Source organism: Tachyglossus aculeatus (assembly GCF_015852505.1).
Source record: "Tachyglossus aculeatus isolate mTacAcu1 chromosome 12 unlocalized genomic scaffold, mTacAcu1.pri SUPER_6_unloc_3, whole genome shotgun sequence".
Classification (NCBI taxonomy): Eukaryota; Metazoa; Chordata; class Mammalia; order Monotremata; family Tachyglossidae; genus Tachyglossus; species Tachyglossus aculeatus.
The window spans coordinates 3,685,052-3,756,855 of record NW_024044830.1 but is presented as its reverse complement, the minus strand read 5'-3'; the positions used below and the strand labels follow the sequence as shown (position 1 = coordinate 3,756,855).

The 71,804-nt window shown below is 48.4% G+C and overlaps 2 protein-coding genes and 1 pseudogene across 2 annotated transcripts; 1 reads left to right on the top strand and 2 right to left on the bottom strand.

Moving 5' to 3' along the window:
* Positions 1–28,753: 28,753 nt before the first annotated feature.
* On the bottom strand, positions 28,754–29,557 carry LOC119921577 (olfactory receptor 6C75-like). Its single transcript, XM_038741704.1, has 2 exons — positions 29,318–29,557; positions 28,754–29,167 (listed from the first exon to the last, which is right to left on the bottom strand). Exons 1-2 carry the CDS (start codon positions 29,555–29,557, stop codon positions 28,754–28,756), a joined length of 654 nt encoding a protein of 217 aa, XP_038597632.1.
* A 3,662-nt stretch (positions 29,558–33,219) lies between these two features.
* On the top strand, positions 33,220–40,355 carry LOC119921576 (annotated as a pseudogene).
* Positions 40,356–42,968: 2,613 nt separating this feature from the next.
* On the bottom strand, positions 42,969–44,437 carry LOC119921575 (olfactory receptor 9K2-like). The gene is given in 3 exon segments (XM_038741703.1): positions 42,969–42,986; positions 43,501–44,407; positions 44,409–44,437. Coding segments are annotated over 3 exon segments (954 nt in total).
* Positions 44,438–71,804: the final 27,367 nt, after the last annotated feature.

The window sequence follows — 71,804 nt, the reverse complement described above, 5'->3', positions numbered from 1 at the left end:
CGCTCCCACGGCTTCAACTAACATCTCTAGGCTGATGACACCCAAATCTACATCTCTGCCCCTGCTCTCTCTCCCTCCCTATACAGCTGCTGTGAGGAAGGGAAGGAGGTAAGGCGGAGGGGGATGTAGAGGCGGAAGAGGGGGAGAGGAAGGAGGGGGCTCTGTCTGGGAAGGCCTCCAGGAGGAGCTGAGCTCTCAGTAGGGCCTTGATGGGAGGAAGAGAGCTAGCTTGGCGGATGTTGGGAGGGAGGTCATTCCAGGCCAGGGGGATGACGTGGGCCGGAGGTCGATGGCAGGACAGGCGAGAACGAGGCACAGTGAGGAGTCATCTTTGTGCCCCGATCCACCTTACCACTCTCCCTCTCTTCCCGACAGGGACCGAAATGCTTTTGGGCCCTGCTACGTAGCATGACGGGAGTTGTAGTTCAGGAGATGGAGACTAGTAGACTACAACTTCCAGAAGTCTTTGTGCCCCAAGCCGCCATTCCATTCTCCCTCTCCTCCCGACAGTGCCAGACATGGCCGCGGGCCTGTCCGCGGGGCTATGAGGAAAGTGGTAGTTCATTGGGCTGAGGAAAACGCTGTTCAGAAGGAGAGTCAGAATATTACTCACAGATATCATTGTCTCACAAGCCTCAAAGAAATTGTCTCTCACCTCGCGACATGTCTTGAATGTCTTTGTCAGTGACCAGGATAGACTACATAGAAACCCTACGGACAAGGCGGGTACTAATGAGGGTTGGCTCTTGTGGGAGCATCTTCGGAAGAGACAAGGCCATCTGTATTTGACATAGCGGAGTGGGCTAATTCAAATGCAGGGATGCCCTGCCGCAAGGCATTACATAACTGGTAGTTCTGTAGGCGGCAGTGAACGCTGTCTAGAACGAGCATCACACTATAATTCTCAGAAGACTTTGTGCCGTGAGCCGCCACGCCACTCTCCTATTCCTCGTGACCGGGTTCAAAATGGTCAGGGCTCCCCGGAGGGGCGGAAGGGATTGGTAGTTCAGTAGATGGAGGTGAAAGCTGTCTAGAACGAGCATCATACTAACACTCCCAGAAGTCTTTTGCCCGAGCCGCCATGCCACTCTCCTTCTCGCGACAGGGCCAGAGGCATGCCAGGTGTGGTACTTAGGTAGAATGAGATAAACCCTATCTAGAATTAGCATTACCCTAAAATCCTCAGAAGACTCTGTGCCGTCGGCAGCCAGCCCCTTCCTTCGTCCTTCCCCTCGAGAAAGGGCCTGGAATGGCTGATGCTCCGCCACTCGCGACTGGGCTAGAAATGGCCGCGGAACCTGCAGCGGAACATTATAGGAGGGGAATCTCTTTAGGCGGAGGTGAAGGCTCTTTAGAACCTGCATCAGACTCCCAGAAGTGTTTATGCCACAACTGGCCATGCCACTCCCCTCTCCTCCCAACATGGCCAGACATGGCCTCAGGCCCCGCCGCGGGGCATGACGGGAGTGTTAGTTTGCTAGGCGGAGGTGAACATTGTCTAGAACGATCATCACACTACAACTCCCAGAAATCCTTGTTCCCCGAGCCGCAATACCACTCTCCCTCTCCTACTGACAAAGCCAAACAAGGCTATGATTCCTCCGCGGGGTGGACGGGTGTTGTAGTTCAGTAGATGGTGTCTATAACGAGCATCACACTACAACTCCCAGAAGACTTTGGACCCCGCTTGTGGAAGAGGGTTAACACTTAGTTCATCCTCAGGTTTACAGGTGTGACAGCTGAAGAACAAAGATTCCAAAGTGCCTTGGCCTAGGTCTTTCAGCACAAGTGTCACAATCGGGAATTGCTCCGAGGTCTGCCACATCCCAGTCCTGCGCCTTTTTCAACTCGCTACGCTGCTTCTCGAGGTTGATCCGAGGTTGTTTGGAGGGCGGTGGGGCTTTGGGAATCCAGAGGACCCGGCCGGGGCCAGACGAATCCGGGCAGCTGCCCTCCTGTGGCAATTCTAGAGTATTCCGTAGGCGCTCAACCGAGGCTTTAGTCCTTTTGTATTTCATCATCCTGGATGACATCCAGGATTTTTTTGCCCCTCCTTCAGTATAGTCCAGTTCCTTGGGACAGGGACCATACGCACCATGGCTCTCTGACACCTCAAACTACACATGTCCGAAACAGGACTACTTCACATCCCATTTAAATGCTGACCAGGAACCTGCTTTTTTATTTGTTTCTGTGTTTTTCTTCTACTGCTCAAATACCTGAGCGAGAAGCACTGAGAAGAAGCATGGCTCAATGGAAAGAGCACGGGCTGTGGAGTCAGAGGTCATGGGTACGTATCTTGGATCCGCCACATATCTGCTGTGTGACTTTGGGCAAGTCACTTAACTTCTCTGAGCCTCAGTTACCTCATCTGTAAAATGGGGATTAAGACTGTGAGCCCCATGTGGGACAGCCTGATCACCTTGTATCCCCCCAGCACTTAGAACAGTGCTTTACACATAGTAAGCACTTAACAAATGCAATCATCATTATTATTATTACTGGTATTTCTTCATAAGTGTTTGCAATGTGCCAGGTACTGTCTTTGGCCCAGGGGTAGATTCAAGCTAATCTCGATGGAAACATTCCTGTCCAGCATGGGGCACAAAATCTTCACCTCCACTTCTACAGAAGAGGTACCTGAGGCTCTGAGACTTCATTCATTATTCCTTCCTTCATTCATTCACTTATATTGATTGAGCACTTGCTGAATGCAAAGCACTCTCCTCATATCTTGGGAGAGTACATTATACTAATAAACTGTTACATTCCCTGCCCATAGTTTAGAGGGGTAGACAGACGTTAATATACAGATATAGATAATGAAGAAAAAGTTATAAATCAATCAATTTCAGAGACCTGACCTGCCCACAGGGTGACATAGTCGTTACCCGGGATTAGAGCTCACTCCACTCCATATACCACTTTTCTTCCTGTCCCAGAAGTCTGAATTTTGGTGTTGTGTTTGACTTGATCAATCGGTCGATCGAGTAATCGCGTTGATTAAGTCTGTGTGTAGAGCCCTGTATTCAGCTTTTGTGGGGGTACAATCCATCAATAAAATAGATGCATTCCCTGGCCACAGCGAGCTTTCATTCTCCAGAGGAAGACAGATATCAAAAGGAATCAATTAATTGCGGCTATAGACAGAAGTCCTGGAGGGCTTGGGCTAGTGAGAAGGGGCTCAGCGCGGCCTCAGAGCTGCACAAAGCAGCCCTTTGCCAGGTTGAATATTCATTCATTCATTCAATTTTATTTATTGAGCGCTTACTGTGTGCACAGCTCTGTACTAAGCTCTTGGAAAGTAAAATTCGTTATCAAATAGAGACAATCTCTACCCAACAATGGGCTCACAATCCAGAACAGGGGAGACAGACAACAAATCCAAACAAAACAAGTAGACAGGCATTAATAGCGCCAATATAAATAAATATAATTATAAGTATCTACATGTCATTCATAAAATGAATAGAATAATGAATATGTACGTATATGCACAAGTGCGGTGGGGCAGAGAGGGGGGTAGAACATAGGGAGGATGTAGGGGCGATGAGTAGCGGGGGAGTAGCAGAGGAAAATGGAGGCTCCGTCAGGTAAGGCCTCCTGGAGAGGGTGAGCTTTCGGTAGGGCCTCCCTCTCCCTCTGTGCGCCCTGCAACGTCCGCGAACAAGGCAGTGGGGCACGATGGGGTTGGAAGTTCAGTAAGCAGAAGTGAACGCTGTCCAGTGGGAGCATCAGACTACAACGCCCAGAAGTCTTTCGGCCTCGAGCCTCCACAGAACCCTCCCGACAGGGTCTGATGGGCTGGGTCGGTGCCTGGGCAGGGCTAAATGGGGAGCTAATGGAGAGCGCGGATACTAATGAGGGTTCGCTCCGGTGGGAACATTTTGGAGAGGGCCAAGGGCAGCTGGCTGGACCAGCGCGGAGTGGACTCAGCAGAATAGAAGATGCCTAATAACTCTTTCCTTTTAAGAGGTCCACCCTAGGTACGTGGGCCTGCTCAGTGCCTTGACTGTTGGTTGGGTTCTAAACTCTCCCGGGCGGGATTGGGGTGAAAGGTGCTACGACCCACCTCATAGAGAGTGGTAGAAAGTACTTAAAAACTACCATCATTAATATCAATCTCAATCGGAAAACGTCCTGAACAACGGCCGCCCGTGCCTTCTGCGCCGTGGCCAATGGCCGCGGACCGCCCTTCAGGGCACGATGGGATTGGTAGTTCTGGAGGCGGAAGTGAGCGTCGTTAAGAGCAACCCTCAGACTACGACTCCAAGGGGTCGTTGTGCCCCGAGCCCAGTATTTGAACTGAGAGGCCTGCTACCTGCCTCAGCATCTTAGGCTTTCATGATGAAGGTCCTAGGACCTGGACTAGCCCCAAAGCACCTGTGGGGATGCTGCTATACCCTGTAGTAGCAACCCACCACTAGAAAGGAAGTCCTCGGGCATCAGGTAAGTTCCCTGCACACGTAGCAGGGAACTATTTATTTTATTTTGTTAGTATGTTTGGTTTTGTTCTCTGTCTCCCCCTTTTAGACTGTGAGCCCACTGTTGGGTAGGGACTGTCTCTATATGTTGCCAATTTGTACTTCCCAAGCGCTTAGTACAGTGCTCTGCACATAGTAAGCGCTCAATAAATACGATTGATGATGATGATGATGATGATGAAAATCACAGTACAATTCCAATAAGACTTTTTGCCCCGCGCCACTGCGCCACTTTCCTTCTCCTCGGGAACTAATGGGGGTTGGCTCCTGTGGGACCATTTTGGGGACCGTCAAGAGCATCTGCCTGGACCAGCTGGGAGCGGGTTTATGCCAATTAAAACATGTATAAAAACGCTTCCCTATTTAAGGGGCCGACTTGCAGTACATGGGGCCGCTCAGTAACTTGGCTGTTGGTTATGTAGTAAACTCTCTCTCGAGCGAATGGGATAAAAGGGTCCGATCTACACCGAATTTGGGATCTCTGTGTTCTCTGCGATATAACGCACAGGGAGTGGTAGCACGTATTTCAAACAATATCATAATTCCTATCATCATCAATCGTATTTATTGAGCGCTTACTATGTGCAGAGCACTGTACTAAGCGCTTGGGAAGTACAAATTGGCAACATATAGAGACAGTCCCTACCCAACAGTGGGCTCACAGTCTAAAAGGGGGAGACAGAGAACAAAACCAAACATACTAACAAAATAAAATAAATAGAATAGATATGTACAAATAAAATAAATAAATAAATAAATAGAGTAAAAAATATGTACAAACATATATACATGTATACAGGTGCTGTGGGGAAGGGAAGGAGGTAAGATGGGGGGGATGGAGAGGGGGACGAGGGGGAGAGGAAGGAAGGGGCTCAGTCTGGGAAGGTCTCCTGGAGGAGGTGAGCTCTCAGCAGGGCCTTGAAGGGAGGAAGAGAGCTAGCTTGGCGGATGGGCAGAGGGAGGGCATTCCAGGCCCGGGGGATGACGTGGGCCGGGGGTCGATGGCGGGACAGGCGAGAACGAGGTACGGTGAGGGGATTAGCGGCGGAGGAGCGGAGGGTGCGGTCTGGGCTGTAGAAGGAGAGAAGGGAGGTGAGGTAGGAGGGGGCGAGGTGATGGAGAGCCTTGAAGCCCAGGGTGAGGAGTTTCTGCCTGATGCGCAGATTGATTGGTAGCCACTGGAGATTTTTGAGGAAGGGAGTGATATGCCCAGAGCGTTTCTGGACAAAGATAATCCGGGCAGCAGCATGAAGTATGGATTGAAGTGGAGAGAGACACGAGGATGGGAGATCAGAGAGAAGGCTGAAGCAGTAGTCCAGACGGGATAGGATGAGAGCTTGAATGAGCAGGGTAGCGGTTGGGATGGAGAGGAAAGGGCGGATCTTGGCAATGTTGTGGGGCTGAGACCGGCAGGTTTTGGTGACGGCTTGGATGTGAGGGGTGAATGAGAGAGCGGAGTCGAGGATGACACCAAGGTATCAATTCCTATCAATTTCATTCGGAAAACGTTCTAAACAACAGCAGCCCTGCCTTCTGCGCTGTGGCCCATCGCCTCGGGCCCCGCCACTGGGCACCATGGGACTGGTATTTTGGGAGGCGGTGGTAAACTAGGCAAGGGCGAGCGTCGTACTAGGACTACCAGATGTCTTCGTGCCCCGATCCGACACGCGACACTTCCTCCCACCGCGACACGGCATTGTTTGGGTGGGTGCTTGGGCTCGTCTTTGGCGCCTCCGCTTTCTCGCAGTGCTGTTGATTCAGCGATTACTCTTGGCCAATCGCTGGTGTAGGGACCGCTTGACCAGAGCAGAGGGAGCCTGCGTCCCACATCTGGGCTTGCAGTCTGGGGATGAGAGTTACCACGCAGTTCATCCTCAGGTTTCCAGGTGTGGCAGCTGACGCATACTGATTCAAGAGTGTCTTGGCCAAGATAACACAGCACAAAAGCCTCAAATCCTAGACTTGGTCTCAGGTCTGCCACATCCCAGTCCTGCGCCCTTTTCCACTTGCTTCGCTGCTTCTCGAGGGTGATGCGAGGTTGTTTCGATGGTGGCGGGGCTCTGGGAATTCAGAGCAGCCGGCCAGGGCCAGAAGAATCCGGGCAGCTGCCCTCTTGTGTTAACTCTGGAGTATTACATAGGCGCTCAACCGATTCTTCAGTCCTTTTGCACTTCTTCATCCTCTATGACGTCTTCCTACTAGGAAAATATATTTTTTTATCCTTCCTCCCGTCTCCATTGTCCAGTTACTTGGTCGATTGACCATGTGTACTAGGACACTTCAACAGCTCCAACTACACAGCTTAAACCGTCTCCTTCTCTTCCAATTCCAGCCCTGTCCTGGAACCTGCTTTTTTAATGGTCTCTTTTTTTTCTTCTACTGGTATTTCTTCATAAGACCTTGCTATATTCCATGTGCTGTCCTCGGTGCTGCGGTAGATTCAAGCCGATTTCGTTGGACACACTGCTGTCCCACATGAGACTCACAGTCTTCACCTTCCCGTTTACAGAAAAGATAACTGAGGCCCCAATAATTCAGCATTTATTCTTCCTTAATTCACTCAATCGCATTGATTCAGCGTTTAATGTATGCAAAGCAGTGTCATCAGAGCTTGGCAGAGTACACTATAACAATAGACAAAATCCCTGCTCAGAGTGAGCTCACAGTCTAGTGGGGGAGACAGATGTTAATATGCAGAAATAGATAAAGAAGGACAGAAAAAAGTCAATCAATCAGTCAATTATAGAGCCCGGACCTGCCCACAGGGTGACATAGTCAATAGCCGGAATTAGAGCACTCTCCACCAGATCCAGCTGTTTTCCTTTCGCATCACTATAGATCGTACGACTTTTATTCCAGTCTCAGAAGTCTGAATTTTTGGAGGCCTTGACCTGCTTGAATAGCCAGAACCTGTACTCAGATCTTTGGCACCTATGATATGGGTTACGGTTCAGCCCCACGATACCTTGGAGGAGAGCCCTAGGAACTGGGTCAGAGCCTCCATGTCACCTTAAAGCCAGCGGGGAGGAGCTGAGGACCTTGGCCAGCGGCCCAGGACTTGTACGGAAGGTCCAGAGACTTGGGACAGCATCCCAGCAACCTTAGGGATGGTTCTAGGTTTACAAAGCACTGTAATTCACTTTGTTCACTTTGAATTTATCCTTTCTTACCTTAACTCTGCCCTCTCCTCTTCCAGGCAAAACAATTTTTCTAACCTTATTGACACCCATGCTCATCACCCCTGTCAGCTGTTCCGGAAATTTAAACTCTCTCCCTCAGGCCCCCTGTTCCTCCCCCTCCTCCACCTCTCACCCTCAACGATCTGGCCACCTACTTCTTAGTAAAATTAACACCATAAAATGTGAGCTCCCCGAAGTCACCTATCCCCCTTCTCCATCCCCCCCAATATCAACCCTCTCCTCTACTTTCCACCCTTCCCAGCAGTGTCTTCAGATGAGATCTCCCCTGCTCTCTAGTGCCACCCCATCCACCTTTGCTTCGGACCCCATTCCCTTTCATCTTATAAAAACTGGCCCCTTCCCTCCTCGCCTTCTTAACTTATATTTTCAACGGTTCACTCTCCACCGTTTCCTTCCTCTCTGCCTTCAAACACGCCCACATCTCCCCCATCCTAAAAGAACCCCTCTCCTGACCCACCGCACCTTCTAGTTATCGTCCTATCTCTCTCCTACTCTTCTTTTTTAAACTCCTAGAACGAGTCATCCACACTCGCTGCCTCTAATTCCTCAACTCCAACTCTCTCCTAGACCTCCTTTAAATCTGGCTTCCGTCCACTTCACTCCACTGAAACCGCTCTCAAAGGTCACTTTCTTGCCATATCCAATGGCTCCCACTCTATTCCAATCCTCCTCGACCTCTCAGGTGCCTTCGACACTGTGGATCACCCCCTTCTCCTCATCACGCTATTCAACCTTGGCTTCGCAGATTCCATCCTCTCCTGGTTCTCCTCTTATCTCTCTGGGCCTTCATTCTCTGTCTCCTTCGCGGGCTCATCCTTCCCCTCCCATAGCCTTACTGTAGGGGTTCCACAAGGATCAGTTCTTGGTCCCCTTCTGTTCTTCATATATACTCACTCCTTTGGTGAGGTCATTTGCTCCCACTGCTTCAACTATCATCTCTAAGCTGATGACACCCAAATCTATATTCATTCAGTTGTATTTATTGAGCGCTTACTGTGTGCTGAGCACAGTACTAAGTCTCCACCCCTGGTCTCTCTCCCTCCCTCTGGGCTCGTATCTCCTCCTGCCTTCAAGACATGTTCCTTCGGAATGTCTGTCCGCCACCTAAATGTCAACATATCCTAGAGTGAGCTCCTTATCTTCCCTCCCAAACCCTGTCCTGTCCCTGACTTTCCCGTTATTGTAGATAGCACTACCATCCTACCCATCTCACAAGCCCGCAACCTTGGTGTCATCCTTGACTCCACTCTCTGGTTCACCCCACACATCCAATCCGTCACCAAAACCTGCTGGTCTCACCTTCAAAATATCGCCAAGATCCTCCCTTTCCTCTCCATCCAAACCGCTATCTTGGTAGTTCATTATCACATCCTATCCCGACTGGATTACTGCATCAGCCTCCCCTCTGATCTCCCATCCTCCTGTCTTTCCTTGCTTCCATCTATACTTCACTCTGCTGCCCGTAGTATTTTTGTACAGAAAATCTCTGGGCACGTCACTCCCCTCCTGAAAAATCCCCAGTGGTTGCCTATCAACCTTCGAATCAAGCGCAAACTCCTCTCTTGGCTTCAAGGCTCTCCATCACCTCGTCCTCTCCTACCACATCTCCCTTCTTTCCTTCTACTGCCCAGCCCTCACACTCCACTCCTCTGCCGCTAACCTCCTCATTGCTTTGTTCTCGTCTTTCCCGCCATCGATCCCGTGGCCCACGTCCTACCTCTGGCCTGGAATGCCCTCCCTCCATACACCTGCCAAACTAGCTCTCCCTCCCTTCAAAGCCCTACTGAGAGCTCACCTGCTCCAGGAGGCTTTCTCAGACTGAGATTCCCTTTTTCCACTCCTCCTCCTCCTCCTTCTTTCCCCATCGCCCCCACTCCCTCCCCCTGCTCTACCCCCTTCACCTCCCCACAGCACTTGAATATATTTGTACATATTTATTACTCTATTCATTTTATTAATTACGTGTAGATAGCTATAATTCTATTTATTCTGATGGTATTCACACCTGTCTACTTGTTTTGCTTTGTTGTCTGTCTCCCCCTTCTGACTTTGAGCCCGTTGTTGGGTAGGGACCGTCTCTATACGTTGCCGATTTGTACTTCCCAAGCGCTTAATACTGTGGTCTGCATATAGTAAGCGCTCAATAAATACAATTGAATAAATGAATGGATTCCATAAGGGAAGAAACTTGGTATCTGGCTGTGCACACTTATGTGTTGACCCGTGGGATCTGGTGAACATTCCACAACCAATGAGTAGGGTCCTGGGCTTGGCCTAGCATCCCAGCACCTGTGAAGAAGATTCTGGACGTTGGGTCAGCAAGCCCGAAGGGGTAGGTAGGCCCCAAAGACCTGGTTTACCACCACAGCTTTAGCCGGGAGGGATATGAACCAACATGACTGAGTGGATACAGCATAAGCCTGGGAGTCAGAAGGTCATGGATTCTAATCCCGGCTTTGCCCTGTGGCTGCGTTATGACTTTGGGCAGGTCACTTAACCTCTCTGTGCCTCGGTTCTCTCATCTCTAAAATGTGGATTAAGGCAGCGAACCCTATGTGGGACAGGGACTGCGTCCAACCCCATTCTCTTGTTTATACCCCAGTGCTTAGAAGAGTGCCTGGCACATAATAAATACTTAACAAAGACTATTATTATTATCATTATTAACGTCATTATTGTTATTATTATTATGAGACGTTGTTCAGAACTTTGACGTGTACGTTTGGAGCTCTCGGACATGGACCAACACCTCAGCTCCTATGGGGAAGGCCCGGCCCGTGTATGTTTGTTCCTGGTTCTGCATCCAAGCACCTCAGGGGATGGTCCTAGGTTCTGGGCCAGTATATCAACAGGAACGGTAGTGAGGGTGCTCTGGCTTCTTGGAAGAAAGCCTTGGCGCTAAGACAACTCCCATTCCTCATGACCCTATCGATCAATCATTCAATCGTATTTATTGAGAGTAACTGCTTAGTAACTGCTTGAGAGAATGCCCACAGTGAACCTACAGTCTAAAGGGGGAGACCGACATTAATAGAAAATTAGTAATTTAATAAGAGGTATGTGGGATTGAAGTGTGGGGTAAATAAAGGCAGTAAATTCATTCATTTATTCATTCAATCTTAGTTATTGAGCTCTTACTGTGTGCAGAGCACTGTACTAAGCGCTTGGGAAGTACAAGTAGGCAACATATAGAGACGATCCCTAGCCAGCAACGAGCTCACAGTCTAGAAGGAGGAGACAAACAACAAAACAAAACATGTAGACAGGTGTCAAAATCGTCAGAACAAATATAATTAAAACTATATGCAGAATATATAAATATATGCAAAGAGCTATAAATCCCTTGTGGTATCAAGCATTTTACTAAGCACTCTACTAGACACAAGTTAATCAGGTCCCACATGAGTCTTACAGTCTAAATAGGAAGGAGAACAGGTATTGAATCCAAACTTTAGTGAAGAGGGAAGTAGTCCCTTGCCCAAGGTCTCACAGCGGAAATGTGGCAGAACCAGGATGAGAATCCACGCACTCTGACACCCAAGCCTATGCAGTTTCCACTAGTACACACTGCTTCTTAAAATCCAATGCAAAAGCCAGGATCCAGTTCTTGTGGGAAGAACTTGTGGGAAGAGAAGGAGCGTGGCTCAGTGGAAAGAGCACGGGCTTTGGAGTCCGAGGTCATGGGTTCAAATCCCGCCTCTACCAATTGCCAGCTGTGTGACTTTGGGTAAGTCACTTCACTTCTCTGGGCCTCAGGTCACTCATCTGTAAAATGGGGATGAAGACTGTGAGTCCCCCGTGGGACAACCACAGAACAGTGCTTTGCTCACAGTAAGCGCTTAATAAATGCTGTCGTTGTTATTATTATTATCTTCAGGAGAGACAAGGCCACCTTCATTTGAGATTGCAGAGCGGGCTCATTCAAATGCAAGGATGTGCTATAACCCAGCCCGGGTAAGATGCCCAATACAGTATGTGGAGCCTCTCAGGGCCTTGACACTTGGTTGAGTAGTAAACATTTTACGGAGGGAATGGGATTCAAGGAACCCTCTTTCGAGTGAGATTGGGATCTCCGTGTTTTCTATGTGACATCTCACTGGAAGTGGTTACAGGTACTTAACAAATGACATAATTACTATCATTATGAATGAGAAAACGCCCTGAACATTCACCTTCCGCGCTTTCCACGCCCCGAAAACTAAGCGCGGCTCCCCCGCGGGGCATGATGGGAGTGGTATTTCGGTAGTTGGAGGTGAAAGCTTGATAGACCGAGCATCACATTACATCTCCCAGAAATTCCTGGGCCCCAAGCCGCCATGCCACTCTCTCACACCTCGCGACAACTCCTAAAATGGCCGCGGCAGCCCCGAGGGCGTTGGGGAGTGGACGTTCAGTAGATGATGGTGAAAGATGTCTAGAACGAGCTGCACCCTATAATTTCCAGAAGTCTTTGTGCACCAAGCCTCCATGCCATTCTCCCTCTCTTTGCGACAGGGCCGGACGTAAGGTCGGCCCCCACTGCGGGGCACGATGGGAGTGGAAGTTCGGTAGGCCGAGGTGAAAGCTGTCAAGAACGTCCATCATCCTAATACTCCCAGAATTCTTTTGGCCCGAGCCAGAATGCCACTCTCCCTCTCCTCGCGACAGGCCACACAAGGCCATAGGCTCTGCCACAGAGCATTACTGGAGTGGTAGTTCTTTAGGCGGCGGTGAACTCTGCATCCCACTACTACTCTCAGATGTCTTTCTGACCCGAGCCGCCATGCCCCTCTTCCTCTCCTCCCGGTAGGGCCTGACTTGACGGCGGGCCATGCCGTGGGGCATGACAGTTGTGGTAGTTCTTTTGGCTGCCGTGAACATTGTCTAGAACGACCATCACACTACAGCTCCCAGAACACATTGTGCTCTGCGCCGCCAGGCCACTCTCCTTCTCCTCAGGAACTAATGACTCTTCGTTCATGTGGGAGCATTTTGGGGAGGGCCAGGGCAGATGCCTGGACCAGCCGGGAGCGGACCCAGGCCGATTAAAGGGTGTTTAAAAACCCCTCCCGATTTAAGCGGCCCACCTGCAGTACATGCGGCCACTCAGTGCTTTGACGGTTGGTTGTGAGGTAAACATTTCCGAGAGCGAAATGGTTGAAAGGAGTCCGATTTGAAGCGAATTTGGCATTTCCGTGTTCTCTGTTCTACACCTCACAGGGAGTGGTAACAAGTACTTAAGATTTACCACAATCACTATCAATCCCAAACGGAAAACTTTCTAACCAACGGCCGCCAGCGCCTTCCGCTCTCGGGTACGTTGGGAATGGTACTCCCACTCCCATCGTGGGTTGCCTGGGGCTTGTTTCCATCGTACCCGCATTATCATGTGGTGGTGTTGGTTCAACAATTTCTCTTGGCAAAGAGTGGGTGTTGCTTGAAATTTCTTGCCATGAAACCTCGTTCTTTGGTTGTCGGTTCGGTGATCGGCAGGTTCTTTTCCATGGTCACGAGGGTTTCTCTCCCAGGACATTGTTGATTGTAGTGGTTTTCACCAACAGATGAAAGCTACTCAGAACCGGTGAATAGTCCTAGAACACAAGTCAGCACATTGACTCCTGGGGGAATGGTCCTGGTACGGAACAATTGTTGGAAGGGCCCAGGGACATGGCTCAGCCCCCCACCACTTATAGGGAGGATGATGGACATGAACGTGTTAAGTACAACTAGCAGGAACCTAGCAGGAGAATCATGGCACCTGAATCAACACCCCAGTGCATATGGGCCGGGGTCTCAGGTTCTCGTTCAACCCCCCCAGTATTTGAAGTGAGAGGCCTGTTACCTGCCTCAGCAGCTTAGGCTTCTATGGTAACAGCCTTAGGATCTGGTAGCAACAAGGCACCTGTGGCGATGATGCTAGACCCTGAAATGGCATCCCAGCACTAGAAAGGAGTGTCCCGGCCTCAGGTAACTTCCCTGGCACACGTGGGAAGAGTTCCGAGATTAACGCCTGAGAAGTGTAGGTAGGGAGCGCCCTAGATGTGTGTCTCCAGAATCTATGTGGAGAGGCCTCAGACCTGAGTTGGCATCCTGGACAACACCAGGATCCATGCAGCCTAGAGGGGTCTCTCAGAATCGGGGCCAGAGATGTGGTCCACTACCTACAATTACCTCCCTCCAGCCTCCCCTTCTCTGCCTCCTCCTTCTTCTCTTCCCAAATCTACATCTCCAGCCCATATCCCTGTCCCTCTCTGCTGTCTCATATTTCCTCTTTCCTTCAAGAAATCTCTTCTAGGATGTCCCACCATCATCTCAAACCTGACATGTCTAAAACAGAACTCCTTATCTTCCCACCCAAATCCTGGTCTTCCTCTGACTTTCTCATCACTGTAGATGGCACCACCATCCTTTCTGTCTCACAAGCCCGTAACCTTGGCGTTAGCTTAGACTCCTCTCTTTCACTCAATCCGCACATTCAATCCATTACTAAATCCTTTCTGTTCGACCTTCACAACATGGCTAAAATCTGCCCTTTTCTCTCCATACAAGCCGCTGCCACATTGGTCCAACCACTTATCCTATCCCGTCTTGATTACTGTATCAGCCTCCTTAGTTCCCACTCCAGACCATACGTCACTCTTCCACCCGAATCATTTTTCTACAAAAACGTCCAGTCCGTGTTTCTCCACTCCTCAAGAACCACCAGCGGTTGCCCCTCCACCTCCGCATCAAACAGAATTTCCTTACCATCGGATTTAAAACACTCAATCACCTTGCCCTCTCCTACCTCCCCTCATTACTCTCCTTCTGCAACCCAGCCCTCACTCTTCGCTCCTCTAAAAGTTGCCCTTCTCACTGTAACTTCTCACTGTCAGTCTCTAGCCCACGCCCTACCTCTGGCCTAGAATGTCCTCCCTCTTCATATCTGACAGACAATGTTTCCTCCACTTTTAAAGCCTTATTTAAGATACATCTCCTCTAAGAGGCCCTCCGTTCCCCTTCTCCCACTCCATTCTGCATCACCCTGACCTACTACCTTCATTTATCCTCCCAGCCCCATTGCATTTATGTACATACCTGTACATGTACCTGTAATTTTGTTTATGTATATTGTCTGTTTCCTCCTCTAGACTGTAAGCTCGGTGTGGGCAAGGAATGTGTCTTAATTTATTACACTGTACCTTCCTAAGCGCTTAGTACGGTGATCTCCGCACCAGAAGTGCTCAATAAATATGATCGACTGACTCTTCCTCCTCTCATTGTGACTTTTTCTCTTTTACCTCCTCTTCCTCTTCCTTCTTCTCCAGCTCTTCCTCTTCTTTCTTCTCCTTTTACTTCTCGTTCTTCTCTTCCCACTCACCTTCTTCCTCTTCCTCCCTTCTTCTGTATTCCTTATCTCCCCTTCCTCTTATCCTTCGTCCTCCTGCTCCTGGGCATACACCTTCTTCTACACTTCTCTGGTGTTCTTTCCTATTGGGTGGTTATACCCGATCCATTAATTATCCTGGGTAATTGATGATTTTTTGCAGCATTAACAAAGTGAGCCCTATGTGCTAATTTCACCACCCGTAGTTCTGAGTTAGATTCAAGATGGTCAGATCCAATTTCTATCCCTCAGGAAAGCTTACAGTCTATCTTATCTCCATTTATAGAGGCGGAAGCTGAAGCTTAGAGTGGTGAAGTGTTTGATCATGGTTAGAGTGGTGAAGTGTTTGATCAGGGTTAGCCAATAAACCAGAAGGAGAGATGGGACTTGAAGTCAAGAGAGACTCCCAATTCCTTGCTCTTTTCACTAGGTTGTTCTGCCTCCTTCCAAAGAGTGAAGACTGTCAATCACAGGCAATAATTGATGGCTGACCTGACTGGGCAACTCCGCTAACAGTGGGCCCGGGATCTCCTGGGTGGGGTAAGGTCTTTCTCCTGTTCCGTGTGGAATAACAACATCTTCCCAGGAGATGCCGCTCAACCCCCGTTTGGGTGGATTCCAGTGGCTCACGTTCACCTACTTTACCAAGGCCAAGGGCCTCCTGTGCTGGACTGAAATACATGACGAAGGCTGGGTAGCTTAGGAATCAGAACATAAGACTGACTTCCCATTCATGATCTGCCCTTTGCCTGCTGTGTGACCTTGGAGAAATCCCTTTGCCTCTCTGGTCCTCTGTTTTCTCCTCTGTAAAATGAGAATGAGGTTTGAGTCAAGTGTGGGACAGGAACGTTATCTGATATGATATCCATTCATCTACCCGAGCGCTCAGTAAGTGTCAGAACTTCAATAACACCAACAACTACAACTAGCGCAACAACAATGATAATAATGATAGTAATAAATAATATTGATAGCTCATGTCCAGTGTCGTCCCTAATAATAAGGAAAATACTTGTGAGCTTTCCATAGCAGACGAAGTCACACGAGTCGTCTCACATGAGCTGCATATATGCTGTAGAGGATGCTACACTAAGAGGATGAAAGCAGGAGGAACAGAGATGAGAGTAGGGACAGACTAACTTTCCCGCGATCAGGTCCCTGATGGCGACCCTCAGAAGGTGAACTCGGAAGGCCACTCTCGGTCCCCCTAGAGGCCAGCGTGCTAGTGCTCCATCAGAGAAGGGGAGGGTCCAGATCAGGTAGCATTTTCGAACACCGCCACATCCAGGACGTCTCCCTCAGACCCCCCGCTTCCTCCGAGTGGCTCCTCGTCAAGCAGACCCTCTCTTGGGGGGCCCGCCCCAGGCTAGCTGAAGGTCAGCTACTCGCCTTTTGTCCCCACCGCAATTCTGATCCAGAACTCAGAGTGACAGGACCCACCCCAGGTATCCTTCCCACGCTTCGGACCCTCAAGGAATGGGAAAGACTCTTAGAGATCATAGAGAGGAGGTCCCCTCCCTCCTCCAACACCGGAGCAAGGAGTAGCAATAGCGCTTAGCACTGCACTAAACACTGGGAAAATTACCTAGGGGAGAATGAAACTTCCCTATCTGAGCGTAATTGAACAAAAGGCTGGCGAAAGACACATAAAGGCAATGACAGGTAAGACAAGAGCAATGGGGGATAGTCTCCGGAGGAGACGTTTCAGGCTCCTCGTGGCTTGGATTCCAAAAACCACAGCCACAGATCCGGTTCGTAAGGGGATGCAGGTGACGCTGAAGGCTGGCGTGGAAGGAGCAAGCCAGGTTTTTATCCGCTGTTTGTGATACGTTCCTGGGACAGGGGCTAGGAGTCACAGCCGGGCCGCGGGGGAACAGCGCTCAGGAGGACTCATGAGTCTACAACGTTATCCTCCTTGGCGGCTAGTGGAGACTGGGACCCATAGAGAATGGCTCCGGGGGGACACCTCTGACGGCAGGGTACGGCGCTCAGCACTCAGAGATGAAGCAGGGAGTTCAGGGACCCAGCCTGGAGAACTTGGCTGTGTTCTTCTACAGGAAGGGGCAGCGACTCCATCTTTCATCATCATCAGTCGGATTTATTGAGCGCTTACTATGTGCAGAGCACTGTACTAAGCTCTTGGGAAGTACAAATTGGCAACATATAGAGACAGTCCCTACCCAACAGTGGGCTCACAGTCGAAAAGGGGGAGACAGAGAACAAAACAAAACATACTAACGAAATAAAATGAATAGGATAGATATGTACAAGTATAATAAATAAATAAATAAATAGAGTAATAAATATGTACAAACATATATACATATATACAGGTGCTGTGGGGAAGGGAAGGAGGTACGATGGGGGGGATGGAGAGGGGGGCGAGGGGGAGAGGAAGGAAGGGGCTCAGTCAGGGAAGTCCTCCTGGAGGAGGTGAGCTCTCAGCAGGGCCTTGAAGGGAGGAAGAGAGCTAGCTTGGCGGATGGGAAGAGGGAGGGCATTCCAGGCCCGGGGGATGACGTGGGCCGGGGGTCGATGGCAGGACAGGCGAGAACGAGGTGCGGTGAGGAGATTAGCAGCGGAGGAGCGGAGGGTGCGGACTGGGCTGTAGAAGGAGAGAAGGGAGGTGAGGTAGGAGGGGGCGAGGTGATGGAAAGCCTTGAAGCCCAGGGTGAGGAGTTTCTGCCTGATGCGCAGATTGATTGGTAGCCACTGGAGATTTTTGAGGAGGGGAGTAATATGCCCAGAGCGTTTCTGGACAAAGATAATCCGGGCAGCAGCATGAAGTATGGATTGAAGTGGAGAGAGACACGAGGATGGGAGATCAGAGAGAAGGCTGGTACAGTAGTCCAGACGGGATAGTATGAGAGCTTGAATGAGCAGGGTAGCGGTATGGATGGAGAGGAAAGGGCGGATCTTGGCAATGTTGCGAATCTGAGACCGGCAGGTTTTGGTGACGGCTTGGATGTGAGGGGTGAATGAGAGAGCGGAGTCGAGGATGACACCAAGGTTGCGGGCTTGTGAGACGGGAAGGATAGTAGTGCCGTCAACAGAGATGGGAAAGTCAGGGAGAGGACAGGGTTTGGGAGGGCACACAAGGATTTCAGTCTTCGACATGTTGAGCTTTAGGTGGCGGGCAGACATCCAGATGGAGATGTCCTGAAGGCAGGAGGAGATGCGAGCCTGGAGAGAGGGGGAGAGAGCAGGGGCAGAGATGTAGATCTGGGTGTCATCAGCGTAGAGATGATAGTTGAAGCCGTGGGAGCGAATGAGGTCACCAAGGGAGTGCGTGTAGATTGAGAACAGAAGGGGACCAAGCACTGAACCTTGGGGAACCCCCACAGTAAGAGGATGGGAGGGGGAGGAGGAGCCTGCAAAAGAGACTGAGAAAGAACGACCGGAGAGATAAGAGGAGAACAAGGAGAGGACGGAGTCTGTGAAGCCAAGGTCAGATAGGGTGTTGAGGAGAAGGAGGTGGTCCACAGTGTCAAAGGCAGCTGAGAGGTCGAGGAGGATTAGGACAGAGTATGAGCCATTGGATTTGGCAAGCAGGAGGTCATTGGTGACCTTTGAGAGGGCAGTTTCCGTGGAATGAAGGGGACGGAATTCAGACTGTAGGGGGTCGAGGAGAGAATTGTTGTTGAGGAATTCTAGGCAGCGTGTGTAGACAACTCGTTCAAGGAGTTTGGAAAAGAATGGTAGGAGGGATATGGGGCGATAACTAGAAGGTGAGGTGGGGTCAAGAGATGGTTTTTTTAGGATGGGAGAGACATGGGCATGTTTGAAGGCAGAGGGGAAGGAGCCAGTGTAGAGTGAGCGGTTGAAGATGGAAGTTAAGGAGGGGAGAAGGGATGGAGCTAGAGATTTCATGAGATGAGAGAGAATGGGGTCAGAAGCACAGGTGCCTTTGGGAGGGGAGAGGTTCATCCATCAGCCCGGTGCTGTCCCATCCTACATCAGAACCATTTGGCCGGGCCCCATTCTCTGACTCCATCAACAATGGTCCTCCCCAGGGACTGCCCTCGAGGATTCACAGCCCCCATTTCTTTCCCAAGCCCTTCCAGGACGAAACACACAATCCCACTCTATCAACAGCATAAACGGTGTCCGATCCTCCGTGCAAAACTCTGATAAAATAAAAACAAAAAACAATAGAGGTAGAAGAAGTGATCTGTAGCCTCAAGGAGTTTGCAATCTAACAGGGACAGAGACAGAAAATGAATTACCGATAAAATAGGAAGATATATTTATGGGAAAGTAAGGGATTAAGCAGACGATCACCTACTGTAGTAGTATTAGTCATGAGGGCCTCCTGAGAGTAGTGAGCTGTACTATTTCTTACACAATCAACCGGTCAGCGGTATTTACCTAGTGTTTTTGAGAGGTGCTTAATTCTTGAGAGAGTACAATAGAGTAAATAGACATATCCCTGTCCTCAAGAATATTTCAATCTAACGAGTAAGACAGGTATGAGAAGAAGATGCAATGTCTACTAGTGGAAAGAGCACAGGCCTGGAAGTTACAGGAATCAGGTTCTAATCCCTGCTCAGCTACTCGTCTTCTGCTTAAGCTTGGGTAAGTCACTTAACGTCTCTCTGCCTCACTTTCCTTAGCTATTCAATGGGGATTTGAAACCTATTTTACCTCCAATTTAGACTGTGCTCTTGGTGTGAAACTGGGACTGCGTCTGACATGATAGTACAAACCTATTCCAGTACTTAGTACATTGTCTGGCACCCAGGAAGCGATTAGCAAATACAACAACAATAATGATAATAACAAATGCAATAATAATCTACCATTAGAATGGTCAGTTTAAATAACTGAATGTACATTTAAATAAAGATGAATGCACAAGTGCTGAAGATGGGTTTAAATAAAGTCATATTTGCCAAAGTTGGCTCATCTTAAAATTCCGGGAGAGAAACTGAGAGAGACTAAATTGATATGATCCGAAGTGTAATGGATAGCTAGGATTGAATAAGTGCTGAGGTAGTAGTTAGGAAGATGAGACCTAGATAAAAGAAAAATAAGTGGGGAAGAAATCCTGGGAAAGAGGGATTTCAGAACTGCTTTAAAATGAACCGTGGTATGGCAGGTATGAAATGGGAGGGAGTTCAAGGCAGGAGTAAGGGCATGGAGCTGGGGTCGGCAATGGGAGATTTGAGAATGAGGCATGGCTATAAGGTTAGTTTGAAAGGCGTGAAAAGTTAAACTATGGGTGTGGTGGGAGATGAAAATGTATATGCAGAAGAGCGAGAATGCTGAGAGACAGCCTTGAAACTCATGGTCAGGAATTTCTGCTTGACGTGGACAGAAATGGATAAACATAGGAAGAATTTCAGCAGTGGAGATACCTGGAACTCTCTCCTTTCCCATATCAGACAAACCACAGCTCTCCCCAGGTTGACCACCCTCTTAAAATCTCATCTCCTCCAACAGGATTTCTCCAATCAATTTCTCACTCCCAAGAGCCAAATCATTCCTTCAGCCAACTCTAGCACATATGGACTTATTTATTCCTTCCTTAGTATTCATGTATATGTTGGGTTACATATATATGTAATCATGGCACTTATCGAGAGCCTAGAGAGTGAAGAAGAATCCATCAGTCGAACAGATGGCATTTATTGAGCAGCTACTAAGTGCAAAGCAGTCCTTCAATCAATTAGTTTGTATTTATTGAGGGTATACCTAGAGCTGAAAAATTCATCAATCAATTAAATGGAATCTAGCGACTGCCTACTGATTGAATTCTAGGAACTGTACTAAGTGCTTGGGAGAGCACAATAAAGAAAGACACAGAGTTCCTGCTATCCAGGCATTTCCAATCGAATAGGGTGGGGAGACAGGGAGAAATGATTTACAAAGAGTGGGATTCAGAGTAAGAATAAGGATCAGGAAGGAAGCAGAACGAATAGGACAGATTGGAATGCTGTTTTTTCTATAGTTTTTGGTAAGTGCCTACTATGTGCCAGACACTGTAGTAAGCGCTGGGGCATATGCAAATTAATCAATTTGGACACAGTCTCTGTCTCACATGGACTCACCATTTTAATCTCCATTTTACAGATGAGGTAACTAAGACACGGATATGTGAATTAATTTGTCCATTTCACACAGCATACAAGTGGCATAACCGGGATTAGAACCCAGGTCCTTCTGACTCTCAAGCCCCTGCCCTATTGACTAGGCTACACTGGTTCTCTAATGACTGCTCAAATGCCTTCCCAAATAAGAATATATCACTATAATTAAATCTAATATTTACACATGCATGCGTGTTGAGATGAGAGGAAGTGTGAGTGAGATGGGGAAAGCAAGAGGGTAGAAGTGATGGGAGAAGTAGAAAGTTGGAGTGAAAAGGGGGAGCAATAGGAGCAATAGGATAGTGAGAGGTGGTGAGATTTTGGGTTCCCTTCCGCCGCCGACCAATGACATCAGAGATCTAGGTGCAAGACCTCACTTAGCTAGGACACGGAAGGAGACTTGGGAAACACACACACACACACACACACACACACACACACACACACACACATTGCACCTGTGGTACTCCGTCAGCTTCGGCATCCACCTGCAGAGCAAACTTCAGAACACCTTTATCATGTGGAGGGAAAAGGCAAGATTCCCCTCTGAATGGACAAGGACAGAAGGTCTGGGGTTGCAGGGGGAAACTGGCCAGGGGAATGATTTACAGGAGGGTGGGTGTGGGGACGCACAGAGGGCTGGGGAACGGCCAGGTCTTGTTTGTCGGGCAGCAGATGAAGCATTAGGCTAATGTCCAGTCACCGAGTCTCTGTGGTCGACATTTTGAGACTCCTGCAGATTTCCCTGTGGTATTTCATCGCAGATGAGCCCTCTCGTCCTGGAGCAAAACCCAATCCGGTGCACCAGTCACTGAAGGCCTGCTTGACCTGTTCTTTCCGCAGGGTGTAGATGAAGAGGTTTAGGATGTTGATCACCGCCGCCCCCTTGGTCAGTTCCACCCTGTCCTTGGCAGACGGTTTGATGTACATGAAGATGCAACTGCCATATGTGATGGAGACCACAACCATGTGGGAGGAGCAGGTGGAGAAAGCCTTTCTCCGCTGCTGGGCAGAGGGGTGTCTCAGGATGGCATAGACGATCGTTGTGTAGGACGCAGTCATTAGCACCAAGGTAACGAGAAGCGTCCCCAAGTACAAGTCGAAAGCCTTCAGCTCCAGGAAGCTGGTATCGGTGCATGAGAGACCCATAATTGGAGAAAAATTGTAGATAATGTGGTTGGGGATGTTGGAGTCACAGAAGCCTAGCCGGGCTACCATAACAACCGGTGGGGACACGATCAGATAACTAGAAAAAAAGAGCAGATGACCAACAGGAAGCATACTTCCCAGATCATGACGGTTGTGTAGTGCAGGGGCCGGCAGATGGCAACATAGCGGTCGTAGGACATGGGGGCCAGGCGGAAGAATTCGGTCGCCACCAGGAAGAGGAAGCAGTTGGATAGCTGCGTGAAGCAGTTGGAAAAGGAAATCGTTCTGTTTCCGGTGACGATGGTGACTAGGAAACTGTAAATGCAGGCGGATATGAAGGCGATCTCCAGCAAGGATAAATAAACGGCGCAGGAAGAAATATATGGGGGTGTGGAGGCAGGAGTCCAGCAGGGTTAGAGTGACGATGGTCAGGTTCCCGGCAATGCTCACTGCGTAGGTGAGAAAGAGGACGAGGAAGAACAGAGTCTGAAAATTGGGGTCATCTGTGAGCCCCACGAGGATGAACTCTGTTACCCTCGTGCCATATCCCATGGTTGATTGGTGGAGTCATCCAAATCTGCAGAAGCAATGTGAGAAATGGGGCAGCTGAGGGCAGGTGCAGGAGCAGCCTAAGATGGGGAGAAGAGCCCATGGAACAGCCAACGAGAAATTCCCCCTCCCCTTCAGTGGTTCAGGCTCCAGGTGCCACACGACCCAACCATTAATACTGTGGTCAGAGGCGGTTTGGTAGGAAGGTGTCCCCAGATCCTTCCAGCTGATCTCGCGGGCAAGTGTTTGAAAACTCTCTTCAAGTTCAGCTCTCCATCCCTGGCCCTTTCCCTGCCCACAGTACAGGTCATCCCGTTGTCCCTGAAAGGTCCCCGTTCTTATGGTAGCCTACTTCCCTCTGGCTCCCACATCTCAGTTTCTTTCTTACTATTTCCACTGCCTGCTTCTGCCCTTCTGTCTGCAGGATTTGGCAGTCACTTTCAGTGATCATGATTTATACAGCCTGGGCGGGGGAGGGAGGCTTCTAGGAAACGGGGCCAAAGATATGGACTACGATCATCCATTAACTCCCTCCTCCTTTCTCCTCCTCCATTTCCTTCTCTTTTACCTTCTCCTCATTCTTTCTCATTCACCTCCTCTTCTTTGGCATTTCCCCCTCTCATTACCCTTTTTCCTCTACTTGCTCTCCCTTTTCTTCCTTCTTCTCTTCCTCCTCTCTCTTCTCCTCTTACGTCTCGTTCTCCTGTTCCCCTCGCCTTCTTTCTTCCATTATGCCTCTTCTCCTTCTTTCTTCCTTCTATGTTCCTTATCCTCTCTTCCTCCTCCTCCTCCTGCTCCCGGTTATACACCTTCTCCATTTCTCTAGTGCCCTTTTCTGTTGCGCAGCAGTTATACACGGTTCAGGAATTATTCTGTGCAATTGATGAATCAGTTACAGCATTAACAAAGCACGCCCTATGTGTTAAGCACATAGATTCGACGTAGATTCTAATGGTCAGATCGGACGCAATTTCTGTCCCTCAGGAGGCTCATAGTCTATCTTATCCTCAGTTTATAAATGAGAGAGCTGAGTTTCAGATTGGTGCGGTGTTTGCCCATGGTCGCCCCATAGACTAGATGGAGAATGTTGACTAGAGACCAGGCCTCCTGATACCCAGGCCCGTACATTTTTCACTAGGTCGCTCTGCCTCCTGCCGAAGAGTAAAGACAGCCCCATCACTGGAAAGATGTGATGACTGACCTGACTGGACAACGTGTCTAACAAGGAGCCCGGGATAAACAGGGTGGGGGTAAGATCTTCCTACTGTTCCATGTGGAATGACATTCGTCGCAGGAGACGCCCCCTACGCCTGTTCAGGAGATACCCATGGCTTCTACTCACTCGCTTTACTCAGGCTGATGGCCTGTCCTGGGCCAGAAAAAATGAAGAGGACTCGTTAATGTAAGGATCACAGCTTGGGGCTAGGTTCTGAGAGACCTGGGCTTTCATTCCAACTCTGCCTCTGGCCTGCTGCATGACATCGGAGAAGTCCTTTCACTTCTCTGGGCCTCTATTTTCTCCACAGTAGAATGGGGATAAAGTTGTGAGGCCCGTGTGGGTCAGGAACTGTGTCCGATAGCATAACCATAAGTCTATCCAAACGTTCAGAAAACAGTGCTTACTAAATGCCATAACAGCAAAAATAACAACAGCCACTGAAATAAAAATAATAGTGCCGATAAAAGTAATGATAATAATTCATGTCTATTGTCATCGCGACTAATGGATTCATTCATTCATTCAATCGTATTTATTGAGCGCTTACTGTGTGCAGAGAACTGTACTAAGCGCTTGGGAAGTACAAGTCGGCAACATATGGAGACTGTCCCTACCCACAGAGACTGTGACGGGCTCACAGTCTAGAAGGGGGAGACAGACAACAAAACAAAGCATGTAGACAGGTGTCAAAATCGTCAGAACAAATAGAATTAAAGTTATATGCACATCATTAACAAAATAAATAGAATAGTAAATATGTACAAGTAAAATAGATTAATAAATCTATATATATATATATATATATATATATATATATATATATATATATATATATATACAAGTGCTGTGGGGAGGGGAAGGAGGTAGGGCAGGGGGATGGGGAGGAAGAGAGGGGAATAGAGGGCTCAATGTGGGAAGGTCTCTTCGAGGAGGTGAGCTCTCAGTAGGGCTTTGACGAGAGGAAGAGAACTAGCTTGGCGGATATGTGGAGGGAGGGCATTCCAGGCCAGTGGAAGGACGTGGGCCGGGGGTCGATGGTTGGACAGGTGAGAACGAGCCACAGTGAGAGGTTTAACAGAAGAGGAGCGGAGGGTGAGGGCTGGGCTGTAGAAGGAGTGAAGGGAGGTGACGTAGGAGGGGCCGAGGTGATGGAGAGCCTTGAAGCCGAGAGTGAGGAGTTTTCGCTTGATTCGTAGGTTGACAGATTTACTGGAGATTTTTGAGGAAGGGAGTAACATCCATTCATTCAATCGTATTCATTGAGCGCTTACTGTGTACAGAGCACTGTACTAAGCGCTTGGGAAATACAAATTGACAACATATAGAGACGGTCCCTACCCAACAACGGGCTCACACTCTAAAGCGTTTCTGCACAAAGATGATTCAGGCAGCAGAGTGAAGTATAGACTGAAGTGGTGAAAGACCGGAGGATGGGAGATCAGAGAAGAGGCTGATGTAGTGATCCAGTCGGAATAGGATGAGAGTTGAACCAGCATGTATGGATAAAGTGTATGTGTGGGTCCCAGGGAAAGGAGGGCACAAGAGTCAGCTCCCATGAGCGCCACATAGCCTTTTGAGGATGACGAAGGGGGAAAAGCAGGGAGGAGAACAGGGACAAACTCACTTTCCCGAGGATCAGATCCCTGATGGCGCCCTTCAGAAGGTGAATCCAGAAGACCGCATTCAGTCCACTTCGAAGCCGGTTTGCTCTTGCTACACCAGAGGAGGAGAGGTTCTTGACGAGGAAGCACTGTATAACGTCTTCAAATCCAGGCCCTCTCCCTACAGCAGGCCCTCTCCTTATGACCCCTTGACAAGCAGACCCTCTCTCGTGGGCCGCGCCCCAGGCCATCCGAATTTCAGTTCCCCTTCTTTTGTCCCCACCGCACTTCCGAGAGCAGATCCTATCCAGAACACAGACAGCGCCCACCCCAGGTGACCTTCCCGCTACAGACCCTCGGGGAACGCGAAAGGCTATCAGAGATCACAGAGAGGAGGTCCCCTCCCTCCTCTAGCAACGCAGCAAGGAGTAGCAATGGGACAAAGCATTGCACTAAGCACTGGGAAAATTACCCAGGGAAGAATAAGACACGGTCCCTGGAAGGCTCCCCGTCTAAGTAAAATTGGGCAGAGGGCTGGCGACGGAAACATGAGGGCAATGACAAATAAGACAAGAGAAACAGGGAACTGTGCCCAGAGGAGAATTTTCAGCCTCTCTGTGGCCCTGATTTCAACAGACACAGCCACGGACCCCAGTTCTCCGTGCGGAAAGGTGGATGATGCTCAAGACCAACGTTACAGGAGCCAGGCTGGTTTTATCCGCTCTGCTCGCGACGAGCTCCGTGGACCTGTGCCAGAAGTCAGGAGCATTAATGAGTTTACACCATTCCCCGCGGTGGCAGCCACTGAAGACCCTGGCCTCGTGGAGAATGGGGCCGGTGGAAACTCGGAGGACAGGGACGGGGGCCCAGAGCCCAGAGATGAAGCGGGGACTGCAGGAATGCAGCCTCGAAACCGTGGCTGAGTTCTTCCTTGGGACGAGACAGTTATGCCGGTATTGGCCTGGAGGGGTTGGGGGGTTTCATCCGCCAGCACTCTGCTGTCCCACTCTTAAACAGGACCTTCTGACTGGGCCCTGCTTTCTGGCTTCAGCCATTTTTTGCTGAATTGTACCATCCAAGTGCTTAGTACACTGTTCTGTAATAATAATAATAATAATAACAATAATAATAATAATAATAATAATAATGTCATTCATTAAGCGCTTACTATGTGCAAAGCACTGTTCTAAGCGCTGGGGAGGTTATAAGGTGATCAGGTCTTCCCACGAGGCGGCGCATAGTCTTGATCCCCATTTTACAGATGAGGTAACTGAGGCACAGATAAGTTGTGACTTGCACAAAGACATGCAGCTGACACTTGGCAGAGTCAGGATTTGAACCCATGACCTCTGACTCCAAAGTCTGTGCTCTTACCACTGAACCACGCTGCTTCTCTTCTGTACACAGTAAGCGCTCAATAAATACGATTTAATGAATGAATGAATTTGTGCCTGGACTCCAGCTGTTAATATCAGCACTGGTCCCACTCAGGAACTGCCCTAGGGGATTCACAGCCATCAGGTCTTTCCTAAACCCTTCCCAGGAGGAAACTACACAATCCCAATCCACTAGTATCATTAACTGTGTGCAGTTCTCCGTGCTAAACGCTGACAAATTGAAAACAAACAAACAAACAAAAAACCACAATAGAAGTAGGAGACAAGGAGTTTACAATCTAGTCAAGAAACAGACCCAAAATGAATTACGGATAAAATAGGAAAATATATTTATGAGAAGTTAAGGATTTAAATAGAAGATCTCATATAGTACTAGTAATTACAAGCTCTTCCAGAGAAAAGTGAGCTGCACTATTCCTCATCCAATCAATCAGCCAATCAGTGGTATTTATTGAGTTCTTAATGAGAAGTGCTACATTATTGAGATACTACAATAGAATAAACAAACACATTCCCTCTCCTCAAGAATATTGCAGTCTAATGAGGAAAGAAGGTATGAGAAAAATGAGAAATAGCATGTCCTAGTGGAAAAAACACAGGCCTGGAAGTTCCAGGACCCAGGTCTAATCCCTGCTCATCAACTTGACTGCTGTGTAATTTTGTGTCACTTACCTTCTCTCTGCCTCACTTTCCTTAGCTGTGCAATGCAGATTAAGTACCTGCTCTACCTCCAAAATAGACTGTGAGCTTAGTGTGGAACAGGGACTGCATTTGACCTGATGGTCTTATATTTACCCTAGTGCTTAGTACAGTGTTTGGCACCCAATAAGCAATAAACAAATACAACAACAACAACAATAATAAAAATAATAATAGCAGTAATCATAATTTACCACTAAATGGTCAGATTAAATAATCTAATGCAGAGCTGAATGAAGATGAATGCACAAGTGCTGAAGATGGTTTTAAAGTCATCTGTGCAAAAGGTCGTTCAGCTTAAAATGAAGGGAGATCAATTGGGAGAGACTAAACTGATATGAACAGAAGTGCTGTGTGTTGTTGGAATTGAATAAATCCTGAGGTGGCAATTAGGAGGGTGAGACCGAAGTAAAAAAAAATTAAATAGGGAAGAACTCCTGGAAGAAGAGGGATTTCAGAAGGGCTTTTAAAACTGAGAGTTGCAGTCTGGCAGATATGAAATGTGAGGGAGCTCAAGGCAGGAGAAAGGGCATGGAGCCAGGGAAGGAGCAAAAACCACACTTCACATTGGACCTGTGGTACTCCATCCACTTCGGCACCGACCTGGAGAGCAAACCTCAGAACGCCTCTATCACGTGGAAGGAAAGGACAACATTCCCCTCTGAATGGTGGAGGGCAGAAGGGCCAGAGTAGCAGGGAGACCTGGCCAGGTGTGGGATTTCCAGGAGGGTGGATGCGGCAGCACAAAGAGGGCTGGAGAACGTCCAGGTCCAGCAGATGACGGGCTGCAGATGAAGCATTAAGCGAATGTTCATTCACCGAGTCTCTGTGGTCGACCTTTGTGCTTCCTGAAGATTTCCCTTTGGTATTTTATCGCAGATGAACCCTCACGTCCTGGAGGAAAACCCCACTCGGTGCACCGGGACCATGAAGGCCTGTTTGACCTACTCGTTCCGCAGCGTGTAGATGAAGAGGTTCAACATGGGGGGAATGGAAGTGTTAAGGACCGTTATCCCCTTGGTCATTTCCACCCTGTCCTTGGTGACGGTTTTATGTACATGAAGATGTAATTGCCAAATGTGATGGAGACCACGATCATGTGGAAGGAGCAGGTGGAAAAGGCCTTTCTCCTCTGCTGAGCGGAGGGCAGTCTCGGGATAGCGTGGATGATGGCTGTGTAGGACGCAGTCACCAGAACCAGGGTGACCAGGAACGTCCCCAAGGCCAGGAAGAACGCCATTAGCCCCAGGAACCTGGTGTACGAGCGGTAGAGCTGTAGTATGGGAGAAGAATCACAAATGAAGTGGTTGATGATATTGGAGGAGCAGAAATCATGATGGAGGAGTACGATAACTGGTGGAAAGACGACCAGGAACCCATCCAGCCAGGAGCAGAGGACCAGCAGATCGCAGAAGCCCCTGCCCATGACGGTTGTCTAGTGCAAGGGATGCCTGATGCCGATGTAGCAGTCGTAGGACATGGAGGCCAGGAGGAAGAACTCCATCACCCCCAGGAAGATGAAGAAGAATAGCTGAGTGAAGCAGTTGTAAAAGGAAATGGTTCTGTCTCCGGTGGCGATGGTGACCAGGAATCTGGGATTGCAGGCTGATATAAAGGTGATCTCCAGCGAGGAGAAACTGCGCAGGACGAAGTACATCGGGGTGAGGAGACAGGAGTCCAGCAAAGTGAGGGTGATGATGGTCAGATTCCCGGTGACGCTTAATGCATAAGTCAGGAGGAGGACGAAGAAGAGTGGAGCCTGCAGCTGGGGGTCATCAGTGAACCCCGCGAGGATGAACTTTGTCACCCCCTTACCGTTTCCCATAGTTACTTGTTCTCACTGACTGGACCTGTTGATGCAGCAGAAGCGAGAGAGGGAGTGAGAGCTGGCACAGAACCAGCCTGTGACCCAGGTGGAGAGGACAGAAACAGTGAACCTCTGCACTCTCCCTTCCTTCTTTCAGTCGTTCATTCATTCAATCGTATTTTGAGGGCTTATTATGTACAGTACTAAGCACTGTACTATGTGCTTGGGAGAGTACAATATAACAATAACAGGCACATTCCCTGACCTTAATGAGATTACTGTCATTCGCCAACACTAGCTGCAATGTACAAGTGCTGTGTCTCCCCCGTTCTAGACTGTGAGCTCGTTGTTGGATAGGGATTGTCTCTGTTGTCGAATTGCACTTTCCAATTGTTTAGTACAGTGCTCTGAACACAGTAAGCGCTCAATAAATACGATTGAATGAGTGAAGTGCCCTAAGAAGAGTAGGTGGAAGTGTCTTTGAACTATCGACCCCATCAGCCTCTTTTCCGATTTTATTGTCCTTAATTTCAATCTCTCCTTTACCAACATTTTTCTATGAATTAATCCCTCTCCCCCACAATCACCCCTGCTAGACTGTTAACTCCCTGAGTACAGGGATTTTTTATGTTATTTCTTAAAAACTTACAATGAGTCAGGCACTGTGATAAGGGCTGGGTAGATACAAGCTAATCAGTTTGGACACAGTCCATATCCCAGTGGAGCTCATAGTCTTAATCCTCATTTTACAGATGATGTACCTGAGACAGAGAGAAGTTAAATGACTTGCCCAAAGTCACACAACACAGAAGTGGCCGAGCCAGGATTGAATCCAGGTCCTTCTGACTCCCAGGTCTGGACTCTATTAACTCTGCTTTACTCTCCCAAGAGTTCGGAATCACGCTGTGCACCAATCAGGTAGGTGTTTAGTCAATTCTATGGCTTGATTAATTGACTATTAAGGGATAGATTCTAAATTAGTGCTATTAATTAATTAATTTACTGTTTGGTTGATGAGTACACCGACAGAAAATTCAGATCTATTACCTGCAGAAAGGCAGGTGGAGGAAAGGGAACATCTTTCTCGTGTCAAACAAAGACCACACAATTTTCCCACTCCGTTGGCTTTCTCGGGACTTTGACTCGGCATGCAGAGACAGAAGAGAATTTTGTGTTTCAGTCTAGTTCCACATCTTGAACATACGGAAGTAGCCTCTACCTCACCCAACTAAACTCTCAGCTTGGTAGTTGGTTGTGGGGGGGGGGGCGGAGGAAATCTCCCCCAGGCTCTCCGAGGGGAGAACACCCCACCGGTTTTCTCCAGAACTCATCCAGGATCCTGGGAAGCTCTCCCGGCTTTTGCTTTGGCAGCCATATCTCCGCTGTCGGGATCAACGGGGTGGATCATGGTTTGTCCGTATGAAGGAGTCCTACTCGATAGGCAGGTAGGCGAGAGACTCTGAAGGCCGAGAGTCAGGCTGGCTTTATCCTCTCTATTCGTGATGGGCTCTGGGAAGCCGGGGTCCACAAACCACAGCTGAGCTGCGGGAAGTCGTGCTCAGGAGCAGAAATGAATCTACGCTGATAACCACGATGGCAGACGACAGAGACTGGAGCCCTTGGAAAACAGTACGGAGAGCAGAAATAGGTGCTCAGAACAGAGCCGAGGCTAGGGCTGCTGGGACACAGCCTGGAGAGCCCTGGTTATGTTCTTTCCCCGGAAAGGGTAGAGACACTGAGTTTATCCTGAGGTAGGGAGTGGGGGAGGGACGCCTTTACGAAAGTCCAAATTAGCCCTAGCAAATTTTCCAGGAAAATATGCATCTTTTCCCTCCGTTCCCTTTCCTTCCATTTTCGCCAATGTTAAGAAGTGGTAGGAAGCTCCAGAGGGACGGTCTGATATGGTTCAGAATTTTGGACTACACGTAGCACTTCCTTTCTGCGATACTATCTAGAGTTTTGAGAAAACATATTCGTATTACTGTCTAGTTGTATCACTGGAGTATTTCTGTCGCTCTGATTCCACACTATCCAGTGCTGGAGCTAAAGCAGGTGACATGGGAATTGTCCAAGGTGTTGAGCTATACGGCCTGAGAGTCAGAAGACACAGATCCACATCGATCGAACAATTGTTTTTATTGAACACTTACTGTTAGTAGAACACTGTACTAAGGGCTTGGGAGAGTACAACACAACAATATAACAGACACATTCCTTGCCCACAACGAGCTTACAGTCTAGAGATGTAGATGGACGTTAATATAAATAAATTCCACATATATACACACATGCTGTGCTACGGTGCTTGGCAGCACGTGGTGAATAAGAAGAGCAAGTCAGGGTAATGCAGAAGGGAGGGGGAAAGGAGGAAATCAGGGCTTAGTCAGGGAAGTCCCCTTGGAGGAGATGTGCCTTCAATAAGGCTCTGAAGGTGGGAAGAATAATATTCTGTCGATCATGAAAAGTGGGGGGGGGGGGGGCCGTTCCAGGCCAAAGGCAGAACGTGGATGAGAGGTCAGTGTCTAGATAGGTGAAATCGAAGTACAGTGTATATGTTGGCAATAGAAGAGCAAAGTGTGCGGGCTGGGTTGTAGTAAGAGAGTAATGACGTGAAACATACATTCATGCATACATACACAGACATATATTCTTTTCTTTCCCTTCCTCACTCAATACTGATTTTTCCATGGCCTCTGGGTGACTGGAAAAAGAGAGATTCATCGCTGTCCAGGATCGTTCATTACATAGGATCAGCTCTGATCACTCCCACCAGCCCTCAGGTTTGAAGACAAGAAGGAGATATTAAAAACAGATACCTTAATGACTTTTTTTTCAAAGTTGAGTTCACTTGTCCTGTGAAGAGCAGTGATATCACCATTCTCTTCGCATAGCAGTTACTCTTTCTTGATACAGAAACGAAGGCAGCACTTTCAGCTACCATCATCTGAGATCATCACTGATCAGGATAAACATCTTCCCTCCAATTTAGATGTGAGCCCCATGTGGAACAGGGACCTGATAAACTTGTATTTGCCCTAGTGCTTAGAACAGTGCTTTTTTATTTGTTAATGACTCCCTTCCCCTCCTAACTGCAAGCTCGTAGTGGGCAGGGAATGTGTTTGTATATTGTTGTATTGTACTCTCCCAAGCACTTAGTGCAATGCTCTGTGCACAGTAAGTGTTCAGTAAATATGAGTGACTGACTGACTACTTCACACATAGTAAGTGTATATCAAATGCCATAAGGAAAGAGATAGATTACATTCCGCGGGTCACAGAGGTTACTTAACCTCATTTTACCTTTATCTGGGATCCATCATGGTGGAGGTAGGGATTGAAAAATGATTCAGAGGAGAAGGAATTATCTTGGCTGCCATAGGTGGAAAACAGTCGATTATCTAGGTTCTTGTACCAGTTCTGTCAGTGGTCTTTTGATCACCTCGGGCAAGTCATTCAAACACGAGTCACAGTCACACTCACAAAACTTACAAGTACATGACTAAAAAAGAAATGCACAAGGTAGTGAAAGAGGCTAATGGGACATCCCAACCACGAAAGGGAGCTATCAATACAGGAAGTCTTCCTGGAAAAAGTAGCATTTGGCTTTAAAAGCAGGTTTCAATGTGCGCTGGCTGAGGGAGGAGGGCAGGGTGTTTCCTGAAGCAAGAAGGGAGTAGGATATGGAATATTGCAGGATCGCCAGCGAGGTACATGTGGAAGGTTTTCTTGGGAAGAGGAAAAGCCACGCTCTGGGTAGGAGGCTTGGGAGAAGAGAACAGATTGGTATCGGAGAGATAGCAGCATGACAGTCCTAAAGCCAACAGAGAGGAGTTCTCATTTGAGGTGAGTAGAAATGGGTTGTTGAGAAACATGTGATTCATTGTCTGCCCACGAGGAGCTTCCACCCTAATGGGCAAGTTAGAAATAAAATATATTTATAAATGGAGTGATCAGAACAAGTGAGATTCCGCGCTCCACCACCTGCTTGCTGTGTGACCTTGAGCAAGTCACTTCACTTCCCTGTGACTCGGTTCCCTCATCTGTAAAATGGGGATTTAGACTGTGAGTCCCATGTAGGAAAGCGGCTGTGTCCAACCCGACTATCCTGTATATACCCCAGCGCTTGGAACTATGCCTGGCACATAGTAAGCACTTAACAAATACCATAATAATAATTCATTAAGCATAATTCATTCATTCACTCACTCATTCATTCTAATACTTCTGCTATTACGTCTGCTGCTACTATTACTACTACATCTGCTATGACTACTTCTATTAGTGTTACTACTTCTGCTACCACTACTGCTGCTTTGCTACTATTACTTTTATTGCTGCTACAATTATCAATCAATCACTGAGTCCATGACATTTATTGAACACTTGCAGTGTGCAAAGCGCTGTACAATGCGCTTGGGGAGGATAATACAGTAGGGTAGTTAATCATGATCCTTGACTACAAGGAGCTCACAGTCTAAAGAGGGAGACATTCGTTCAATTAAATTACAGATGGTTATGTATATGTGTGCTGTGGCACTGAAAGAGGGTCTGAATCGACCCTCTCCCTGTTCTCAGGAAGTATTTCATACCATTTGGACAGTGCAAATCTCTCCCCATTTTCGTGGTGCCCTGCCAGGCAGGACGGAATCTCACTCATCCCACTTATACTGCTGCTGCTGCAGCTGCTTCCATCATTTTGCGGAGTGGAGTGGAGTCGGAGTCCTGGGTGACTCCCTTCCTGCTAGCCTAGCAGCGGGGATGGATCTGGATCTCTGTTCTAGAGGGAAGGAAAGACATGATAGCTGAGACTGGAGAAAGCAAGCTGCTTCCCAATAGTCACAGGAAGGAGATTTGCCATTATTCCTCTCTCCCCCAGCCCCCATTTTACAAGGACAAACTTCAGCCCATTTTATAAGTTCTTCTTAATGCAGATGGGGAGGGCTGTTTAGATAACAAAGGAGACATTCCCTGGAGACGCTTATTGCAAGGCACTAATGAACTCGGCTCTCAATCTCCCCTGAGCAAAGAATTTTAATTTGGGTGGGAAAGAGGCATTGCCAGGAAAAACCCCGGAGCAGTAGTTTTGGGGATCTTGAAGGGTTCTTTCCTGGAGCTGGGGCTGGCTTCCCCAGTCCGCTCATCACCCAGTGGTCTCTGCTCTCTGGGCTACCCGTGGGGGAAAAATGGCCATTGTACTCTTAGCCGTACTGGGGCGCTGCTGTAGCAGATCCTGAGGTTGCTCTTTTGGTTTTCTTCTGCTGCTGTACTCAAGAAAGTGGAAAATAACCCTCCAGCCCTTAGTTCCACTTCATTCATTCAATCGTATTTCATTCTATCGTATTTATTGAACATAGAGCATTATACTAAGCACATGGGCTAGTACACTCCCATGTACACTAGAGAAGCAGCGTGGTTCAGAGGACAGAGCACGGGTTTGGGAGTCAGAGGTCATGGGTTCTAATCCCAACTCTGCCACTTGTCAGCTCTGTGACTTTGGGCAAGTCACTTAAATTCTCTGTTCCTCGGTTCGCTCATCTGGAAAATGGGGATTAAGACTGTGAGCCCCTTGTGGGACAACCTGATTACCTTGCATCCCCCCAGCGCTTAGAACAGTGCTTAGCACATAGTAAGCACTTAACAAATGCTATTATTATTATTATTATTATTATTATTATTACAGTATAGCGATAAACACACAAATTTCCTGCCCACAACGAGTTTACAGTCTAGAGGGAGAGAAAGGCATTAATATAAATATATAAATTACAAATATGTACATAAGTGCTGTAGGCTGGGAGTGAGGCAATGAATAAAGGAAGCAAGTCAGGGCAATGCAGAAGGGAGTGGGAGAAGAGGAAATGAGGGCTTTGTCAGGGAAGGCCACCTTGCGACGTACTCAGCGATCCCTGATCACATCAGGAAAGGTCAGTGGTGTCTACAGATTATGAGGTCTTGGAAATCTGTAATTTACTGAACAACATATCTGTAATTTATTCATTTATTGTCAATGTATGTCATCCTTTCTAGAGACTGTAAGCTCACTGTGGTCAGGGAATGTGCCTGTTGTATTGTTATATTGTTCTCTCCCAATCCCTTAGACATGTTCTGCACACATTAAGTGCTCAATAAATATGGATGACTGGAGATGTTCTGTTCCATGACTATACGTGGCAACTGCCCTCCCTACCAACTCTTTGACAATGCGGGCTACGGGGCAATAGGGGCGAGGGGCCGAGGTGGGGGGAGGGGTAGAGAGACTGTGAGTGCTCAGTGCATTGCAACCACCACTGTGGCACACAGTAGCAGCTCAGCTGTTCTTGATAAACATCAGGAACTGGCTGCTCTGCTAGATTATTATTATTAGTAGCAATAATAAACATAATAATAATTGTCGTTGTTGTTCTATCTGTTGAGAGCTTACTATGTGCCTGGCACTGTACTAAGCGCTAGGGTAGATCAAAGCAAATTGGGTTGAACACCGTCCCTGTCCCTCGTGGGGCTCGCAGTCTCAATCCTCATTTTCCAGATGACGGAATTGAGGTCCAGAGAAGTGAAGTTACGTGCCCAAGCTCACACAGCAAACAAGTGGTGGAGCTGGGATTAAAACCCATGACCTTCTGACTCCCAAACCAGTTCCCTATTCCCTACGCCATGCTGCTTCTCAAGAAAGTGAGATTGTTGAGGCAGAGAACTGCCACGTCATCATTTCCATACTTTATACCTTTATACTCAGTGGCTTCCGCTACCTGAAATTTATTTTACTGTCTGTCTCCCCCGTTAGATTGTAAGCTCTTTGAGGACATGGATCATCCTCCCCAGCATGGTGTAGTTAAGAGAGCACGGGCCTGGGAGTCAGAAGGTCATAGGTTCTAATCACGACTCTGCCACTTGTTTGCTCTACGGCCTTGGACAAGTCACTTCACTTCTGTGTGCCTCAGTCCCCTCTTCTATAAGATGAGAATTAAGGCTGTGAGCCCCATACAGGAGAGAGACTGTGACTGACCTGATTTGCTTGTATCCACCCCAACGTTTAGTACAGTGGCTGGCACATAGTAAGCACTCGACAAATATCACAATTATCATTAATATTATTACTAACTCTACCGTTCTTTTCCGAGCACTTAGTACCATACTTTAAACATAATAAATGTTCAATAAATACTATAGATTGTTTGACTATTAATTCGTGAATATTCTTACAACTGTTTAGGAATGTTCAATCAATAATAATCATTGTTAGACTGTGAGCTTCTTCAGGACAGGGATCATGTCTACTAACTCTACTGTACTCTTCCAAGAACTAATTCAGAGCCTTGCATACAATAAGTGCTCAGTCAATTCTATTGGTTGATTGATTGAATAATTGATCTATTACTCTGATTCTAGGGGATCTAAGGAGGTTTCTTGCTTCACTGTCACAGTTAAGTATGAGAGCAGGGCTGAGAGCACTGCTTTCACCTTCAAAGTGTGGAAATTGAAGTATTGGGGACAAACGTGCTACAAACATTTGGTAGGTACTAGCACACGGCAGGTGCTTAATCAGTCAATACTATTGACTGGAAAATCTGGACATTGTGGCCAGGAGGAAGAACTCGGTCTCCTCCATCAGGATAAAGAAAAACAACTATGTTACGCAACTGTTGTAAGAAATGGTCCTTTCCCCAGTGATGTTTGCAGCTAGGAATCTGGGAATGCGGTAGACATGAAGAAGATCTCCAGGAAAGAGAAAATATGCAGGAAGACGTACATGGGAGGGCAGAGACAGGAGTCAGGAAGAGGGACAGTGACGATGGTCAGATTTCCGGTGAAGTTCAACACATAAGTAAAGAGGAGAAAGGGTGACAATCAGAATATATTGATTAGTGTCATGATTTGCTCCAGAAGAATCAATCAATCAATCAATCAATCGTATTTATTGAGCGCTTACTATGTGCAGAGCACTGTACTAAGCGCTTTGGTAGTACAAATTGGCAACACACAGAGACAGTCCCTACCCCACAGTGGGCTCACAGTCTAAAAGGGGGGGGGGGGGAAGCCGAATGAACTTCGGCTTCTCAGGACCACCTCCCAACTTCTACTAGAGCTGCAAATCGAAACTCAAAATGTTCTGCCTCAACCAAGAAAACAATCCAAGATCTTTGCTTTGGGAGTGAGGCAGAGGTACATATGAAGGTAATGAAAATGTTTCTTAAGCCCTCTTTTTCAGAACAAATGTCCACTGAACTATAACGCGTCCCTCTGCTCCACTGTAAGATGGACCAACCAACCAACCAAACAAACAACCAACCAACCAACCAGCCAACCAGCCAACCAACCAACCAACCAATCAATCAATTTATTAAGCACCTACAACATGTAGATCACTGTGCCTGAAAAGAAAGAGTTAGTAGAATGAGCAGATATGATCCCTGCCCTTAAGGAGCTTAGTGTCGGACAACAAACACTGTTCCTGTTAGGCAGGAGGAAGAAGGAATGAGGATTTGTACATAAGTTGCATACACTTAATTAATATAGTGTGTGTGAGATATGGACAGAGAGGCAGTATAGCTTAATGGACAAATCATGAGCCTGTGAGTCAGAAGGTCATGGGTTCTAATCCCGGCTCTGCCACTTATCTACTGTGTGACCTTGGGCAAGTCACTTCACCTTCCCAGTAGCACTTTTGTACGGATCTTTACACTCTACTCTTTCCTCCTATTAAGAATAATAATAATAATAATAATAATAATAATAATAATGGCATTTGTTAAGCGCTTTCTAGATATCAAGCACTGTTCTAAGCTCTGGCGCAGATAAAAGACAATCAAGGTTGACATTAGTAATTGATTTTTGTGTCTGTCTCCCAGGAGAGACTGTAAGTTCCTAGAAGGCAGGGATCATATCTACTAATTCTATCATACTCTCCCAAGTGTTTGGCATTGTGCCCTACACATTAGGAGCTTAGTCAGTATGACTCATTGATTTGTTGTAAAACTTGTTGATCTGAATCCCCTGCTAGACTTCAAAGGAGAGCAGGGATTACGTTTTCTAACTTTACTGTATTCTCCCGAGTGCTTACCATAGTGCTCCACACACAATAGGAGGTCAGTACATATGACTGATTTATTGAGAGAATGATTGTGTGATTAGTCTTCCATCTCTTCTCCCACCTGCGTTCTCCCTACTCTTTCAATACCCGCAGGAGTCATTGATAAGAAACCGAACAATAGTGACAGGGTTCATTCTCCTCGGACTGATAGACGATCCAGAGTTTCAGGCTCTGCTTTTCCTTTTTCTGCTTACCACCTATGTGCTGAGCGTCGCTGGGAACCTGACCATCATCACCCTCACCCTGCTGGACTCCCGTCTCCGCACCCCTATGATGATGATGATGGCATTTATTGAGCGCTTACTATGTGCACAGCACTGTTCTAAGCGCTGGGAAGGTTACAAGGTGATCGGGTTGTCCCACGGGGGACTCACAGTCTTAATCCCCATTTTACAGATGAGGTAACTGAGGCTCAGAGAAGTTAAGTGACTTGCCCGAGGTCACACAGCAGACATGTGGCAGAGCCAGGATACGAACCCATGACCTCTGACTCCAAAGCCCGGGCTCTTTCCACTGAGCCATGCTGCTTCCCTATGTATTTCCTCCTGTGCAATTCCTCCTTCCTGGAGATCTCCTTCATGTCTGTCTTTGTCCCCAAAATGCTTACCTCCTTCCCTTTCCCACAGCACCTGTATATATGTATATATGTTTGTACGTACTTATTACTCTATTTATTTATTTATTTTGCTTGTACATATCTATTCTATTTATTTTATTTTGTTAATATGTTTGGTTGTGTTCTCTGTCTCCCCCTTCTAGACTGTGAGCCCACTTTTGGGTAGCGACTGTCTCTAAATGTTGCAAACTTGTACTTCCCAAGCTCTTAGTACAGTGCTCTGCACACAGTAAGCGCTCAATAAATACGATTGATTGGTTGATTGATTGGTCAGCATCGGAACTGGGAACAAGACCGTTAGCTTTTGATGCCTGTTTTGCACAGTTCTTCTTTGTCATCCTGCTGGGGGAGACAGAGTTCTTCCTCTTGGACGCCATGTCCTGCGGCCGTTATGTCGCAATCTGCCGGCACCTGCGTAACACGACCGTCATGAGTGGCAGCGTTTGCATCCTTCTGGTTCTCGGTTCCTGGGTGTCCAGCTTGCTTACTGTTTTTGTGCCAAACATCATGATCAGCCAGCTACCTTTCTATGGTCCCAAAGTAATCAAACATTACTGCTGCGACTACATGATATTACTGCAGCTGGTCTGCTCGGACACCCACCCCACAGAGGTGATAGTCCTTGCCTTGGCGGTGATGACACTCTTGGTCAGCCTGGTGCTAGTGACCGTTCCCTACACGGTCATTGTCCGTGCCATCCTGAGACTGCCCAACTGCTCCTCCCACATGGTCATGGTCTCCACCTCCTACAGCAGCTGCATCTTCATGTATGTCAATCCGTTTCCCAAGGAAGGCTTAGACTACAATAAGAGGGTGGCCTTGCTCCACACCTCCGTGGTTCTGTTCTCAACCCCTTCGTCTACACCCTGCGGGACCAGCAGGTCAAGCAGGCTTTCAGGGTTGTGGTAGGAAACGTACACATTTTCCATATGAAGCGAGAGTCTTGCTGGACATCAGGATGTCAAATCCCAGTATGGAGGGATCCACAAAGATGGAAGATATTAGATCAGACCATTGATTCGCGCAGCCCAGAACTCTGTGTCTCTCACTGGCCAAAGGACGATATGGAGAAATGGGGATATGAATGTCCTGGATGGTATCCATCATCATGATTATAATGCAAGCTCCTTCAGGGCAGGGAGCCTGTCTTCTCCCACTATTCTCTGCTCTCTCCAGGGCTTAGTTCAAGCAGTAGGCATTCATTTAATATTTTTGAAAGATTAATTATGAGGGGCTGACACCTAACACCCCTAGTAACTCCTTACTTAGTAACTCCTTGAGAAGCAGCGTGGCTCATTGGAAAGAGCACGGGCTGGGGAGTCAGAGGTCATGGGTTCTAAGCCTGGCTCCACCACTTGTCAGCTGTGTGACCTTGGGCAAGTCACTTAACTTCTCTGAGCCTCAGTTACCTCATCTGTAAAATGGGGATTAAGACTGTAAGCCACACGTGGGACAACCTGATCACCTTGTATCCCCCCAGCGCTTAGAACAGTGCTTGGCACATAGTAAGCACTTAACAAATACTAACATTATTATTATTATTACTGACTGTCCATCCATATATCACACTAATCCTTGACCACAGGCACACCCCCTTTACATACGAATGAGAGATTTATAATTCTTCTATAGGTAGATGGTGAACCTGACACAGTATGGAGAAGCTTCATGGCTCAGAGGAAAGAACCCGGGCTTTGTAGCCAGAGGTCATGGGTTCAAATCCCGGCTCTGCCAATTGTCAGTTGTGTGACTTTGGGCAAATCGCTTAACTTCTCTGTGCCTCAGTTTCCTCATTTGTAAAATGGGAATTAAGACTGTGAGCCCCCTGTGAGACACCTGATCACCTTGTTACCTCCCCAGCGCTTAGAACAGTGCTTTGCACATAGTAAGGGCTTAACAAATGTCTTTCTTATTATTATTGTTATTATTAAGTGCTTTAGGTTCTTGGGTTTCTGTAATTCAGTCATGAGCTTAGGTGATGCATTTTTGTCCATTTTCTCCTCAGGATCCCACTTGTTCCCAGACCCCCACCCCCACCCCAACCCCGGGGTGCTTACGTATTGATTGGTTTACTCTCTCCCTCAGCACATAATAATGATGATGACAATTGTTGAACATTTACTACGTGCGAAGCACTGTTCTATGCACTGGTTCGAGGTGATACAAGATGATCAGGTTGTCCCATGTGGGGCTCACATTCTTAATCCCCATTTTACAGACGAGGCAATTGAGGTCCAGAAAAGTGAAGTGACTTGCCCAAAGTCACACAGCTGACAAGTGGTGGAGTCCGATTAGAACCCACGACCTCTGGCTCCCAAGCCCGTACTCTTTTCACTGAGCCATGCTACTTCTCTTACATACATATATGCATCATCGATTGTACAGTTAACTTCTTTATTCTGATTAGTCTGTTGATAATGTTTTGGGGGGTTTGTCTGTTTTCAGTAGAGTGGAAGTTCCTTGTGGGAAGGAAACCTGTCTTGTAGATCTACTGTACTTTCCCAACGTTTACTACTGTGTGTTGTGCCCAGTGGGTCTCAGCAAATACTACCATACTGGTCAAGATGTTTGTCATATCCTTACTCGATTACTACTTCCCAGTCCACGCAAACCTCTCTGTCACTAGCCTCTCCCCTCCCTTGTCCACACTTCCCTCTGCTGTCCAGATCATGTTTTCTAAAACATCACGATACTTCAGCTTCTTCATCTGTAAAAACGGGTTCAATTATTGTTCTCCTTCCTATTTCGACTGTGAACCCCATGTGGAACCACAACTGTGTCTGACCCAATTACCATGTACCTACGCCAGTGCTTAGTACAGTGCTTGTCCCATAGTACGTGTAAGATAAATAAATAATAAATAAATAAATAAATATTTTGTTGTTATGGTTACTTATAAATTTTTGGGCGAAACTTTTCCATCACATATTCATCCCCACTTCACTGCTAAAGAAATCCAAGAACCAATTAACTATTCCCGAATTTTAACTTTCTCCTTCAACCCCCTGTGCCCCCAACTCCTCTTGCCACTGATGATCTATAACTTTGCTAAGTAAATTGAAATCATTATGTGTGAATTCCCTAAATTCTCCCCCATCACCTCCCTAGCTCCTTCCCACCACTGTTCTGGTGCTGTGGGGACCGTCTGCTATAAGTAATTCCTGGATAGGGCCCTGAGGAGAACTGAAGCTCAGAGTGGCAAAGTGACCTGAAGAAGATCGTACAGTAAGAGCACAGGAATTGCCAGAAAAAAGACCCCAAAGGAGGAGGCTTCGCAGTTAGGAGAAAAGGAGGGGAAACTAATGTATATGTTCAGTGATTAATTTTGATTTCAGTGATTTCAGTGATTTCTAATTGTGCATATTTGTATGTCTGTATCTTTCATTCGAATATAAGCTCCTTGTGGACAGGGATTGTGTCACTCCTTTATTCTATACCTCCCAAACACTTGGTGTCAATCAGTAGAATTTAAAGAACACTTACCCTGGACTAAGCACTATACTAAGCACTTGGGTGAGTACAATAGAGAAATGATCCCTGACCTGAAAGAATGTACAATCTAGAGGAGAAGACAGATACATATGTAAAACACAGGTGGTTGGGAAGAAATAGAGTTTAAAGATATGGTCATAAGTGCAGAGGGATCAGGCGTGGTACCCAAGTGCGAAGGTGATGCAGAAATGATGTGGTAGAAGTTTTGGGAAAATAGGGTGGCAGATTTGAGACTAATCAGGGAAGACCTCCTGGAGGAGATGTGATAAGCAGTGGCCTGCCAGTTGTAAAGTGGGAGGAAGTTCCAAGTTAGGGGGAGGGCATGATTAAGGGGTCAGTAGCAAAGATAAGCAGTACACTATAGGTGCTCAAAAATACTAATTCCACTCCTCTTCAGTGGGCCGTATGTTTAGAGTACTAATTCCATGTTGGCAGAGGAATTTTAAATTATGAATTTCTTGAGAGCTCAGTATAATGCACCATACTCAGGGGGTGCTCAATAAATGCTGATGGTGTGGCTTAATGAATACAGTACGGGCTTGGGAATCAGAAGGACCCGGGTTCTAATCCCGCCTATACCACATGTCTGCTATGTAACCTTGGGCAAGTCACTTAACTTCTCTGGGCCCCAGTTACCTCATCTGTTAAATGGGCATTAAGAGTGTGAGCCCCAGGTGGAGCAGGGACTGAGTCCCACCTGACTGATTAGTCTGTAGCTTAGCGCTTAGAACAGGGCTTAGCACATCGTAAGCACTTAACAAGTACCATAATTAATGTCATTATCTTTGCAAAGATCCTTCTCAGGGCCTCCTTGACATCTTTGTTCCTCAGGGAATATATCACGGGGTTCAACATGGGGATGATGAGGGTGTAGCACATGGCAGCCACCTTGCGACACTCAGGGGATGAAAGTGGGGTGAGGTAAACGAAAGACACGGTTCCATAGAGGAGGCTCACGACTCCCAGATGGGAGCCGCAGGTGGAGACAGCCTTCTTGCGCCCCTCAGAGGAGTGGATCTTCAGGATGGCAGGGCCAATGCAGATGTAAGAGCCCAGGATAACCAGGACGGTGGGTGGGATGATGACCGCGGCCGTGACAAAGGACATGGCCTCCTGGACGGAGGTGTCAGAACATGTGATCCGTTGGAGCGGCTGGACATCGCAGTAGAAGTGTTCAATGACCCGTGAGGCACAGAAACTCACAGAGAATGTCAAGGTAGACTGGAGAATGGAGTTGATACAGCCACAGGCATACGAGCCAACCACTATCCGGATGCAGAGGGACCGAGACATGCAGGCGGAGTAGAGGAGTGGTGAGCTGATAGTGACCAGTCTGTCGTAGGCCATGGCCGCCAGGACGAAGCCCTCGGTCACAATGGAGGTAGTAAACAGGAAGGACTGGGAAGCACAGCCCGCAAAGGAAATGAACTTACGCTGGTCCCAGAAGCTAGTCAGTGTCTTACGGGCGATGGCAGAGATGTAAGAGAGGTCAATGAAAGACAGGTTCTGAAAGAAGAAGTACATAGGAGTATGGAGCCAGAGGTCCCCTTGGATCATGGCTATCATGCCAACGTTGCCAACCAGCACAAGACAGTAGGCCACTAGGAACACAGGGAAGAGGAAGATCTGGAGTTCTGGGCTGACCCTAAAGCCAACGAAGATGAAGTAGTTTCATCCAGTTGGCTTCTCCTTCACTGCCCATCCTGGAGGTCTGCTGAGGAGCAAAGACTGTTTTAGAAGAATTTGACAGCAGAAGTGGTAATAACATTAATATAATGATAATGGTATTTATTAAGTGTTTACTAAGTACCAAGCATTGTTCTAAGCACTGGGATAGGTACAAGATAATCAGGTTGGACACAGCCCAGGTCCCACATGGAGCTCACAGTCTTAATCCCCAATTTAAAAGGTGAGGTAACAGAGGCCCAGAGAAGTGAAGTGACCTGCCCAAGGTTACATAGGAGACAAGTGGTGGAGCTGATATTAGAACCCAAGTCCTTTTGACTCCCACGTCTGTGCCCTATCTACCAGGATATATTGTTTCTCATCAGTGCTACTGCTATTACTACGTCTACTGCTACTACTACTATTACTACTTCTAGTAGTACTAAATAGCTACTATTATCATTACTACTAATAGTATAATTACTATTATTACTAGTAGTACTAGCAACTGTTCTATTAGTAGTTATTATAATAGTAGTAGTCTAGTTGCCTATTGGCAAGCCTATGCTCCAAGCTACCATTGTCTGCAGTGAATGTCGGTTGCTGGGGCAGCTCAGAGTCCATTTACTGAGACCTGGGAGAAATAGCAAGGCCACCTGAGAGAAAAAGGGACAGTAGACCCGCTGCTCCAGCTAATATATGAGTTCCTGTGGTAGGGAGTGAAGGGGAAGCAAGCCAGGAAAATCAAAAGTAACAGTAGAAATTAGTAGAGTTCAGACCTGAAAAAACTATAAAACTGTAGGCAAAGAGAGGTCGTCGATTTCCTATATTAACTCTTCCAGGCATAAGAGCTAATGAAGATCCACACCATTATTATTATTACTAGTAATGATAATAATAATGATAATAGTAATAATAATAATAATATTTGTTGAGTTTTTACTGTGTTCCATACACTGTACTAAGCACTGGGGTGAGAAGTAGCATGGCATAGTGGATACAGCACGGGTCTGGTAGTCAATAGGTCATGGGTTCTAACTCCGGCTCTGCCATTTGTCTTCTGTTTGAAGTCACTTCATTTCTCTGGGCCTCAGTTACCTCATCTGTAAAATGGAGATTGAGACTGTGAGCCCCATGTGGGATGGGTAAAGTGTCCAAACTGATATGTTTGTCTCCACTCCAGCACTGGGTACAGTGTCTGGCACAGTACCATCGTTATTATTATTATTATTATTACAACCAAACTGGGTTGGACATAATTCCTTTCCCACATGGAGTTTACAGTCTTAATCCTCATTTTACTAATGAGATAACTGAGGCCCAGAGAAGTGAAGTGACTTGTCCAAAATCACAGAACGATGAGTGGCAGTCAGGATTAGAACCCAGCTCCTTCTGACTCCCAGGTCCACGCTTTATCCATAAGACAATGCTGTTTCTCTTATCATTTATGCATAGTATCCTTGGAACTGAGGAGGAGTGGTTTATCATTTTGTTGAAAATATAAGAGGAGCCATGATCAAAGATTAGGTACAAGATAACAACACTTTCTACTTGCTGAAGGTCCAGTAAACCCCCCTCTCTGGCCCTCTCACTGCTCAGAGAAGAAAGGCTACTTCCTAAGGTAGTGTAAGGAAGAATGAAGTGGTTTGGTCCAGTTTACAATAATAATAATGATAACAATTATTGTGGTATTTGTTAAGTGCTTTCAATGTGCCAGGGGTAGACCTGGCACTGGACCATTCTCCCCAGCATCTGCAGCATGAGACTTCCTTAATCCTTGGGAAGGCTAGTGACTGTGGTAGCCATTGCTGTGACTCCGAGTATGCCATGCACTCCAAATCACGGAGAACCTGAAATTCTGCTCCTCCAGTCAGAGCTCCCTAATGACTTTTGTTTTTTATTTTGTGTTACGTGCATTTGTCCTTGTCTCTTATGCTGTCTATTGTTTTATTGTTTCATTGTTCTCACTACGTGTCTCAAGTACTCTCCCCCATCTTTATTCATAGATTGTGAGCCTCTCGAGGGACAAGATCTATGCCTAATTCCCTCATGTATACTGTTTCCCAGTGCTTAGTACAGTGCTCTGTACATAGTAAGTGATTAATAAATGTTATTTCCAGTACTAGTAGTAATCAAGGTAATGCTACTAGCAGTTATGGTGATGGTAGTAACTAGTTGCTCCCACTTGTAAAGAAGCAGCATGGTGAAGTGGAAAGAGCATGGGTCTGGAAGTCAAAAAACCTGGGTTCTAATCCTGGCTCTGCCACTTATCTACAGGATGATCCTGGGCATGTCATTTAACTTCTCTGGGCCTCAGGTACCTCCTCTGAAAAATGGGGATGAATCTGTGAGCCCTAATTAGGACAGGGACTGGGTCTGACCCGATGATATTGTATCTACCCCTGGCACATTGAAAGCACTTAACAAATACCACAATAATTGTTATCATTATTATTATTGTAAACTGGACCAAACCACTTCATTCTTCCTTACACTACCTTGGGATGTAGCCTTTCTTCTCTGAGCAGTGAGAGGGCCAGAGAGGGGGGTTTACTGGACCTTCAGCAAGCGGGATTAGGCTAGACAACAGGGAGCACTTTTAAACAGAATCAGGACTAGGGAATCGCTCTTAAAACCCTCTGTAGAAGTTGATCACTTTACAGGCAGGGGGATGGATGCAAGGACCTCCTCTCCTCCAGTCTGAGCTCCATAAAAGTACACTACAGAAATGGAGATGGCAGCATGACAATCAAAGAGGCAGAGTGGCCTAGTAAAAGCAATTAGGGACCAGGAATCTGGAGACCCAGCTTACGTCCCATCACCATCTTCATCAATAGTGTGTACTGAGCATTTACTGTGTGCAGAGCACTGTAGTAAGCACTTGAGAGAGTACAGGTCTGTTCTACCATTCTGTGGGACCCTGAGCAGGTCATTTCACCTCTCTGTGCCTGTTTCTTCATCTCGGTCATAGATCGATGTGCCTGGGGTGGGACAGGGTTTGGATCTGATATGACCATCTTTTATCTACCTAAGCATTTAGCAGAGTACTTGGCACATAGTAAGTGCTTAATAAATACCGTAATTATGTAATTATTAGCCTTAGATTCTGGGGAGCTTGACGAAGAAGTAGCGATTTCTCAGAAATCACGTCTTCTACCTCTGTGTACTCTCCCAAGCTGTACACAAGGAGTACAACTCTATCAATACTACTCGGTCCTTTTGCCTGAGAGCTGCCAGTGGGCGCGGTCTGGAGCCCAAGTTCCTGGTCTTTCTGACAGGGAAACACAAGACTCTGTTATGACTCGGTGGCCTTGCGGATGAAGAATCTCCTCTGAAGGGAGTTTTGCAACTTCAGTCCAGGAGGATCCAGTGTTTTCCAAACCAGGGATGGGTCGGCTTTCTCCACCCACGTGTTCTTCCCCCGATCCCCCTCTCCTTTCCCTTTCTCTAGGCCTCAGCGGTTGGCCAATCAAACGGAGTACCTCTGTCCCCCAAAGCACAGGAGATCCTAATTCCTGCCCCAGCATTGCCACTGGCCTGCTGTATGACCTTGGTGTAGTCATGTCACCTCTCTGGGACTTAGTTTCCTCACCTATGAAATAATACTTGTTTTTTCTTCCTTTGCAGCAGTGTTGTGAAGATAAATAATCAGCATTTTACTTTTTTTTAAGTGCTAAGCAAAAACCTAAGGCAAGACTTCCTCCTCTTTCTCATCCTCCTCCTCCTCATCTTTTTTCCTCCTCTTCTTTTCCCTCCTCCTTTCCCTCCTTCTCCTCCTCTTTCTCCTCACCTCCTGATAGTAGCTTCCCTATGATGAACAGCCTAATAAGGTCGGTATTGTTAGTGTCATTAGGAAACCCATGAATTCTGATAAATTAAAAACATCAGCCAGGCAGACCAGGCTAACGAAGCCAAGCAGACAAGGTCTATGAAACGGCAAAACAGTCTGTAAAGCCCTAGTAACGCTGAGGCGTTTAGTCCAGAGAAGAGAAGGCTTAGAGTGGGGGTCAGGGAAAGGGCTGGATGATGTTAATAATAATAATAATAATGATATTATTATTGTTATGGTATTTGTTAAGCACTTATTATGTGCCAAACACTCTTCTAAGCACTAGGGTAAGTACAAGAAAATCAGGTTGTCCCACGTGGAGCTCACAGTCTTCATAATCCTTTTCTAAATGAGGTAACTGAGGCACACAGAAATTAAGTGACTTGCCAAAAGTCACACGGCTGAGATGTGACAGAGCCAGGATAGAAACCTCTGACTCCGAGGCCTGTGCTCTTTTCACTAAGCTGTGCTGCTTCTCCGAGGGTAAATGTCCCTTACACAATGGCCCCGGATGGGTCGAGGATTCTGTCTAGTCCGATTATCTTGTATTTACTCCAGTGCTTTGCACAGAACCTAGTCCCATAATAAGTCTTAAATAAGTATTAGTAGTAGTAGTAGTAGCAGTGAAGACCAGGTCTTCTCGTCTTCCCTGCAGTAGCAGCAAGAGGTGGTAGTAGCAATAGCAGCAGAAAGATTCTGATAGGGTGGTGGGGAGACCATCCGGACTCAGGAGTTTAAACCCTGTCTCCCCCTCTAGACTGTGAGATAAATGTGGTCAGGGAATGTGTCTGTTGTTCTATTGTAGTCTCCCAAGCGCTGAGTACAGTGCTTTGTACACAGTAAGTGCTCAATGAATGAATGAATAAAACGGGTGAGATGCTCAAAGTGAAGCCCTGTCTGGACTAGGTGATCCCGAGGAAGCTAAGATTCTATCAGTCACTTTGCCCTCATCACATTCAAACCCTCAAAGCACTCAATCACCTTGCCTCCTCCTACATTACCTCAATGTTCTCCTACTGAAACGCAGCCTGCACACTGCACTTCCCTAATGCCAACCTACTCACTGTACCTCGTTCTTGTCTACGTCACTGCCGATCTCGTGCCAACATCCTGCCTTTGGTCTAGGACACCCTCCGTCTTCATATCTGACAGACTATTACTCTCTCCACATTCAAAGCTTTTTTGTAGGCACATCTCCTCCTTCCCTGACTAAGCCCTCATTTCCTCTTCTCTTTCTATTTCTTCACTCCCTTCTGCGTCGCCCTTGTCTTTATTTCCCTTATTCTCCCCTTCCTCAGCTCAACAGCACTTATGTACATATCCGTAATTTATTAAATTACCTTAATGCCTATCTCCCCCTCTAGACTGTAAGCTTGTTGTAGACAGGGAACGTGTCTATCAACTCTGTTACAGTATACTCTCCCAAGCACTTGGTACTATGCTCTGCACACATAAAGCGCTCAATTAATCCTATTGATTGAGTGATTGATCGCCGGATGCCGGCGATCTGCAAGGCCAGCAGGGGGAGCACAAGAACTGGATTGGATGGCTGCCTCTGGCTTCAATGACTCTTACCTCGGATGGTAGAGGGAGCGCTTTTCGGTCCCTTTCCAGGCCCCCTGACTGGCAGGGGTGCCCCGAAGATTCTTTTCGGAGGCTGGAAACGGTTACAATCAGGGAAGCCCCTCTAGCTCCAGAACCTGGAGGAAAGAAGTGGCTAAGCTCCCGTGAGGGAGAGCGTGGTAGAGCGTGGATGTTGAAAGAGGTAGAGAGACAATCTTCGCCACTGACCGGATCCCCAGAAAAAAAGTCCTTTCCAGGGGCAGGCGGCTAGATTATAGTATTGGAGTAGGGCAGAACCTACTTCAAACGTTGTAGAAACGGCTATCAAGGAGACACGCCGCAGAAAGGCGGTTATCCATTCTGCATGAGAAGGGACGAGAGCACTGGGAGAAAGTGGAGAAACGGACCACAATCAGCCGGGGAAGGGAGAAGTAAGGGGAGGTGGAGATTGTCAGGTTAAATGAAGTAGGTGCTGGTTATTCGCAATTTTATGCAACCATTCCAGCTAATTGCACCTAGAGAGCAGGTGTCTTGGGCTTCCTGGAAGGGCCCCCATGAGAGAGAAGGGGAGGGGAAGGGGGAGGGAAGCTGAAAATCAACTACTTAGGAAGACACGACAGGGGCAGTCAAATAAGAATTCACGGAGCCATAATCCACGACGGCTAGGTAACTCAGGTAATGAGAGTCCAAAAACATGGGAAGAGCAACAGGACAGGTTCCCCCCAACACAAACTCACTGGGTGTCCTTGGGGAAGTCACTAAACGTCTCTGAGCCTCGGCTTTTCCTTTATCAGTAGGACTACGACTATGACTACGACTACTACTTCTACTACTACTACTACTGCTACTACTATTACTGCTGCTAATAATAATAATAATGGTGCCAGATACTGTACTATGTGCCAGGCACTGTACAAGCAAATCGGGTTGAACACTGTCCCTGTCCCATGTGGGGTTCACAATCTCTAACCTTATTTTATTGATAAGGTAACTGAGGCACAGATAAGTGTTACAGACACTTGCCGAAGGTCACAAAGCAGACAAGTAGAGGAGCCAGAATAATACCACTAGCCATTTCTATACGAAAACAGTAACACACTCAGGGGAGCACTCTTGCATCTTAGAATAGTAGTTCTGGTGTTTACTGTGTACCCGCTAGATGCACATCAGTCAGTCAGTCAATTGCATTTATTGAGCACTTACTGTGTGCAGAACACTGTACCAAGTGCTTGGAAAGTACAGTTCAGCAATAGAGTCAGTCCCTGCCCACACCGGGTTTACAGTCTAGATGGGAGGAGACAGACATCAAAGCAAGTAAACAGGCATCAATATCAATAAATAGAATTATAGATATATGCATGTACACATAGGTGCTGTGGGACAAAGAGGGGGAAAGAGAGTGAGTCGAGGTAATGCGGAAGGGAGGAGGAGATTAGAAAAGGGGTGACTTAATCTGGGAAGGCCTCCTGAAGGAGGTGAGCCTTCAGTAGGGCTTTGAAGGGGGAAAAGTGATTGTTCAGCAGTTTTGAGGAGGCAAAGCGTTCCAGGACAGAAGGCCAGGGGTCAACGGTGGGACAGTCAAGATCGAGGCACAGTGAGAAGGTTAGCACCAGAGGAGTAGAGTTTGTGTTATGGAATGTAGAAAGAGAGAACGGAGGTGAGGTAAGAAGGGGCAAGGTGATGAAACCAATAGTTTGAAACCAATAATTTGAAACCAATAGTCTAGAGTCTAGTGGGGGAGGCAGACATTAATATAAATAAATTACAGATACATAACTAAGTGCTGTTGGGCTGGGGGAGGAGGGGATGAATATAGGGAACATATCAGGGCTCTTAATCAGGGAGGGACACTTGCAGGAGATGAGCCTTCAAAAAGGCTTTGAAAGGGGGGACAATCCATAGGATATGAGAAGGAAGGGCATTCTAGGACAGAGACAGGATTTGGGCACGAGATAGATGAGACAGAGGTACAGTGAAATGATTAGTATTAGAGCATCAGTGTGTGCGGGCTTAATTGTAGGAGAGTAGGGAGGTGAGGTAAGAGATGGCAAGGTGATTGAGTGATCTAAAGCCAAAAGTGAGGAGTTTCTGTTGGTGGTGGATGGGCAAACACTGGAGGTTCTTGATGAGTGGGGAAACATGGCCGGAATGTTTTTGTAGAAGAAGGAACAGGACATGGTGAGTGAAGAGACTGTGAGCCCGTTGTTGGGTAGGGACCATCTCTATATGTTGCCGACTTGTGCTTCTCAAGCGCTGCACACAGTAAGCGCTCAAAAATACGATTGAATGAAACATGGACTGGAGTAGGGAGGGACAGGAATTAGGGAGGCCAGTACACTAATCAAGGCTGATTAGTGTATTAGAGGCTGATACACTAATCAAGGCAGGATAGGATAAATGTTTGGATTAACATGCTAGCAGGTTGGTTGGGGAGGAAAGGGCGGGTTTTAATGATTTTGTGAAGATCGAACCAATAGGAATTAGTAATGCATTGAATATGCGGGTTGAATGAGAGAGAGGAGTCAAGGATAATCCCTAGATTATGGACTTGTGAGACAGAAAAGATGGTGATGCCGTATACAGTGATGGGAAATTCAGGAGGAGGACAGGCTTTAGGTGGGAAGTTAAGAAGCTCTGGTTTAGACATATTAAGTTTGAGGCGACAGGAGGACATCCAAGTGGAGATATCTTGAAGGCGGGAGGAAATGTGAGATTGCAGAGAGAGAGAAAAATCAGACTGCAGATACAGGTTTGAGAATCATCCTTGTAGAGGTTAGATTTGAAGGCATGGGAGCAAATTAATTCTCCAAAGGAGTGGGTGTAGTTGAAGAATAGAAGGGTACCCAGAAACGAGCCTTGAGGACCTCCCACAGTTAGAGAATGGGAGACAATCAATCAATCAATCAATCAATCAATCAATCGTATTTATTGAGCGCTTACAGTGTGCAGAGCACTGTACTAAGCGCTTGGGAAGTACAAGTTGGCAACATATAGAGACAGTCCCTACCCAACAGTGGGCTCACAGTCTAAAAGTCTAAATATTACTCTATTTATTTATTTTTTTATTTTATTTGTACATATCTAATCTATTTATTTTATTTTGTTAGTATGTTTGGTTTTGTTCTCTGTCTCCCCCTTTTAGACTGTGAGCCCACTGTTGGGTAGTGACTGTCTCTATATGTTGTCAATTTGTACTTCCCAAGCGCTTAGTACAGTGCTCTGCACATAGTAAGCGCTCAATAAATACGATTGATGATGATGATGATAAAAGGGGGAGACAGAGAACAAAAACAAACATATTAACGAAATAAAATAAATAGAATATATATGTACAAGTAAAATAAATGAATAAATAGAGTAACAAATACGTACAAACATATATACATATATACAGGTGCTGTGGGGAAGGGAAGGAGGTAAGCTGAGGGGGAAGGAGAGGGGGACGAGGGGGAGAGGAAGGAAGGGGCTCAGTCTGGGAATGCCTCCTGGAGGAGGTGAGCTCTCAGTAGGGCCTTGAAGGGTGGAAGAGAGCTAGCTTGGAGGATGGGTGGAGCGAGGGCATTCCAGGCTCGGGGGATGACGTGGGCCGGGGGTCGATGGCGGGACAGGCGAGAACGAGGCACGGTGAGGAGATTAGCGGCAGAGGAGCGGAGGGTGCGAGCTGGGCTGTAGAAGGAGAGAAGGGAGGTGAGGTAGGAGGGGGCGAGGTGATGGAGAGCCTTGAAGCCCAGGGTGAGGAGTTTCTGCCTTACGCGCAGATTGATTGGTACTCACTGGAGATTTTTGAGGAGGGGAGTAACATGCCCAGAGCGTTTCTGGACAAAGACAATCCGGGCATCAGCATGAAGTATGGATTGACGTGGGGAGAGACAGGAGGATGGGAGATCAGAGAGAAGGCTGATACAGTAGTCCAGATGGAATAGGATGAGAGCTTGAACGAGCAGGGTAGCGGTTTGGATGGAGAGGAAAGGGCAGATCTTGGCAATGTTGCGGAGCTGAGACCGGCAGGTTTTGGTGACGGCTTGGATGTGAGGGGTGAATGAGAGAGCGGAGTCGAGGATGACACCAAGGTTGCGGGCTTGTGAGACGGGAAAGATGGTAGTGCCGTCAACAGAGATGGGAAAGACAGGGAGAGGGCAGGGTTTGGTAGGGAAGACAAGGAGGTCAGTCTTGGACATGTTCAGTTTTAGGTGGCGGGCAGACATCCAGATGGAGATGTCCTGAAGCCAGGAGGAGATGCGTGCCTGGAAAGAGGGGGAGAGAGCAGGGGCAGAGATGTAGATCTGGGTGTCATCAGCGTAGAGATGACAGTTGAAGCCGTGGGAGAGAATGAGGTCACCAAGGGAGTGAGTGTAGATCGAGAACAGAAGGGGACAAAGCACTGAATCTTGGGGAACCCCCACAGTAAGGGGATGGGAGGGGGAGGAGGAGCCTGCAAAAGAGACTGAGAATGAACGACCGGAGAGATAAGAGGAGAACCAGGAGAGGACGTAGTCTGTGAAGCCAAGGTCAGATATCGTGTTGAGGAGAAGGGGGTGGTCCACAGTGTCGAAGGCAGCTGAGAGGTCGAGGAGGATTAGGATAGAGTAGGAGCCGTTGGATTTGGCAAGCAGGAGGTCATTGGTGACCTTTGAGAGGGCAGTTTCCGTGGAATGTAGGGGACGGAAGCCAGACTGGAGGGGGTCGAGGAGAGAATAGGTGTTGAGGAATTCGAGGCAGCGCGTGTAGACAACTCGTTCAAGGAGTTTGGAAAGGAATGGTAAGAGGGAGGAACCCACGAAAGAGACTGAGAATGAATAGGAGAACCAGGAAAGGACAGTGTCAGTGAAGCTGAGGTTGGATAATGTTTCCTGGAGAAGAGGATGGTCGACAGTGTTGAAGGCAGGTGAGGGTTCGGGGAGAATTAGGATGGAGTAGAGGCCCTTGAATTTGGAAAGAAGTCATTGTTTACCTTAGAGAGGGCGGTTTCTGTGGATCGAAGCAGATGGAAGCCAGATTGGAGAGGGACAAGGTGAGAATTGGAGGAGAGGAGCTTGAGCAGCGGGTGTCATTCAAAGGGTTTGGAGAGGGTTTGGAGAGGTGGGGCAGTAACTTGGAGGGCGCTGTAGGGTCAAGGGCGGGATGGGGGGGTTAGGTAGGGGAGACGTGGGTATGTTTGGGAATAGTGGGTTAGAAGTCACTGGAGTGTCAACAGTTGAAGATGTCAGGGAAGGGCAAGAGTTTTGATAAGGTGTGAAGGAATGGATTCAGATACCCAGGTGGATCGATTGGATTTTGAGAGACTATGGAAAATCTTCTCTAGCGATACTGGTGACAAAACTGAGAGAGTGGAAGAGGGGGAAGGAGAGGGGATGTAATGTGGAGGGGCAGGGAGATTTTAGGGATATCACACCTGATAGTGACAATTTTCTCAATGATAGGTGCCAGGTCATTAGGGGAATGAAATGGGAGTGGCGAAGTGAGAGAGGGTTTGAAAAGGGAATTATACGTCCGGACTAACTGGCGAGGGTAATGGACATAGGCGTCAATAACGATGAAAAATTACCTGTAAAATTACATATCTGTAATTTATTTATTTTTATTGATGTATGTACCCCCGCCATCTAGAGTGTAATTTCGTTGTGGGCAGGAAATGTGTCTGTGTATTATTGAATTGTTCTTTCCCAAGGAATTAATACAGTGCTCTGCACACAGTAAGGCCTCAATAAATATCAGTGAATGAATTAACGAATTCATTCATTCATTCAATCGTATTTATTGAGCGCATACCGTGTGCAGAGCACTGTACTAAGCGCTTGGGAAATACAAGCTGGCAACATATGAATGGATGAATGAATGAATGAATGAATGAATGGAGAAATAATTTTGCCGGGAAGAGGAGAGGGAAGAGTTAAAACACTAAGAACAAACCAGAAATATGTCACTTTCTTGCCCACAAGTACCGTCCACTCTAATGGAGGGATACAGAGAAACGTTTACCTAATAGTAACAGCGGTAGTTGATACGCTATTTATCTGTGCCAAGCGCTGGTGTAGGTACAAGACAGTCAGCTCATACATAATTCCTCGCTTACGCGAGGCTCCCAGTTTAAATAGGAGGGAGAACAGATATTTAATCCCCGTTTTGAAAATGAAGAAACTAAAGCACAGAGAAGTTAAATGATGTTCCAGCAGTCAGGTGGCACTGACAGGATTAGAACCCGGTTACTCTGATTCCCTGGTTCGTGCTCGTTGATTGTCGCTGAGGATGGTAGGGAATTGTGTCCAGGCTAGATGGGGGCCCGCCCCACTGAGGGCAGAATAAGGTGGATATTTGGGATAATAATTCGTTTCTGACCAAGACAGATTTTCTCTCAGTAGAATGGGGAATAGGCACGGGGTTAGATTTCTTTCTCTCACCCTCTCCGTCCTCCTGGAACTGATATCCTAGAATTTTCCCCGATATTTAGGGAGAAGGCAGAGGAAGGGGTTTCTTGGGGACCTCAGGGGCTCCCCAAGAAAAAGCTCTGCACTTGCTCCGGAGTGCTGGTGGTGAAGGGTCTGTGGCCTTGGAAGAAGGGTCTGTGATCATGCCCCGGGGAAAGGAAGGGATCTGTTGTCCAGAACTCGTGGGTTGTCTCTGGGGTTCCAGGCTTTGCTACTCCAGATAATGAATTAAGGGGCTTTAGATAAGCAGTGCTCCTTAGTGGAAAAGAACATGGAGCTGGGAACCAGAGAACCTGGGTTCTAATCTCAGCTCCGCCACTTGCCTGCTATGTGACCCTAAGTGACTTCTTTGTGAATAAATTTCCTCACTTGTAAAATGAGGATTGGATACCTGTTCTGTTCCTACTTAGACTGTGATCCCCATTGTGGGTCAGGAACTGTATGCGATTTGATTTTCCCAGTGCCACATATCAAGTGTAAAGATCTCCTTCTGCCACCAGGTGGCATCGTCTACCTACTTTGCCATGTCGAACCAGGGGATGGTCGCCGGTTGGAATCGGAGGCCGGGCAAAGGGAATAGTGTTGGGACGAGAGAAGCCCGCTAGCCTTCTTACCCCTTACCCCCCTACTCCAGGACCGGGCCTTATCTTCTCTTCTTAATAAGCGGCCCTTCCCAGGACAGAGGGACCTCCGTGCGGGACAACCTGATGACCTTGTATCTACCCCAGTAATTAGAACAGTTCTTGGCACAAAGTAAGCACTTAACAAATACCGTTATTATCATTCAGCACTTAGAACAGTGCTTGACACATGGTAAGCGTTTAATAAATACTATTATTATGATTATGATTATTATCATTATTACTCTGCCGATACTCCCAGAAGCCTCCACTGCCGCAGGGGTTTGGGTCACACCGGCTTTCCCAGAGGCTCTCCCACCTTGTTTGTTCTGCGGGGAGAGCAGTGTTCAGGGAGGTCCCTTATAAGGGACGGCGGGGCCTCATAGCTCTCCAGGTTCAGACGCCGAGCTAAACTACGGACTCCGGGGCCTTATTCGTACCTCCTCGTGCTCTCTTCTCAGGGACCTTCCGTGTCCTCCTCGGGCTCCCCGTAGTGCTTTCCATGTACTCTCAATCTAACCCATACTCGCCCTCCCTCATGCTTCCATTCCCCTCTTCCGCGCTCTTCTCCTGGTTCGTACGTATCTCCTTCGTGTACCCCCTCATAGTCTCCTTTTGTTCGCCTCGTGGCCCGCACATTCATGCCTAATCTCCTCCAAGAGACCTACCCATACTAAACCCCACTTTCTTCATCTCCCATTCCCTACCGCGTCACCCTGACTCGCTCCATTTGCTCTTTCTGCCTTTCCCCGCCCCACAGCACTTTTTATATATCTGTAATTTTATTTATTTATATTGCTTGCCCAAGGTCACACAGCAGACAAGTGGTGGCGCTGGTATTAGAACCCACGTCCTCTGACTCCCAAGCCCGTGCTCTTTCCACTAAGCCACGCTGAGTACATTTCTGGCTATCTTGTCTCCTCATCGCTGGCCTCCCTGATGGGGTGGGATTCAGGCCAGCACCCGAGTCCGAACGGCTGTCATGCTGGGTCCAGCGCCAATAAGGAGCACAAGTTCGGCCACAGAGCCCCGCCCCGACTCTGACAGCTCCATCGGTTCATTCATTCGTTCATTCATTTATTCATTCATCATATTTATTGAGAGCTTACTGTGTGCAGAGCACTGTACTAAGCGCTTGGGAAGTACAAGTTGGAAACATATAGAGATTGTCCCTACCCAACAGCGGGTTCATAGTCTAGAAGGGCGAGACAGACAACAAAACAAAACATATTAACAAAATAAAATAGAATAGTGAATATGTACAAGTAAAATAAATAGAGTAATAAATATGTACAAATATATATATATATATAGGTGCTGTGGGGAGGAGAAGGAGGTAAGGCGGGGAGGAGGGGGAGAGGAAGGAGGGGCCTCAGTCTGGGAAGGCCTCCTGGAGGAGGTGAGCTCTCAGTAGGGCTTTGAACGGGGCAAGAGAGCTATCTTGGCAGATGTGCGGAGGGAGGGCATTCCAGGCCAGGGGGAGGACGTGGGCTGGGGGTCGAAGGCGGGACAGGCGAGAACGAGGCACAGTGAGGAGGTTAGCGGCAGAGGAGCGGAGGGTGCGGGATGGGCTCTAGAAAGAAAGAAGGGAAGTGAGGTAGGAGGGTGCAAGCTGATGGACAGCCTTGAAGCCGAGAGTGACAAGTTTTGCCTGATGCGTAGGTTGATTGGTAGCCACTGGAGATTTTTGAAGAAGGGAGTAACATGCCCAGAGCGTTTCTGCACAAAGATGATCCGGGCAGCAGCGTGAAGTATGAAGTAGATTGAAGTGGGTAGAGACAGGAGGATGGGAGATCAGAGAGGAGGCTGATGCAGTAATCCAGGCGGGATAGGATGAGAGATTGAACGACTAGGGTAGCAGTTTGGATGGAGAGGAACGTGCAGATGTTGGCAATGTTGCGGAGGTGAGACCGGCAGGTTTTGGTGACGGCTTGGATGTGCGGGGTGAACGGGAGAGCAGAGTCGAGGATGACACCAAGGTTGTGGGCTTGTTAGACGGGAAGGATGGTAGTGCCGTCAACAGTGACGGGAAGGTCAGGGAGAGGGCAGGGTTTGGGAGGGAAGATAAGGGGTTCTCAGTCTCTTTTGCGAGCTCCTCCTCCCCCTCCCATCCCCTTACTGTTGGGGTTCCTCAAGGGTCAGTTCTCTGTTCCCTTCTTTTCTCTATCTACACTCACTCCCTTGGTGAACTCATTCGCTCCCACGGCTTCAAATATCATCTCTACGCTGAAGACACCCAAATCTACATCTCTGCCCCTGCTCTCTCTCCCTCCCTCCAGGCTCGCATTTCCTCCTGCCTTCAGGACATCTCCATCTGGATGTCTGCTCGCCAAGTATAAAACACAACATGTCCAAGACTGAACTCCTCATCTCCCCTCCCAAACCCTGCCCTCTCCCTGAGTTTCCCATCACTGTTGATGGCACTACCATCCTTCCCGTCTCACAGGCCCGGAACCTTGGTGTCATCCTCGACTCTGCTCTCTCGTTCACCCCTCACATCCAATCCGTCACCAAATCCTGCCGGTCTCACCTCCCCAGCATCGCCAAGATCCGCCCTTTCCTCTCCATCCAAACCGCTACCCTAGTAGTTCAAACTCTCATTCTATCACGACTGGATTACTGCATCAGCCTCATCTCCGATCTTCCAACCCCTTGTCTCTCTCCACTTCAATCCATACTTCACGGCGCTGCCCGGATCGTCTCCGTGCAGAAACGCTCTGGGCATGTTTCTTCCCTCTTCAAAAATCTCCAGTGGCTACCAAGCAACCTACGCTTCAGGAAAAACTCCTCACTCTCGTCTTCAAGGCTCTCCATCACCTCGCCCCCTCCTACCTCACCTCCCTTCTCTCCTTCTACAGCCCGGTCCGCACCCTCCGCTCCTTTGCCACTAATCTCCTCACTGTGCCTCGTTCTCGCCTGTCCCGCCGTCGCCCTCCGGCTCACGTCCTCTCCCTGACCTGGAATGCCCTCCCTCGCAACATCCGCCAAGCTAGCTTTCTTCCTCCCTTCAAAGCCCTACTGAGAACTCACCTCTTCCAGGAGGCCTTCCCAGACTGAGCCCCCTCCTTTCTCTTCCCCTACTCCCCCTCCACATCCCCCCCGCCTTACCTCCTTCCCCTCCACACAGCACCGGTATATATGTATATATGTTGGTACATATTTATTACTCTATTTATTTTACTTGTACATATTTACTATTCTATTTATTTTATTTTGTTAATATGTTTTGTTTTCTGTCTCCCCCTTCTAGACTGTGAGCCCGCTGCTGGGTAGGGACCGTCTCTATATGTTGCAAACTTGTACTTCCCAAGCGCTTAGTACTGTGCTCGGCATACAGTAAGCGCTCAATAAATACGATTGAACAAATGAATGAATGAATGAATGAGTTCGGTTTTGGACATATTGAGTTTTAGATGGCGGGCAGATATCCAGATGGCAGACGCTGTGATCGGGCCGCGCTGTCCTCCCTAGACCAGGCCATGCAACCTTCCTGGGCATCCCACCCCACTCCAGCCCCCCATCCTCCACAAATTGTTGCAGTGGAGAAGCCATCTGTCGCTGGCCCCGGCCTCCTCCTTTTTCTCCCCCGCGGCAAGGAAAAATCCCCTGCAAGTTGAGCCCTGGGCGGAGGCGGGGCTCTGGTGTCTGCTCTGCCGCGCAGCCAGGAAGGTTTTTTTTTCAGCCTCCCTTTGAGACCCTCACCTCACCAGAGGCCGTAAGGAGGGGGGGCGCTGAAGGAAATAAAATTTCCCAAGGGTCCTGGGACATGATGGCTTTAGCGGAAAGGGCATGGAATGTGGGAGTCGGGCGCGGGGGCGGGGGCATCTCTTCATCCTTGGGAGTCTGACGTGGGTGGGGAGTGGGGAGCAGAAAGGAAAAAGAGCCAGTCCAGGGCACTGTGGTCTTTTTCCCACTCGGAACGAACCAGCGGCCCCAGGATCAGCCCCCTCGGACTGGGCGCTGGACTCTGACCAGAGTTTGCAAAGTCCTTCGGCCGGCCCTGGCCTTCCTTCCCTACCCCAGGCAGCTCTCTAAACTCTGCTTCTGGAGGCAGATAGCGGGGGAGGTGAGGAGAAGGTAGGGCTCCCGGGGGCAGGGGGAACAGCCCCGCCTTCAGGACCCTATTTCCATAGGACGCAAATGTGAGAGGGAAGGGGAAGCTCTAAGGATTCTCTTTCTCGCAAACGCTGTGCTCGGCGAGCCACGGACAGATGGCGGGTGAGTGTGCACCTGCCCCTCGGCACTCTGGGAAAATACACTCCGAGCCAGCAGGGAGGTGGAGGGGAGGGGTGCGGCAGACCTGAGTTTGCTCTGGGAAAGGGGGCGGTGCTGTGAGCTCCAGGTTGTCTCTCCGTGAATCTTACGCCTCGGAGACAGTAGAGGTTACCAAAGCAGTGTGAAGGATAGAAGCCAGACTGCCTACAGGCCCACGCCAAGGGCAAAAACCCTCCCGAATCGCCATTTCAGGCAAATCCCAGCGGTTCCAGGACCATTGAGAATGGGTCAGATCCTAGTGGCCCCAAAGCCTGTAGCGTTAGGCTCTAATCCTCGGCTGGGGAAGCAGGACCTCAACTAGCGTGTAATTCCTACCATGTCGCCCCCGGGGCCCAGCCAAGCACCAAAGCTTCTCCGGGGAAGACAGAAGTGGGCTGGGGAGAGGGGGAGCTGCACCCTCGTTCCCTGTACCTTTTACCTCCTGTCTCTGGGAAAGCACGTTTCAGTTCCTAGTCACTTTGCTCCCCATCATGGTCTAGTCTTTGACGCCTGGGGCTAGAAGAGACCTAAAAGGATCAATCAATCAACGCTGGCTTGGGATAGTACAATACAACAAAATTAGCAGGCATGTTCCTTGCCCCTACAGAGCTTACAGTACAGAGGAGGAGGCAGACATTAACATAAATAAAGAAACAATTTATAATACATAATCTAAAGATATGTACCTAAGTACTCTGGGGTTGGGGAGAATATCAAAAGCCCAAAGGTCACAGATCCAAGTGCAAAGATGACACAGAAGGGAGATCGAGCAGGGGAAAAAGAGACTTAATCGAGGAAAGACTTTTGCAGAAAATGTGACCTTAAATAACCTAATCTTTAGGTCACTTTAGGTCAACTAGTTTATCCCTCTGTATTGAGTAAGGACAAAAAGCTCTCTATCCCTTTCCTCGGCTGACTCTAGAGCGAATCTCCGCACTAGTATCACGTTACATAAGGACCCAAGCCAGGCAGGGCGTCCTGGCCCCCGCCCTCCAGACCGTGGCTCTATGCCCCCTTTCCAGTCCCCAGCCCAGCAGGAGAGCAGAAAGAGAATGAGGAGGGCGGGAGAAGAAAGCGCTGGACACCGACCCTCCCCTGTAACACTCCCCAGAGGCCGGCCAGCCTGAGAGGCCCAGGTGAACAGTTTCAGCGAGGCGTGCTGCCAATCCTCTCCAATTGAAGCGTCACTTTCATAGTTAATTAGCACACCCTCGTAGATTGGATTAGGCCAGAGCGGCGGCCACAAGGCCTCTTTCGCTGAGGCGGGGGGACGCAGGTCCAAGCTGGAAATAGTGAGGGTGCAAGTTCCAACTCCGTACCTCCGGCCCTTCCGCAGGCTTTTACCGCATGTCCGGAAAACTATGTAGGGAAAGAAGAGAGGATGTCTGTTTCTGGTTTGACGTTTGGAGGGAAGATGCTGGAAAAGGCCTTTTCTTGCATCAGGAAGGATTCAGGTAAGATCTTGGGATGGTCACTGTCGCTGGGAGGAAGGCTGGGCCCGCTTCCCTCGCTACGTATCCCCCGGTCCTGCCCCCGCCGCCAGCTCCCCTCGGTCCAGGGTGATTTCAAAGCAGATCTTTCTGAAGGCCTCGAAGATGGGGGAATGATCTCAAGGCTACAGATGGCAGTGAGTCACTGAGTGCGGAGGCCAAAGAGGGAACGAAGCGTTGGGGTGAGGAGACTGAGGTGATCTGATGAAGCCGTAAACCCTATTTCAGTTCTTTCCACCCAACAATTCTTGGGTCTGATCTGAGACTGAGAAAAGGAGAGAAATTGAGCCCAGACATCTTGTGGAAGAAAATGGCTTCACTTCCACAGCAGGGATCACCGGCTCCATCGCCCCCACTGAACTGGCTTCTGCTCTACAGTGATTTCCAATCTCCCGAATTAATGATTGATTATAGTACTTGTTAAGTGCTTACTATGTGCCAAGCACTGTACTAAGACTGGGTAGATACAAGAAAATAGGGTTGGACACAGTCCCTGTCCCACATAGGACTCACAGTCTTAATCCACATTTTACAGAGGAGAGAATGAAGACACGGAGAAGTGAAATGACTTCTCCAAGGTCACACAGCAGACATGTGGCAGCGCCAGGATTAACACCCAGATCCTTCTGACTCCTAGGCCCGTGATCTGTCCACTAGGCTAAACTGCTTTTCCGAGTAGAAAAAATATCAGGTTGGCTTCAGTTCCTGTCCCACATAGGACTCACAGTCCAAGTGGGAGGGAGAACAAGTATTCAATTCCCATTTTACAGATGGAGAAACTGAGACACGGAGAAGTTCAGTGACATGTCCAAGGTCACACAGCCTACAGGTGGTGGGGAGGTGAATTAGAACCCAGGTAATCTTACTCTTTCTCCTAGCCCTCGCTACTTCGCCGGTGAACTCAGAGGCAGTCCTCCGGCCCTCTTAACAGTCCCTCCTTCTTACCTCCTTCCTATTCCTTTTTCTCTTAAGCGACATTGCCCCCACCCCCCGCCTTAACAATATTTGGAGGGATTGGGCGAGGTACGAGTTTAAATACCGGAGTATTCCTCTCTAAACTCTGATTAAAGGGTGGCAGGGTCTCGGCCGATGAGACTAAACTATTGAGCCTCTAATATAGCCGCTGCGCCGGGACCATCGGCCGCCGCTCGGGGGCGCCCTCGAATCTCTACTTCCCCTACCCCCACACCGACCCTTTTCCTCTGCCTAAGGTACCTGGTACTAAGGACTTCAGAGGAGCCTCAGACTCATTGTGTCCCACCTCCTGTCTCCTGACGAGGAGCCTCGGCTTCACCAAGCCTCTGAAGTAGAAGATCTAATGTGTGCTGGGACCCGTTTCTGCTCACAACGCTCCTCTCCATTCTAGCCGTCTTAGAATTTACCCTTAAACCTTCCAGCTGAGACCTCAACCCAAACCACAAATGCCACATGGAGGGTTTTTGGAGCGGCGGGCAGAGGGTCTGGCCATATAATAATGGTGACAGTAGGGGTAATAATAATATAGATAAAAGTAGCAACAATAACAATAATAGCAATAGTAATAACCTAATCGAAAGAACATGGGTCTGGAAGTCAGGAGACCCAGGTTTGAAACTCGGCTCCTTCACTGTGATCTTGGACAAATCATTTATTCTCTCAGAGCTTCAATTTCCTCATCTGTAAATGGAAGTAAAATACGTTGAGAGTCCTGAGTGGGACTAAACTGTGTCCGATATCATAACCTTTTATCTACCTCAGTGTTTAACACAGAGTAATCAGTTAATCAATGTCATGACGTTACGCATCATAATCATCGTAATAACGACGCGTGCCGCGGGCTGGATTCTGCCCGTTAAGCAGGTGGGAGACAGGAGTCCGCCTGATAAACAACCAAGGCTCCCACACTCGCTGCCGGCCGAGTCCCGCGGACAATGCTGCAACACGTCGCTTCTCCCTCCCTCCCCGCCCCCTTCTCCCGCCATCTGCTCTGCTAACTGACACCAGCTAACTGTTTCGGACGGGAACCTCTCCCCGCCCCGCCCCCTCCTCAGACTGGTCCAGACGGGGGTGGGGGCGGTACGGGGACGGGGAGGGCAGATCCATTTCGGGGTCACTGCATCTCGGGAGCTACAGGGCCTCGGGGAACACCACTCCGCGCGCCCCTCTGTCAGGTCTGGGGAGACGAACCCCGATGGGAGCTCTAAACCGCGATTCTGCCACTTCTCTGCTGTGAGAACTTAGACAAGCCACTTCAATTCTCTGTGCCTCAATTACCTCATCTGTAAAACGGGGATTAGGACTATAAATCCCACTTGGGGCAACCTGATTACCTTGTATCTCCCCAGCACTTAGAACAGTGTTTGGCACATAGTAAGCTCTTAATACATATTACTATTATTATTAATATTAGGAGGACAGCGAGAAGAGAAAGAGGAAACCGAGCTGGTGGGGTGGGCTGGGGTCCAGTCTTCGAACTGAGAAGGAAATGCCCACTCCCTCCCTTTCTCCCCCAAAGTGACCCCACAGGTTTCTGGGGGCAAAACCATGACACTCAATTTCCCTACTCCTCTGGTCTGGAACCGGTACCCTCCTGGGGTTGAAAAAGGCACTAGGTTCTAATTCCAACTCTTCCACTTGTCTGCTTTGTGACCTTGGGCAAATCGCGTAGCTTCTCTGTACTTCAGCTACCTCATCTGTAAATGGAGATTGAGACTTTCAACCCCATGTGGGTGATGGACTGTGTCCAACCTAATTATCTTGTATCTACCCCAGAACTTAATGCAGCGTCTGACACAAAGTGACAGCTTAACAAAAGGCTGCTATGACGGGACAACAAGGCAGTTCCCTTATGCCCAGCCCCCTTCCTCCTCTCTTTCCCATGCCAATTCTAAACTCCAATTGGCTGGGAAACTTCACTTTCCGGAGCATTTGCAGGCTAGATATCCAGAAATTAGGGATTCTAGGGTTTCCTTCATAAGGGAGGGTGAGGGTGACCTGCCGGGGAAACATGGCAGAAACCCAAAGTGCAACCTGCCTAAACCTCGAATGGGCGCGGTGTGGAGCCGGTGTTGACAGGTTGTTCTCCTGTTCCCAATCCAGTTTCCTGGGAAAACCGCTAGGGAAGTCTCCAGGTGATGGCGAAGGTCCGAGGTGAGGGAGATAATTCCATGAGAGAGCCGGAGGACGAACTCTGGCTGAGCTCTATCCAGCCTATGGTGTCCACCAAGCAGAGAAAAGGGGCAGATCTTGGTAGTCCTAGTGGAGACCCCCGCTCGCCTCCATGGCGCTGTCCCCAGCCCCATCACCCACAATGGTCCCCGCCACACCCTTAGCCTTTCCCCCAGTCCACCCCCGCAGGATTCCCCGAGAGAAGAGACTCAGAAAAATCCCCCAACCGACGAAAGGGTCGTTCTGCCTGGTTAAGCGAGGCGGCGGCAGCGTCCAAGGTCACAAGCCCAGATTTTCTGTGGGGACGGGTTGTCACCTGCAAGAACAAACAGGGAGGCGGTGGCAGGGTGGAATGAGCCATGATTTTGTGCCCTACCTCCCCCACCCTGGTCTCCTTTGCCTACTGACCTCGAGCACTGAAGAGGCTGTGACTTCTCATTGCCACCGGCCCCATCCGTTTCTGCCCAGTCCAGAGCATGGCCTCCTCCTCATCTTTTCTCCTCTCTCTATTCCCTTTCCCTTCCCACTTGTGCCCTTCCCTTTACTCTCCTGTCTTTACAAACTGCCTCCAGATCTCAAGGAGACAGTGGGGACCCCAGGAAATGGGCTCAGTTTTAATAATAATTGATTTATTGATTATAGTGCTTACTAATTAATTACTGTACTTGTTCAGCTCTCCCTATGTGCCAGGCACTGTGCTAAACGTTGGGATAGATACGAGATCAGTCCTTGTCCGACTCGGAGGTCAATCTACTAGGGAGAAGTGTCCCCATTTTATAGAGGAGGGAACCGAGGCCCACAAACGTGAGGTGACAGCATAATGAAACGATTTAAGTGCTTGCTATGTGCCAGGCTCCACACTAAACACTGTGGTCAGTGCAAAATGATCATCAGTCGATGGAAGTATTGATAAGCTCTTGCTCCAGAGCCAGAGCACCCAGACCCTCAGGTAGACCAGTTATCCCCTCGCTACCCCTTCTTCTTACTCCTTCCTCACTCCATTATTCAGTTCCATTGTTGAACTGTGTTGGATCACTAGCCTTTCCCCGAATACTTCCTCAGTCAATCAATCAACGGTCTTTATTGAGGACTTTCTTTGTGAAAAGTACTCTTCTAAGCTCTTGGGAAAGTACAATATAACAGAGTTAGTTGACACATTCCCTTCCCATAACAAGCTTACAGTCTAGAGGGGGCCCCTGGCCCTTGTACCTTTCCTTACCCTGCTTTGACAAGATTGGATCTAGCCGGATCTGATCCTCTCAGACCCTTCAGCAGTCCAGTCAGAAAAGGAGCAAGTCCCTCGCTCAGGTCATAACCCCAGGCTTCGAGGGGCCAGAGGAAAATATAATAATTGTGATATTTATTAAGCGCTTGCTATGTGCCAGACAGTGTATTCATTCAATCATATTTATTGAGCGCTTTCTGTGTGCAAAGCCCTGTACTAAAAGCTTACTAAGCGCTGGTGTGGTGACAAGCCAATCCTGTAGGACACACTCCCTGTCATGCATGGGGATCAAAGCCTTAATCCCCATTTTACAGATGAAGTAACTGAGGCACAGAGAAGTGAAGTGATTTGTTCAAGGCTACACAGCAGACAAGTGGAAGATCCTGGATTAGAACCCATGACCTTCTGACTCCCAGGTTCAGGCTTTATCTACTGTGGCAGGGAGAGTAGGACCGGGGTGAGCCCTATCTCAAGCAGTTAGTACAGTGTTTTGCATGTGGTAAGACGGGGGAAGAGGGTAAATAACACTGTCTAGGTTCCTGGAACCCCATCCTGGAATGGGGAGAGCGGAGGAAAGAAGGGAAGGGAGTACAAGGGACCCTAACGGTCACCGCAGAAACCAGAAACTCGGCAGCTCCCGAGTAGTGCACAACAGGTTTATTAGATTCCCCTGCCATGCAGCCCCAGAGGTCACAGGGTCACTGGTCATTGGTGGACGCTGATGAGGGGATCCTAAAGGAGGAGAATGACATCAGGGTACAGCCGGACTAGATGGCCTGAACCCGGGGTACAGATGGTGATCGCCCCCCACTCCCTACTCAGCTTCATTTTCTAACCAGCTGCCTCCTCCCTGCTGTCCGGAAGTTATCATTTCCATTCCCCTGCCTCCAGCCCAAACAGAAGTGGGGATTATGGGACTCTGAATCCCATCGGAGCAGGAACCTCATTCCATCACTCCTTCCACTGAACAAATCCAGATTACCAGGAAGTTCTTCCTGCTGTCTATCTTCTTTACCTCTTACTGTAACCGAAGCTGTTTCCCCAGTGGTGATGGAGGAGGCTTTTGGCCCATCATTTTTTTTCCTTTCTTCAGCTTCTTTTCTTGAAACTAGGTCTTTGAAAACTAGTCCCCACACCTTACTCTCCTCAGTGCCGCCAGTCCCAAGCGCACTCCCCCAGGACCCTCTCTGAAGCCTCCGTACCTTTAATAGCCTCAAACTCTGCTCAGCCTTGGGGAAACTTCAATTCTTTCAATCATATTTATTGAACACTTACTATGTGCACAGAACTGTACTAAGTGCTTAAGAGAGTACAATATTGGAAACAGGGTGGCCCAGTGGAAAGAGACTGTACTTGGGAGTCAGAAGCCCTGGGTTCTATTCTCCACTCTGCCAATTGTCTGCTGTGTGACCTTGGGCAGGTCACTCATCTTTTCTGTGGCCCAATTCCCTCCTCTGCAAAATGAGGATTTCATACCTGTTTCCCCCTCTACATTGTGAGCTTCATGTGCATCTGACTATCTTGTTACAACACAGTGTTTAGTCAAGTGCTTGGCATATCATAACTGCTTAACATATACCACAATTATGATATAACAGAGTTGGTAAGCATTCCTTGACCACAAGAGCTTACAGCCTAGAAGGGGAGACAAACATTAATAAATGCAAATAAATAAATATAAATGAATTACGGACTTTGTGTCTTTCTGTCTTGTATCTGCTGCCTGAGATCTGGTAACCCTGCACTGTGGTCATAGACGAACCAGAGAGGTTATGTGATGGTGCCACGGAAACAAAGCATTACTGGGGCCGAGTTGCGTGGACCAACCCCCGCACAATGGTTGCCTGCGTCCCTGGGGAGTCAGCAGGACTTTCCTGGTCCCCGTTCCATCCTGGGGCTCCTGATCATCATTATTCTGTTGCCTTGAGTGCCCAGCCCATCTGACCCCAACGGACTCTGCCGGTTCTTCTCCGTCCCTAAGAAATCAGGGAATCCCTCCCATTGTCTAACCTGGAGCCACTCCTTCTTCTGAAAACTCCCCACCGCCTCCATCACCCTCCACCCAAAGCTACACCGTCTCCTGCGCCCGAGCACATGGGGACTGGGCCTGAGGCACTGGGGAGGAATTCAGCCCCGGGAGCAGAGAAGCAGATTCAGGCATCTTCCCGGACAAAGAGCCCGCCCTTCCCCTTTGTGCTGCCGTCTTGACCCCGTTACGTCCTCACCGACCGTAGCGGACAAAGTCGGAGGGATGGGGGGCACGGTCAAGGCCTCCACCAGCTGCCCAGGGCGTCCGGAGAACCGTGGTGTGGGGGGAACGTCAGGTGGGATGGGGGGAACTGGAGGGGGCGAAGAAAGGGGTGGGGGCGTGCCCACCTGCCTCCTACTCTGCAGGGAGAGAGAGGTCAAGGCAGGCCGGGCGAGGGGGCCAATGAGATTCCATCACAAAGCAGTTGTGCTGGCGGGTTCATGGGCTGGGCGGTTAGGGGGAGCTGGACCCTGTCAGAGCATCTCTGTCCTGGGTGGGGGTGGGTGGAGGGAGACCCTGTTAGAGCTTCCGGGGCGGAGAGCTACCCAAGGCCCCAGTGCTGACTATTTCGGCTCGAGGACCAAGAGGAGCCAACAGGGAGCTGATTGGGGAGGGTGATCGGTGGTGGAAGAAGGAGGAATGGGAGGTGTACTAGTCTGCAATCCTCCCTGATCCGCCTCAATCTTCGGCCCGGGGTACAGGGAAAAAGAGCTGGTTCCATTCTTATTCAGAAGAATGGAACGGGCGTCCGGTGCAGTAGAAGGGATTGATGTTAGACAGAACGAAGGCCTTTAGGAGGCCCAGACCAACTCGGCCCTGGAATTGGGGGAGGGAGAGGGGACGGGCGAAGAAACCCTGAAGCAACCACTCCTGAGCTCTGATTCGAAGAATCTCTTTAGCTGAGGGGATTTACAGCCCTCCAACATCTCCTCTCCCCTGTCGTCGTGCCCAGGCTCCTCGCTGCAGAGGACTCAGCCCGATCCAGGGATGTCCCCGCTCCCCCGGGCTCCCCGGTGCTGAAGCCCGGCTGCTCCCTGCTCCCTGCTCCCTGGGAACGCGGGTCCCGGGAACAGTTGCCGCCCGCGGGCCGGTTTCCAGCAGGGCCCAGGAGCGGCCGCCGTAGCTCAGCAGAGCAGGGGCGGCAGAAGTTCGGTATTTCACGCTCCGTTCCAGAGCCCGAGTCTGGGCCTACGGGGGCAGTGAGGACGGGGCACTGCGTCAGCTCCATTCTGTCCCCGTCCAACCTCACAACCCACCTCAGGCCCCTTTGTGGCCTCCATATGGGACATTCTTCAGGCTTCGGTTCCCACCGCCCCTTCTCCTGAAATTTCGGGGGTCATAGCCTAATTGAAAGAGAACGAGCCTGAGAGTCAGAGGTCGTAGGTTCTAATCCCGGCTCTGGCACATGTCTGCCGTGTGACCTTGGGCAAATCATTTAACTTCTCTATGACTCAGTTACCTCATCTGTAAAATGAGGATCCAGAGTATGAGCCCCATGAAGGACAGGGACTGTGTCCAACCTGATCACCGTCAATCTACACCAGCGTTTAAAATAGTCCTTGGCACAAAGTAAGCTTTTAACAAATACCGGAATTATTGTTATCATTATTATTTTTGTCCATCCTCCTGCCCCCTGGGACCCTTCTTTTTCCTGCCTCCGGTTGATGGAGTTTCTCTGAGGAAAGGGGTAGCCCAGGCTTTCTCAGGCACTTTTGCTAGTGTCCTCGCCACTGCCAGTCTACCATTCATTCACTCAATCGTATCTATTGAGCTCTTACTGTGTGCGGAGCACTGTACTAAGCGCTTGGGAAGTACAAGTTGGCAACATATAGAGACAGTCCCTACCCAACAGTGGGCTCACAGTCTAGAAGGGGGAGACAGAGAACAAAACAAAACATATTAACAAAATAAAATCAATAGAATAAATATGTACAAATAAAATAAATAAATAAATAGAGTAATAAGTATATACAAACATACATACATATATACAGGTGCTGTGGGGTGGGGAAGGAGGTAAGGCGGGGGGATGGAGAGAGGGAGGAGGGGGAGAGGAAGGAGAGGGCTCAGTCTGGGAAGGCCTCCTGGAGGAGGTGAGCTCTCAGTAGGCCCTTGAAGGGAGGAAGACAGCTAGCTTGGTGGATGTGCGGAGGGAAACTCCCATCTAACTCTTACACTGCAGCTGCAGCTCCAGGAGTCTGAAGGAACTTGGAGGATCGACGTAGGGCTAGAGGTAGAGCCAAGCTAGCCTGATCACAGCCAGATTTCCAGCCGGGAAGGAAAGAAGGGTGCTGTCCTGGGTCGTCTATCTGCCTCCTCCTGCCACCCTTCTCCTCTCATACTCTGCTCATCCCTTCTGCTAAACTACTCCCAGACACCTTCGTTGTGGATAGGGAATGTATCTGTTAATTGTTATATTGTACTCTCCAAGGTACTTGTACAGTTCTGTGCACGCGGTAAGCACTCAATAAATACAATTGACCGACTTTATCTCCCTTTCTCCATTTCTCCTCTCCTCTTGGACCAGTTTACTCTCTAAACTGCTTCCAGCATTCCCATCTCCTCTTCCCCCATCTCACCTCCCTTCCCAGTCCTGCCCCCTATCTTCCTTCCTTATCCTCCATTGGAGCGATCTAAAGCGCCCCCAACACCCCTAGCCCCTCTTGCAGGAATTTGGGTCATCGCCGACAACGTCACAGGGTCCTGGGGGGCTAGACATTGGGGACCTGCTGCAGGCTGGTGACAGACGGGCGAGGGGGCGGAGGGGAACAGTGCAGGGTGGGGGAGGGGGCGGTTCTACGAGCCCACAACCACGTTCAGGT

Bases quoted from the DNA above. Each gene is read 5' to 3' on its own strand.
- LOC119921577 (XM_038741704.1), bottom strand. From the start codon at position 29,557: ATGGGAAACGGTAAGGGGGTGACAAAGTTCATCCTCGCGGGGTTCACT. The intron at 29,168-29,317 runs GTCACCATCGCC...CCCTTGCACTAG, and splicing joins CCTGCAATCCCAGATTCCTG to ACAACCGTCATGGGCAGGGG.